At 41.7% G+C, this 72,089-nt stretch overlaps 2 protein-coding genes across 3 annotated transcripts; one reads left to right on the plus strand and one right to left on the minus strand.

Moving 5' to 3' along the window:
• The first annotated feature begins 2,942 nt into the window (after positions 1-2,942).
• LOC124263772 (sodium- and chloride-dependent taurine transporter-like) lies at positions 2,943-28,150 on the plus strand. Its single transcript, XM_046698477.1, has 11 exons — positions 2,943-3,057; positions 12,176-12,307; positions 14,741-15,026; positions 15,759-15,891; positions 16,283-16,415; positions 16,982-17,042; positions 18,167-18,291; positions 24,986-25,098; positions 25,327-25,419; positions 26,204-26,303; positions 28,143-28,150. Exons 1-11 carry the CDS (start codon positions 2,943-2,945, stop codon positions 28,148-28,150), a joined length of 1,299 nt encoding a protein of 432 aa, XP_046554433.1.
• Positions 28,151-30,323: 2,173 nt separating this feature from the next.
• Positions 30,324-55,557, minus strand: LOC124263775 (calpain-A-like). Of its 2 annotated transcripts, none has more exons than XM_046698478.1 (12): positions 55,450-55,557; positions 40,768-41,070; positions 38,488-38,619; positions 37,817-38,013; positions 36,826-37,009; positions 35,995-36,060; positions 35,220-35,308; positions 34,262-34,425; positions 33,696-33,803; positions 33,422-33,516; positions 32,882-33,093; positions 30,324-32,528 (listed from the first exon to the last, which is right to left on the minus strand). In XM_046698478.1, exons 2-12 carry the CDS (start codon positions 41,056-41,058, stop codon positions 32,483-32,485), a joined length of 1,584 nt encoding a protein of 527 aa, XP_046554434.1. In that variant the 5' UTR covers positions 41,059-41,070; positions 55,450-55,557; the 3' UTR covers positions 30,324-32,482. The 2 variants fall into 2 exon arrangements, with proteins under 2 accessions (XP_046554434.1, XP_046554436.1); XM_046698480.1 differs by lacking the exon at positions 55,450-55,557 and adding an exon at positions 43,755-43,817.
• Between the last annotated feature and the right edge of the window lie 16,532 nt (positions 55,558-72,089).

Raw genomic sequence — 72,089 nt, forward strand, 5'->3', positions numbered from 1 at the left:
CAGACAATCCAGTGATCAACAGCATGAGCGTCGATCTACGCAACTGGGGTACGATAACATGTGTCAACCAAGTCAGCGAGCTTGACCAATTGATCCCGTTAGTCGCTTCTAACGACAAACATGGGTTGCTGAAAACCAAGCTTAACCGGATCTTCACGGGTCGGACATGTTTGTACGTCAAGTCAGTTGGACAAGAGAAAAGTGCATTTATTTCTTCTACAGTTTAGAATAGCGTGGTTGTCAAAGACGAAAGCATGCAATAACACCAACACAATTCCAACCGTCGGTAAATGGATATTTTTGTTTCGTGTATAAAGCAACATTGGCAGTAGAGAGACAGCCAAAAGATAACCATCTGGCAACTCCTTCTAAGACCAGTCCATGATCGTTACGCCCAGAACATTTCAGCCGTCCCAAATTATTGTAAAACAAAGCCATGGAGTGAGTGAGTTAAAAGTAACCGATTCAAGCTCGGTTAGGCTCAATGGATCGCTGACTTGTTCGATCTCTGAAGTCCTTGTTTTTATATTTTGTTCATTAAATCGCAAAAGCATAAAACATGAATAACGAAGCACTAATCAATTAGTCATCAAATTATCAGAAGAATGTAAACGCCTGAAGATCTGCTTCACAGTTAGATGAGTAAGTATTTTCATTGTTTATCCCATGGGAAAGAGCATATCTGACTACTAAACAGGGGGACAAATAGCCATTATGGTATTCAGACAGTCTCGTCTCTCAACCGTATGTTTCTTTGTGATGCATATTTTGGATGCCCAGCTACAATTGTTTTACATTCCATCCCATTCTTCCTGCAGGGCAGCGCCAAGTTCGTTGAGAGTTATCGGAGGTCATTTATTATGACGGATATTTCACGGTGGTTGAGCTGAAAGAGCGCATATCAACATCTACTCAAGGTTCCCGTTTCTGCATTTCAGTGCAGTCACCCTCCCTCAGCCATTTAGACAGGAATTTTCAGAGATGAATCTGAGATTAGATCATCAGCTGATACTCCAAGGAACTGGAGAAACCCATTTTCACATCTGGTTTGTATGCTGAACTTGGTAAGGTGGTAATGTTCTCCTGATGAAGGTATTCAGCAACAATAGAAGCCATGCGCAGTTTCCGTCCAAACGACGCCCAAATGGCATCATGTGTGCCTCTAGTCCACGAGCCAGAGCAAATCTGAATCATAAACGGAGGGGCAAATCACCAAAATGCTTCTCAGTTTGTATCTATTATAACGGTTATTTTAGATACCCAACTAAATATGTTTTTGCGATGGCCTTCATTTTTCCAATCACAGAATTTCTTCATTTCAGACAACTTTAATTGACTGATATTTCTTCAGTACTAGACAACTTTAATTGACTAATATTTCTTCAGCACTATATTTACACATTCAATTCGATGTAAATGTTGAAATTGCGTGAATAAATTAGCCTTTATAATTTACTTATATTTTATCACTAAATGCAATGTTCAGCGTTGTTTAATAATTGACAAGTTATGATAGGAAACTACTGACAGAGGTTTTATGCTGGGGACATTAACATGAATCATTATCATCCATGTTAGAGCAATGTGACAATGTTGCAGGCAGGGGTACATTTCGGACATATGCATGTGCACTCAATACCTCGACAAGTATGAGAATATCTGCATGACATCAAACCGAGAGAGCTGCTGAGCCCAGCAGCCATTTAGCAATTTAACTGCAAGATTTCCCGTCTCCTTTATTTCCCAAGCATTGTCTGGAGAGGGATCGGGTAATTCTAGAGGATTCTGAAGGCTTCTCCTCTTGCTGGCTGATACGTTCCACGGAGGGTGAGCTGGAGGACCGCATACCAACATCATTTCAACGTTCCCGCATCTGAATCGAAATATCTGTATCGCTGCAATGTAGCTGATTGGATTATCTTCAACACATCAGATTGCCATCAAATACTCTAAAAGACTCCCCATCCGGAGTCATCTCTGAAAAAGCCAGTCCAAATGGCTAAGGGAGGATGACTGCACTTAAATGTGTTCACCTAGTTATCTCAATGCAGTCACTCTGTTTTCAGCAGTGAGCATTGTACTTTGTACTAAACCATGCAAATTAAGTATCAAAATATTCTTTAGTTTAAAACAAGTTAATTACAGACACATTTCATCCCAAAAATATTGTTGACAAATTGTGAACTCGGGTTTTTATGCTTATTTCGGTGATTTAGAAAAGCAATGAAAAATGGCGGCAAAATTACCTTAGCTACACATGTACATAAGATCTCCATCACATGATTTAATGTAGGACAGACGTCGGGCTTTTCGAAAACTCATTGTATCCCTCGACTTGGCTGTCAAACATGGAAATGAAGGGTGTAACTCATGGACTATGTGTTGAGTCATTTTTCAGCGGTCTGGGTATAATCGAGTCTGGATCTGTTGATAAGGAATTTGTGGTTTTTCATTAAATGGTTAATTAGTTCAGCAAAACAAATTCCTTTGACAGGGGTTTTAGGTGTGAATGACTATTCTGACAAATTTCTGTGACCTAATTATGGATATGGATGAGATTTCTACAACCTTTGCAATCTTATCAGAAACTCCCAGTGGCACAGTCGAAACTCATTTCAGTCTTTGAAGACACTTTCCGCACATATACCCGTCGCTATAACGGTCTCAGCAGGTTGATGAGATCTTACATTCAATCCAGTTGCTCTCTTTTTGAGCGTTGTTATTGTTTTTGTTCATTGTCAGAGGGAGAGTATTTGTTATCCACATGCAAATGAGAGAAATTGACAAAATCATATCGTTATATTATACGCTAATTTATATGTGCATACGCAGTCATCCATGGCAAGACGATTCAATGAGTAAAATAACAATTGGTGGTGAGCTCCAAACAGCACGTCAGTTGACAAGGCGACAGAATACAGAGAGCAGTGTTACATCTGGCTATGGAACGTGAGCGATGGCGGCACCACTTAGACTATCTGACCAGTCTCCTTGGCTACAGCATGGGCTCTGGATCACTGGTCAAATTCCCATACTTATGTATGCGTAACGGTGGAGGTAGGTATAGACTGAAATTCAATATTCTGTATGTTTCACACAATTCTTTAGCAGATCTATTTAACAAACAGTTTCAGTTCCCTCTCGGTACCGTACTTTTGCAGGATATGCAGGAAAACATGTTTTTTAAAACCCGAGTCACACATTCAACCCGAAACTACCAATGATGTTACAATATAGGCTTGAACAATTGATTTTCTATAGATCATATTATTCAGTGAGAATGTCTTCTGAACCCAGACACGATAGATCGAAACCGGAATTACTAAATGTGTGTTAGAAACTGAGCTGGAGTTCACGATGATGCTTAGTGCAAGAAATCCCTACGAGCTGTGTTTATATTACTACATATAAAGTGAAAGAATTCTTTCCTTATTCATGGCGGGTCTTTGTCATCTGGGCACCCGTGAAGAGCCACCTCCTCGTGGTGGGTGCTGGGTAACGCTAAGCGCTCTTCAAGCCCCCCGTTGTGGACCCGGGGATATATTTGGTCCACCAACCCGTTCGCCGTGGGTTGCGCCCCTGTGTCGGTGGAGGACGGGATTCTGGTGGTTGAGGGCAATAGGATCCTGGAACCGTGTTCCTGTTGCCCAACACACCACTTTGACCCTTACTTCACCTAGACGGGTGGTAGAACTGGCCCGGTTCTATCAATCGGCTGGTCACGCCAAGCCCTGTGCATGGTGACTAATTTTGGTGACTCTGGAGTATAACACCCCTGTATCCCTGGTGTCAGCATCTTGGAGATCCGGTGCATATTGACATCGTCCTTGTAGACACTCCGTGGTGGGTGGGGAGCAGGGATGCCGAAAAAAATTCCTTTCACCATGTCACAACAACTACCTGGTTCATCTAGAAATAAAAAGAAGAGGCGTTATGAACCTGTTGACGAATCTTCAAGAACTATTTCCCCCAATGATGACTCCTGGTCTCGTTTCCTTGTCATCGAGGCTGTTGACTTTCTTCCGATAAAATTAAACCCTTTTGCCATTTCTAAGGCTGTATCCGGCATTTCTGGTGAAGTTAAGAACGTCACTCGTCTCCGTAGTGGTTCACTTCTGGTCGAATGTGCACGGAGACAGCAATCTCTCAATTTGTTATCTAACAAAACATTTGCCAATGGGATTTGCTGTTGTGGGAGTGATCCCTTCCCCACCGTTCTCAAAACAATTATCCCTGGTGATGATCCACCTTCATCAAGAAGGAACTTCGCCAGGGCTGATTGGTCATTATATGAGGCTTTGTGTGTTGAACACTTAAAACATGACGTATTTGCGAACAGCGAAGATCCTATACAATTGTTTTCTGATATCCTCAATAAGATTGCTGATCAAACCATACCCAAGTCCTCTGCAATTCCACATATTCGTTTCGTTAACCATGGTTTACTACTGACTGTAAACAGGCCAGAAAGAGTAGAGAGAAAGCTGAAAAGTATTTTCGCCGACATCCTACTGTCCATAATTTAGATAAAGTTAAAATTTTAAATGCCAAGGCTCGACGCACATTTAAGCAAAATAAGCGTCAGTCTTGGAGGAAATATGTTTCCAAGATAAATTCCCGTACACCAATTTCAAAGGTGTGGAACATGATCCAAAGAATTAAGGGCAAAGGTTCCAAATCTACTGTTCACCATCTGAAGGATGGTGACAATATATTAACTGGTAAGTCTGACATTGCCAATAAGCTTGGTGAAACTCTCGCCAAACACTCTTCTTCGTCAAATTACGTCCCTGAATTTCAACAATATCAGAAACAACAGAAGAAGAAGAGAATAAATTTTAACTCAGACAATGGGGAAGACTATAATTTCATTACATGAGCTCCACACTGCCCTTGAGCAAGCTCATGATACAGCAACAGGAGCTGATAACATACACTATCAGCTCTTGAAGCATTTACCGGAATCAAGTTTGGAAACTCTTCATACTATTTTTGATACAATATGGACTTCAGGGCATTTCCCAACTTCGGGCGTAATGCCATTGTAGTCCCAAGCCCAAAGCCTGGCCGGGATCATATTGATCCGTCTAATTACAGACCAAATTCTTTAACGCGTTGTGTATGTAAAACCATGGAACGAATGGTAAACAATAGATTAACCTGGTATCTTAAAACCAACAACCTTATAACAAATATTCAATGTGGTTTCAGGAAAAAATCGTAGTACTATTGATCATTTGGTACGTTTAGAATCCTTTGTCAAAAATGCAATAGTAAAAAACAACATGCAGTATCGATATTCTTTGATCTTGAGAAAGCATACGATACTACCTGGAAGCATGGCATTTTAAAGGATTTACATGATTTTGGTTCAGGGGTCGTTTACCTCTTTTATATCACAGTTTTTAACAGACAGGCAATTTCAAGTCCGAGTGAGTTCAACCCTGTCTGACCATTATAATCAGGATCAGGGTGTCGCACAAGGCAGTATTTTGTCTGTAACATTGTTAAGTATTAAGATCATGAGTTTATCTAAGGTTTTAAATGATTCAATTGATGGATCACTTTTGTGGATGATTTTAACATTTCTTGTCGTGGTAAGAATATGCATACTATTGAACGGCAACTACAGTGGTGCCTTGAAAACGGGGCACCCATGAAGAGCCACCTCCTCGTGGTGGGTGCTGGGTAACTCTAAGCGCTCTTCGACCCCCCGTTGTGGACCCGGGGGTATATTTGGTCCACCAACCCGTTCGCCGTGGGTTGCGCCCCTGTGTCGGTGGAGGACGGGATTCTGGTGGTTGAGGGCATTGGTTCCTGGAACAGCGTTCCTTTGCCCAACACACCACTTGGGCCCTTACTTCACCTAGACGGGTGGTAGAACTGGACCGGTCCTATCAATCGGCTGGTCACGCCAAGCCCTGTGCATGGCTTTTACTTAACTGCACAAAATTTTATTTGGAATTGTTTACATTTTGGTCTTGGCTTGTTATTGAACAGCATTTGACTTTGTAATATGTATATTATGAACTTTGCCTTGAGTCTTATGCCCAGAAGGCGGTGGCTCATGGGTCAGTCTGGTGGAAAATTAATCTTTTAGTTTTTCTGCTTGAGTATATCATCCGAGAATCCTTGGTGCTGCAAGTCGGAGACCCACTTGTTTTTAGCATTGTCCTTGTGATACTCCGTGGTGGGTGGGTAGCTCGGATGATGAAATTTAAAAAACTCAACATGGCTTACGAAACCCCCACTAAAAAGAGCAAACGTCCTCTTGAAAATGATCCTCCGGAAAACGACTTCAGACTGCCCAAACAAATTGATTACTGGCCACGTTTTGTTGTTATTGAAACAAAAGATGACACACCACTGAAGTTAAACCCTTTTGCTGTGTTTAAGGGTATTCAGGGCATTGCCGGTGATGTAAAGAGCATTAAAAGATTGCGTTCTGGTGCGCTGTTGGTTGAGTGCAGCAAAAGACAACAGTCAACCAACTTGTTGAACACAGATACTTTTGTTGGCATTCCAGTTACCATCACAGCCCACAAAACTCTGAACACGAGCAAGGGAATCGTGCGAGACCGCGATCGCTTGCTTGCAGACATGTCTGAGCTTGATATAGTTTCTGAGATGAGAGATCGGGGTGTCCTATATGTCAAACGTTTTTCAACCCGAAAAAACAACACAACCATTAAAACTAATACCTATCTTTTTTCCTTCTCTTCACCTACTGCTCCCAAATCACTTAAGGCTGGGTACTGTAATATCAGTGTGGACACGTACATTCCAAATCCACTTCGGTGTTTCAAAGTTCGGCCATGGCGTAAATACTTGCACATTGTCTGTTGTGTGTGCTCACTGCGGTGAAAAGACACACAAAACAGAAGATTGTGACAGTAATGTCAAAAAATGCACTAACTGCAAAGGGGAACACCCATCATTCTCTAAAGACTGTCCTGTTTGGAAAGAGCAAATGGCTATCAATAGAATAAAATTCACCCAAAATATTAGTTTTGCAGACGCAAAGAAACTGGTCCAAAGCTCAGAACAAACACAAAGCTATGCTTCCATTGCCAGAACGTCAGCAACACCATCTGCAGTCACCAAATCATCTACGAGTTGTCAGACTAACTTAACATGGATGAAAACAGATTCTCCTAAACTTATCGCACCTGCCATGTCTACTCAAACAGCAGAACCACTTCCTAGTACTTCCCGAATCCAATCAGAGACATCCTCTGATCATGAACCATCCTCACAGTCAACAGTAAGGTCTCAACAAATTGCTAAAACCAAAGGTAAAAAAGCCAGATTCCTTGAAAAAGCTAAGTGGCAGAGCCCCTAAAGGGTCAGACAATACAATTCAACTGTTCAACAAATACGGATCTCTTGAGGACATGGACGTGTCCGAAAACGTCCGTTCTAGGGCACACAGCTTGTCGCCCACCCCCAAAAAAAGTGCGGGGTAGATCCCCAATAAATCCCCCTAAAAGATAGGTTATCAGAATAATATCATACAGTGGAATTGCAGAGGACTAAGAACTAATTTCAATGAATTGCAGTTTTTTAGTCCAGGACTTAACACCATCAGCGTTCTGTCTGCAGGAGACTTATTTAAAACAGACAGATGATTTTGTCCTGCGTTCTTTCAATGCATATCATTGTTTTTCACCTCCGGGGCTACGGGAGGATCTTCCATCTTAGTCAAACAGAACGTTATCCATAGCCCAGTTTCACTAACTACTAATCTGCAGGCTGTTGCAGTGCGAATTACTTTACATGTTGCGTTTACATTGTGTTCTGTATATATCTCTCCGTCTTCAACGTTTCACAAAACTGATCTTCAAGCTCTATATGACCAACAACTCCCGAAGCCCTGTGTTATTATGGGAGATTTAAATGGGCACAACCCACTCTGGGGTAGTGTAAATACAAACGCAAAATGTAAACTACTAGAGGAGTTTTGTTCAGATAATGATTTATGTATTTATAATGATGGTTCCAACACGTATTTACACCCTGGTACTGGAACCTATTCTGCCCTTGACTTATCAATTACGAATTCAGAATTACTAAATGAATTTGAATGGTCAATCCACGATGACCTCTGTGGAAGTGACCATTTTCCTACTATACAAAAACCTGTGAACCCATCTGATATTACCCCATATTCAAGATGGAACTTTAAAAAGGCTAACTGGCCTTTGTATCAAGCTCTGTGTTGTAGCAGACTTAAACCTGAACTTTTTATAGAATGTACTGATCCTATAAAGGATTTCTCTGATGAACTAATTAACATTTGCTGATGAGTGTATCCCCAAATCCTCTGCAATTCCACACATACGAAAACCATGGTTCAACAATGAGTGCAAACAGGCTAGGAAGGCACGGAAGAAAGCTGAGAATTATTTCCGTCGCCATCCTGTGGTCCATAATTTGAATACATTTAAAATATTAAATGCTAAGGCACGGCATACCTTCAAGCAAATTAAACGTCAATCCTGGCGAAATTATGTATCAAAAATATATTCACGAACGCCGATATCAAAAGTATGGAATATGATCCAGAAAATAAAAGGTAAGGGTTCTAAATCTAGCATTAAGCATCTTAAAGATGGAGACGAATTATTAACTAGTAAATCTGATATTGCTAATAAACTTGCAGAAACTTTGGCCAAACACTCTTCCTCATCGAATTATTTACCTCAATTCCAAAATTATAAAAAAAAAAACAGGAAAAGAAAACTATTAATTTCAATTCAGATAATGGGGAAGATTACAATGAACTATTTTCTATTCATTAGCTTCATACTGCTCTTGACCAGGCTACGATACTGCTACAGGGGCTGATAACATACAATATCAGCTTCTGAAGCACTTACCGGAATCATGTTTAGAGACCCTCTTACACCTTTTTGATGATATTTGGACATCAGGTAACTTTCCTCCCTCATGGCGTGACGCTGTAGTCGTACCAATACCTAAACCTAAACAGAAGTACTGTCGATCACTTAGTGCGTTTGGCATAATTTGCTAAAAGCGCTCTAATTAATAAACAACACGCTGTGTCTATCTTTTTTATCTTGAAAAGGCATATGACACTACGTGGAAATATGGCATTTTAAAAGATTTACATGGCTTCGGATTGCGAGGCCGTTTGCCTCAATTTATAGCCAACTTTTTTAAAGGACAGACAATTTCAGGTCCGCGTAGGTTCTACCCTGTCTGATCATTACAATCAGGATCAGGGTGTCCCACAAGGCAGTATTTTGTCTGTCACACTCTTTAGTATAAAGATAAATAGTTTATCAAAGGTTTTAAACGGTCAGTTGATGGATCGTTATTTGTGGATGATTTTAATGTTTCCTGTCGTGGTAAAAATATGCATACTATTGAACGGCAACTGCAATTATGTTTAAACAAAATAAATAAATGGTGTCTTGAAAACGGCTTTCAATTTTATAAGTCAAAAACAAATTGTATACAATTTTGTAGAAAATAAAAGCCGCATAAGGACCCTGAACTATTTTTAAATGGCATTCCCATCAAAGTTGTCAAGGAGGCCAAGTTTTTGGGTCTAATTTTCGACTCCCATTTAACGTTTCTTCCTCATATCAAATCCCTAAAAAATGAATGCCTGAAGGCACTTGATTTATTAAAAGTCGTTTCCAATTCTAAGTGGGGAGGGGATCAAGCTACCCTCCTGCATCTATATAGATCACTGGTCTGCTCGAAGCTTGATTATGGCTCCATTGTCTATGGTGGAGCCTGCAAAAGCAACTTTTAGATTCTGTCCACCACCAAGGCCTAAGACTTTGTCTTGGGTCTTTTCGAACTTCTCCTGTTGACAGTCTCTACGTTGAGGCAGATGAACCATCTCTTGTACAACGCACAATCTTTACAGTATATTACAAAACTATATTCCAACGAATCAAACCCTGCATATAACTGTGTCTTTCATCCTCTTTATGTGGATTTATACACCAAGAAACCTACTCTTGTTCCGCCTCTTGGGCTAAGAATTAAACCATTCATTTCTGCTGCCGGCATTGAGCTGGACAATATATCTCCTTCCCTTCTTCTTTCTTCTCCTCCTTTGCAATTGGTTAGGCCACAAGTTGACCTAACATTAACAGCATTCAAAAAAGCAGAAACTAATGAATTACAATATAAACAAGAAAATAATCAATTAAAAAGTAAATTATTATAATATATATAAATCCTTATTTACAGATTGGTCCAAGGATAGTGGCGCAGTTGCGTGTGCCACTGTCATTGGATCCAAAACAATATCTTCTCGACTCCCAAAACACAGCTCTTTTTTCACAGCAGAAGCTAACGCTATATTAACAGCTCTTAAATATATTAATAAACACCGTAAATATAAACAATACATCAGCTTTTCCGATTCTCTTTCGTGTCTTCAGGCTATTAAAAATATTTATTGCAAACATTCACTTTTATTAGAAATTCTTGAATTGTATAATAAGCTTGCTACTGGCCAATGCGACATCGTCTTTTGGTGGTTACCCAGCCACGTTGTTATTTCTGGGACCACAATGGCCGATCTTGCTGCCAAGGCAGCACTCAACAAATCTGTGACACCACTTCTGATCCCATACTCTGATTACAAAGCTGCTATTAGATCTTATTTCCGTGATCTGATGCAAAAGAAGTGGGACAGCCAAGTAGGTATCAAGAAATTACATGCAATAAACCCAACTATCGGTTACACTTACTTGGGTTGTCAGTCCAGATTTGAAGAGGTCATCATACGACGATGTCGTATTGGCCACACAAGATATACTCATGAGTACCTATTAAAAGGTGAGGATCCTCCGTTTTGTATCCCTTGTGATGAAAGAACCACGGTCAAGCATGTCCTTCTTGACTGTGTTGAATATTCCATCACAAGGGATATCCATTTCAAATCACAAACTATCAAGGATCTTTTTAGTAATATAAGTTCTCATTTAATTATTGCATTTTTAAAAGAATTAGACTTGTTAACCGATCTTGTAAATAGATATATATTTTGTTATTGGTAGTTTAGATTAGTAACTGATATTGTTAGTTGCTGTACCCTCAAAGGGGGTTGAAGTAGCGTAAAATTATTGTCCTCCTGAGAGGGTACGTAAGTCCCGAAACATTCAAAGGAAATTTAAATATTACCAGCTGTTTTAAATGTAGTATTCCTGTCATTTTAATTTTGGCTAAATTTGACTTCAATCGCCAGCGGCTGAAGGGGTGATATAAATCCAACTAAGGTCCATGCAGGTAGCAAAAGTACTGTAAATCCCCATGGTCCCTAGTTTGGTGATCTGCCTTCAGTTGTTTGCGATCTATAGCCAGTTTATATTGTATTGTCCAAATAGTGCTATTAGTTTTAATTTTCCACACTAGTTTTAGTTGTAATTGTGATATTCTAGTTGTTTTACTGTCCTTCGTAGACAGGTTTTTATAATATGCATCTATTCCATTTCAATGTAACATATGTTCTCGTCACGATATGGCTGAAATATTGCCGATGTGACGTTAAATAATATAACTCACTCACTCACTCACTTTGTCATCTGTTTATGAATCACAGTGAAATAGTGATCATATCAGGTCTTTGTATCCTGCCCAAACAGAGACAAAAAGAAACACATGCAAATCCAAGCCAGTAGTTCACCTGGACAAAGAAGGGAACATAAGATCAGTTGGGGAATAACATTGGACATCAGTGTTGTCACTGAATCCTCGGATTAGGATACTCTAAACATTCTGAAAGTATCCGGGTGTCTTGTGTGATCAACCTCCTTTTATTGAAAGTCGTTCGACAAACTGAGCAGAAGACCATTTCTGAAGTTCTGCAGTTGGATCAGTTTTCTGAAATGTCGAGTAGTTGAAAGCTGTTATTAATTTCCAGCTATTAACTTGCCTGGATAATGAAAGGGAGACGTTGTTAATGGACTTCTATATTGTAATCCAACATTTACAGAAGTTGAACTGTAGATCTCCTGTTGTGGAGCTTAACACAACAGACACCTATTTCTTTATTATGAATCTAGCCAGATTTGTGTCATGATAATATAATTATCTCCCTTTAAATTTTAGGATATTTATTTTTAAAGATGGCAGTTTACTGAAAAGAAACATTTTGGTATGGAATGAACGCGGAACTATTCCTTTTCAGGAGCCTTCCTGCTACCTTACATCTTTTTCACCTTTGTCGGCGCTATTCCCTGCGTCTTCCTGGAGATGGTTGTTGGTCAGTTCTCGCAAAGTGGTTCTATCAACGTCTGGAATATGTGTCCACCGTTTAAAGGTAAACCGGAGTTGTACATCGTCTAATGGAGGTTCTCAGTATTAGTCATACAGAATACTACACGAGTTGTCTTTAGATATTGTATGGACACGAGTAAGGCATGTGTATCACTTTGCGCTTTCCTGTGTATGCGCACTAGCTTGCACTTCGTAAATATGCGGACCGCCTCCGTGGTGTAGTGGTTAGAGCGTCCGCCCGGAGAGCGGAAGGTCGCTGGTTTGATTCCCGACTGCGTCATACCAACGTTAAACGTTAAAAACGTACTTGTTGGTCCCTGCCTGGCGCTCGGCATTAATGGGTACAAGAATGACTGGTCGGCTCGGAGTCAGTATAATATGTCTGAGTGGGATATTCATGCTTCACTGCGGCATGGTATCTCAGTGGGCTAGCACTATGAAACCAGCTTCAGTCTGGGCTAGTACAAGCAGCCGCACATACACATACACACGCATGCACGTCGTCATATGAGCGAAATAATCTCAAGCACGACGTTAAACCCAATTTCACCACCACCATCATTGGTATCGTCAAAATGGCGTCCAGTTCTTGGCTCATTTGTGAAGGAAATGTGGTCGTGTGAAAATTCCTTTTCCATCTCAGTATCGTAAGATGGGCTATCTTCCCCATAAAAAGATTACATCTCCTCGTGAATTTGTCGGGGCAGTGCAAAAACGTGATAACACTGCACGCCTCAATCTCCTCCATACTTTGGATTACTCGTGTTTAGGATCAACTAGTACAAGATTGAATAAAGTGATGTAAATAGTCTTTGGTACATTTACTATACTGAAAGCCATTAAAAATGCAATTTGACATTCATACTTTCTTTACTCACACTAATTTCAACATATATAAACCTAACTGGCAGATATGTTTTAAGTGAACATCTGTGAATAATTTCATCTGAAAATGTCAAGTCAACAACAACATCAGTGACGCAACAACATCACACAAAGGAGGGGTCACTTGCAGTCAATATCGTGTGTGTCCACCGTGCGCTGCAAGACATGCTCGCAGTCTTTGGGGCATTGAAAGACACACATTTTTCACACACAGCTGTTGGATGGTCTGCAGCCTCTGATGGTCTGTGGTCTGATCATGACACCACCCCCTCCAAAACGATCATGTTCAAGGACACAGTTTGGCGCAAGTCTTTCTCCTTTACGTCGATAAATCTGATGACGTCGATCTGCACAGGATAAGTTAAACCTGGATTCATCTGAAAAAATGAAATCTGGCCATGTCCTGTTGCCAAGTCTGGCTGTCTGGCAAGTCTGTGGCGATGCAATAAGGTTGGACCACGGTACGGGTGACGACACCGGATGTTGAAGGCAGCAAGGCGTCCTTGCACCTTTTGGGCGCTGAAATGAAGATTTGACTTGTCCCAATTGTCCTCCTTGCCTAATCATCAGCTGTTTGGAACCGATTTCGCAAGTGTGAAACTCGGATATTGCGGTTTTGTCGAGCTGTTATCACAGGTGGTACACCAGGTCGCGGACGATCAGCAACACTTCCGGTAGCCCGAAAACGTTGTCTGAGTCGACTTACAGTGGACGGATGCACATTAAAGTGCCTGGCAATCATCACATCTGAAGCACCTTGGCTGACCATACCGATAACCTGATTCCTTTCGTCTTGTGTCAAGTCTGGCATTTTCTCAAAGTGATTGAGTTCCACAATTCCTTGTGCTTTTACAGGGCCTAGGTGCAGGTAATGCATGTGCACAACGTGTTTCATGAATGTGGTTGTGTTTACGAGAAATGTCAAAGGTTCAGTTTTAAGTATCAAAGTGCATGTGAGAGGAATGCTCCGGGACTCGAACTCGAAATGGGCCAGAATAACAGCCTTTTATCCCTACATCCTCTGTATCACAGGAAAAAATCTTCAATAGAACTTTTGTCAGGAGTTGCATTTGGAGAAAATGTTTAATTCTGGATGGTGACTATGTACAAAAGCCTTAATTACAAGAAATCAAAATAAAGTTTCTGTCCTAAATACGTCATCTGATAACAAGAAAGTTTGTATACCCCCTGGTATATGTCGCACCGAGCTTATTCAGTTGTACAACCTTTCACCCCATCGAGAGCTGATGAGTCCCATGCGGCCAGCATGATACCTCTGCCACAGGCCAGAGAGATGTGACAATACGATGTGACATCTTGCACAGCTCATTCAATATATTGTACATATTTCTTTACTGTTTCATTTTTGACGAGTCTACAAATACACATCTTTGCAGCTTCCAACAAATGTACCACCATAGCCATGTCTCAGAGATACACCATAATCCTTAATTATTCACTTTCCTTTTTCACAGTGGTGGTTTGTCGTTTGTAATATCAGTGATTTCGACTTGGTATCTTTCCTTTTGCCCGTTAGTTTATATGAACGCAATAAATGGATGGATATAGGTTAAACCCATTACTTTTTCAGGAATTGGTGTTGGCGTTGCTCTGGTCACGTGGATGTATTTAATCTGCTACCTACCAGTCTTCGCCTGGTTCATGTACTACTTCTACCACTCGTTCCTCGACAAGCTGCCCTGGGACAACTGTGACCAGCCCTGGAACACCCCAGCCTGTGTGGCTGATCTCGGCATCAGGACTCACAACAATACAGTAGCCAATGTTACCCATCTCCCACCAAATGCAGTCATTAACGTAACTCCTGGAGATTCCTTCACAGCCCCAGGCATGACTGCTGCGGAAGAATTCTGGAGGTGGGTCCAAGCTGATGCATGTAATATAATAGTATAGTATAGAAATATTTTTCAGTTCGAATACACATTTCATTTGCAATTACAACCAAACCTGTTTGTGTGCTGCTTTTTTATGAGAAGGGCGTTCACAATTTCGTCTGATGAGAAGAGTGTTAAGATACTTTATTATCCATATGGCGAAACATAACCAGTGTCATATATATCATATGCAACCATTGATTCCGTATATCATCGTTTGTGACGTCTTTAAACAACTGAACGTGACGCCAATGAACAGGGCTGTCACACTTTTTAACGGTTTTTACTGCTCAAATGTACATGCATAAAATGGATAATAAAGAAATTATTACGCTCGCAAGTGTGCCACACGATTTATACGAACCTCGTGCAAAATTGTGTACACAATTTCACACTCGTTTCGTATAAACCATATGACACACTTGCTCGTGTAATAATCTCTATATATGTGCACATCTGTGGATGGCTTAACTCTCACCACGTTATTTCTTTGTGGAATAATGCCAGCTGAAATCTAAGAAACCATCCTGCGTGCCTTGTGATTTTAATGTACATTTTGTAGTTAGCAATAGTCTCGTGATCATATATTTTGAAAAAAATTCAACGAAGATGAATAATGTTCATACTAACCCGACAGACGTTTCATCAAAATGTGTTGGTCTTTGGACACGTACATTCATCAAGAGCTTGTTGTAAGGTGTTTCTTGTTCGTAGACTGCAGGTGTTACAGATGACTGATGGCCTGGAACACATCGGAGGTATACGCTGGCCCTTAGTTGGATGTATGGCAGTTACCTGTGTGGTGATGTTCTTGTTCGCGTTTAAGGGAATCAAGGTCTCCGGCAAGGTAAGAAACTTTTTGCCGTTTCCATGGCAAGAATATTTATTTTGACACCATGGTGTGTGTGTGTGTGTGTGTGTGCGTGCGTGCGTGCGTGCGTGCGCGTGCGTGCGTGCGTGCGTGCGTGCGCCTGCGTGCGTGTGTCCGGACTATCTTTCCAAAACCAGTGATTACTCCTTATATTATCAAGTTACTACTCTAGTTCATTAACAAAGAGGTTACCTTCATCCAGTTCCATCATTGGATCGCTCAGATGATTTGTCCTTTCAAATTATGCGTGGTGTGGTGACTCTCTTTTCCATTTTCTATGGATTAAGTTCCGTTTCTTGTTATTCAAACATAAAGTGGGCAAGTTGAGTTTTACTTCACAAAGCTGTATTTCACATTATCATTACAGGTGGTGTACATCACTGTAGGTGTTCCGCTCATGCTCATCCTAGTGTTCCTCGTCCAGGGATGTCTTCTTCCGGGGTCTGCCGACGGAATTTACTACTATGTGTACCCTAAATTCGAAAAGCTTAGAGCCCAGAGTACGTATATATTTTTTTATTAGAAGCATAACGACCATTAACATGAATCTTAATAACGATAAGAAAATAACAAGAAAAATATCAATAAACGTACATGTACTATCCAAAAAAAGAAACGCATAGGCGTTTTGTATTTTTTTTTAAATCTATTAATTACCTTTTGTGTTCAAACAATCCTCAAAATATGTAACAAAAGCGGTGATAACATGATGTTACACAATTGCACAAGTAAAAAAATAGACTTCACCAGAAAATGTTGATTTTGATGAGATTTCTTACAAGGATTAAAAAGGCATCGCCACAAGGCAACCGAAATCACCTTCCAGTTGAAATTGTCGGGCAAAGAGCATGCACTGTCTGGCTAAAATAATCCTGATTACTTTCGGAAATCGGCATTCGTTTTGAACGAGTTTCAAGACGAAATCACTACGCCACGTCTTGACTCTGCGACACGGAACATCGCCATTGAAAGAATGCACGCTGGAGATTACCAATCTTCTATTGCCAGGCGTCTGCATGTTAGTCTGAGCACGATATCTCGGCTTGCAGCTCGTTACAACCAACAGGTATAACAAATGACCGTCCTCGTACGGGCAGAGCTCAAGTCACCGCTGCAGCCCAAGATCGGTACATCCGGGTACCACATATGCGTGTTCGCACTGCTACGGGTGAGAGCACAGCAGCCAGGATGCCTGAACTTCGGAGGCTATCCGGTCAAACTGTACGGAACAGGTTGAGAGAGATTGAACTGAGAGCCAGGAGACCCGACGTCGGGACTGTGCTACGTCGTCACCATCGCGCTCAACGTCTCCGTTATCTAAAATTATCCACTTGGTTGTATAAACATTAACTTCTTCTAAACTGATGTAAAAATCCATTTCTCAAAGTCTATTTGTGGACGAGTGATACATGTTTGAACATACAACATTTTCGCAACAGATTTCTGGCCTATGCGTTTCTTTTTTGGGATAGTATATCTATATAACGGATAGCGCTGGAAGATTTACTTTCATTACATGCAATTTTAGGTATTTTATATAATTTCAGTGTTTGATATTCTAGTTATTTCATCTGTCCTCCGTTGACAGGTTTTTATAATGTAACTTTCTGTATTATAATGTAGAACTTCTTTCATACCGATATGGCTGAAACACTGCCATGTGTGACTTAAAATCTAACTCACTCACTCACTTAGTGTTGGAGTAAATGTACTTTTTGTAAATATAATGCGATATTTAATACTTTTGATGAGCTTATGACAGACAGGCTCATCCTGCCCAGTGTGTGGACTAGCTTTTTGTAATGTCAGGATATATATATACAAACTTTTCTTGTAGTGTTTTTCATTTACGTAGATCTGGATCGAAGCGTGCAGCTTGGCGTTGTATTCTCTGGCTATAGCAATGGGCAACATCGTAACAATGTCTGGACACAACAAAGTAACAAACAACTGTTTTAGGTAAACAATAAGCCTTTGTTGAGTACGATGTACCGGGTATGATGTGTTTCATGTATATAAGGAGATGGCGGTTTCCTTCCATAATAAAGATATAATGAATAGGTATGTTGGTCAGAGAGAGTTACTTCGTTGATTCAATGTCAGTTTGTCCCTAAGGCATGGATCAATGGTCATAATGGCAATCACTGGATTTTTTCTGATCCAGAGTCGATTTACTAAACTCTCCACCTTCATACCGCTGAATTTGCTAAACTGTATGGCATATTAAGTATTTTTATATCTTGTGTTCCAGAGATGCTATACTTTCTGGCATAGTCGATATGTTCGGGCTTATCCTAACTGGCTTTGCGTTCTTTGCCATCATGGGCCATGTTGCCTATCAACTGGGAGTTCCTGTAGAGGCGTTTGAGTCATCAGGTAATTTCAGTAACAATTACACTTACGGCAGACTGGTTCGTTTGAAGGCTATGTGTGATGCAATGAATAAAAGTGAAATGTAAAACAGGATGCCCGCTTAACTAGAAGCTTGTGAATAGACTGTGTGAATAAAGATATACTTAAATCCATTAGAATCGCGACCCGTCATGATCCGGGTTAGAATTGGTCTTCAGTAACCCATGATTGTCGTAAGAGTCGACTAACGTCATCGGGTGGTCAGGCTCGTTGCCTTGATTGCTACATGTCATGATATCCCCTTTGCGTAGATCAATGCTCATGCTGTTGATCACTGGATTGTCTGGTCAAGACTTGATTATTTACAGACCGCTGCCATATAGCTGGAACAATGCTGCGTGGGGCGTAAAACTAAACTCTCTCAGTGACTCACACATGTACACGTGATGTGCAGGTGAAAGGGGATTTTCAGCAAATAGTGGGGCACGTGCATGTGATCACACAGGGATGCAGGCACCCGTGAAGAGCCACCTCCTCGTGGTGGGTGCTGGTTAACGCTAAGAGCTCTTCTACCCCCCGTTGTGGACCCGGGGGTATATTTGGTCCACCAACCCGTTTGCCGTGGGTTGCGCCCCTGTGTCGGTGGAGGACGGGAGTCTGGTGATTGAGGGCTCTGGGTCCAGGAACAGTGTTCCTTTGCCCAACACACCACTTCGGCCCTGACTTCACCTAGACGGGTGGTTGAATGGGCCCGGTTCAACCAATCGGCTGGTCATGCCAAGCCCTGTGCATTCTATTTTATATTGCACAATTTTTTGATTGATATAAATTTGAATGAGCTAAAATTATAACAATTGTTTCTTTTGCCTAGAGTCTTATGCCCAGAAGGCGGTGGCTCATGGGCCAATCCACTGGGATAATTAAACTTTTAGTTTTTCTGCTGGAGTATATCATCTGAGTATCCTTGGTGCTGCAAGTCGGATATCCACTTGTTTTTAGCATTGTCTGTGTGGTACTTCGTGGCGGGTGGGGAGCTCGGGTGATGAACCTTTTACACTATACTATGGAATACAAAACCCCCCTAAAACGAAACAAACGTCAATTGGACAATGATGATGACGACCAACGACCATCCAACTCAATTGAATACTGGCTTCGATTTCTAGTTCTCGAGACTCTTGACAAGTCACCTTTAAAATTAAATCCTTTTGCAGTGTCAAAGGGCGTACATGGTATTGCAGGTGAGGTCCGAAATATCAAACGATTGCGCTCAACCTCTTTGCTCATTGAATGCAGCAGGAAACAGCAATCCACATATTTGATGTCAACTGAGCTGCTTGTTGGAATACCTGTTTCGGTATCTCCACATAGAACTTAAAACACAAGCAAAGGAATCGTCAGAGACCGGGACCAATTATTTGCAGATATGAATGAAATAGACATAGTCACATAAATGAAAGACCAAGGAGTAACTTTTGTGAAACGATTGACAACCCGGAAAACCACTGAAACTAAACCAACAAACACCTACCTATTCCATTTTTCTTATCCAACTGTTCCAAAATCGATTAAAGCAGGGTATCTCTACGTTGACATTTATATTCCCAACCCAATGAGATACTTTAAATGCCAAAAGTATGATCATGGTGTAAACAGCTGTACAAATTCGATTACATGCGCTCCCTGCAGCGAAAAAAACAATGTTACTGAAGATTGTGATAGCAACTTTAAAAAAATGCACCAACTTCTCTGGTACTCATTCATCTTTTTCAAAAGAATGTCCAATCTGGAAACAACAAATGGAAATTAATAAAATTAAATTCACAATTAATATTAGTTTTGTTGATGCCAAAAAACGTGTTGTTCACACACCAGAACCAAATGAGTCCTATGCTCCAGTTACGAGGACCGGAACGAATCAAAATGTAACTTCAACTGTATCCACTTCATCAACACAATGTCAAACTGATTTGACATGGGTTGACACAGATGCACCCGAAGTCTACTCTCCTGACCAGTCAACGCAAACAGTTGTATCAACAACACCTGCTAGAACAGAAGTTCAAACTCGGCCATCTTCCCAGGAACGATCATCATTGCAGTCCACTTCCAAACTTCCATCTGGAAATAATGGGAAGCAATTATTGAAAAATAAAATCAAACCAATCAATGAATCTTCAAGAAAATACCTTAGTGGCAGAGCCTCAAAAGGGGCAGAAGACAAAATCCAAATTTACAATAAGTTTGTTCTCTCGAAGACATGGATGTCTCTGAAAACATCCAGTACAGGGCTCACAGCTTGTCGCCCTCAAAAAAGACAAGGGGTAGATCCCCCATTAACCCGCCAAAGAAATAGTTTCTTCACGTATTGTCCAATGGAATTGTAGAGGACTAAAGACCAACTTCAATGAATTACAGTTGTTGATTCAGGATTTACAACCATCAGCATTCTGCTTACAGGAAACCTACCTAAAGAAGGCAGACAATTTTAACTAACGTCGGTTCATTGGATATCATTATTTTTCCCCTCTGGGTGATAGGGCCACTGGAGGTTCTACTATCCTTATACGACAGGATGTTATTCACAGTGCTGTTACACTTAACACTAATCTCCAAGCTGTTACAGTGCAACTTACTCTGGGTATAGCATTTACATTATACTCTCTATATATTCCGCCTTCTTCGGCACTTCAGCAGACCGATCTTCATTCACTCTATGATCAACTCCCGAAGCCCTGTGTTATTATGAGTGACCTAAACGGCCACAACCCGCTCTGGGGCAGTACTAACACTAATACTAAAGGTAAAATACTGGAAGATTTCATTTCCAATAATGACCTGTGTATATATAATGATGATTCAAGCACCTATCTGCATCCTGCAACTGGCACTGATTCTTCTCTGGATTTGTCTCTTGCAGATGCTTACCTCCTCAATCAATATGATTGGTCTGTTCACAATGACCTTTGTGGAAGTGACCACTTCCCAACTATCCTGTCAGAAATAACTCCATCTGATTCTCCATCGCATACAAGATGGAATTTTTCAAAGGCCAACTGGTCCGAATTTCAAAATATATGTAAATCGAAATTACGACCTGAACGCTTCAGTGACATAACTGATCCCATTCAGAATTTTGCTGACGTTTTAAAGCAAATAGCTGATGAGTGTATACCAAAGTCCTCTACAACTCCTCATGTTCGGAAACCATGGTTTAATACACATTGTAGACATGCCAGAAAAGCGAGGAAAAAGGCAGAACATTATTTCCGTCATCATTCAACTGCCCATTACTTAAATAAATTTAAAATACTTAAATCGAAGGCACGTCGTACCTTCAAACAAAACAAACGACAATCTTGGAGGAAGTATGTCTCCAATATAAATTAACGCACGCCTATGTCTAAGGTGTGGAACATGGTTCAGAGAATAAAAGGCAAAGGTTCAAAATCTGCTGTTCACTATCTTAAAGATAATTTAATAACTGACAAATCTAAAATTGTAAATAAAATTGGCGAAACTCTTGCCAAAAATTCATCATCGGCAAATTATGTCCCTGAGTTTCAGAGATATCAGGAACAACAGGAAAAGATCAAACTTAATTTTGATTCCAATAACGGTGAAGATTATAACGAAGTGTTTTCATTACATGAGCTACATACTGCTCTTGAGCAGGCTCATGACACTGCAGCGGGTGATGATAATATACATTACCAGCTACTGAAACACTTACCGGAACCATGTCTGATGACACTTTTAGATATATTTGACCAAATATGGACGTCTCGAGAATTTCCTCCTTCGTGGCATAATGCCATTGTAGTCCCAATACCAAAACCTGGCAGGGATCATACAGATCCGTCGAATTACAGACCGATATATCTAACTAGCTGTGTCTGTAAAACCATGGAACGTATGGTGAATAATAGATTAACTTGGTATCTTGAAACCAATAAACTTATAACAAATATTCAATGTGGTTTCAGGAAAAATCGTAGTACCATTGATCATTTGGTACGTTTAGAATCCTTTGTTAAAAATGCTATAGTAAAAAAACAACATGCTGTATCAATTTTCTTTGATCTTGAGAAAGCTTATGATACGACCTGGAAGCATGGCATTTTGAAGGATTTACATGATTTTGGTTTGAGAGGCCGTTTGCCTCTTTTTATATCACAGTTTTTAAAAGACAGGCAATTTCAAGTCCGAGTGGGTTCAACCCTGTCTGATCATTATCATCAGGATCAGAGTGTCCCTGAAGGCGGTATTTTGTCTATCGCTTTATGTAACATCAATACAACAGTTTATCCAAGGTTATACACGATTCAATTGATGGATCACTTTTTGTGGCTAATTTTAATATTTCTTGTCGTGGTAAAAATATGCATACTATTGAACGGCAATTGCAGTTGTGTTTAAATAAAATAAATAAATGGTGTCTGGAAAACGGCTTTAAATTTTCCAAGTCCAAAACTGATTGTCTACACTTTTGTAGAAAATGTAAGGCACATAAATACCCAGAACCATCTTTAAATGGCACTCTGATCAAAGTTGTCAAAGTGGCCAAGTTCTTGGATCTAATTTTCGACTCCCATTTAACTTTTTTGCCGCATATTAAATCCCTGAAAGCAAAATGCCTGAAGGCCCTTGATTTGTTGAAAGTTGTATCCAACTCAAAGTGAGGAGGGGATCAAGCTACCCTCCTCCACCTATATCGATAATTGGTACGCTCGAAACTTGATTATGCAAAAGCAACCTAAAACTACTTGATTCTGTCCACCACCAAGGCCTAAGACTTTATCTTGGGTCCTTTAGAATTTCTCCTATTGATAGTCTCTATGTTGAGGCCATCCCTTAACCAACGTCGTATCAAATTACCATTACAGTATATAACAAAACTCTATTCTAACGAGTCTAATCCTGCATTAAAGTGTGTTTCAATCTTCTAAATGAGGATTTGTACAACAAAAAGTCATTTCTTGTTCCGCCTCTTGGGCTAAGAATTAAACCATTCATTTCTGCTGCCAGCATTGAGCTGGATAATATATCTCCTTCCCGTCTTTTTTCTTCTCCTCCTTGGCAACTGGTGAGGCCTGAAGTTGACCTAGCTCTGACAAAGTTTAAGAAGTCTGAAACTAATGAATTACAATATAAACAAGAATATAATCAATTAAAAAATAAATACAGTACATACAAATCCTTATGTACAGATGGGTCCAAGGATGGTGGTGCGGTGGCATGTGCCACTGTCATTGGATCCAGAACAATATTTTCTCGACTACCAAATAACAGCTCTATTTTCACAGCAGAAGCTAACGCCATCAGGCTACTAAAAATCTGTCTTGTAAACATCCACTTTTATTAGAAATTATTGAAATGTATAATGAGCTTGCTACTGGCCAATACGACATCGTCTTTTGTTGGTTACCCACCCACGTTGGCATGTCTGGGAACACAATGGCCGATCTTGCTGCCAAGGCAGCACTCAACAAATCTGTGACACCACTTCTGATCCCATACTCTGATTACAAAGCTGCTATTAGGTCTTATATCCGTGATCTGATGCAAAAGAAGTGGGACACCCAAGTGGGTATTAATAAATTACATGAAATAAAACACCAATATTGGTATTGGTTCTAAGTCCAGATTTATTGGCCACACCAGATATACTTATGAATATCTATTGAAAGGTTAGGATCCTCCGTTCTGCATCCCTTGTGATGAGAGAATCACGGTCAAGCATGTCTTGCTTGACTGTGTTGAATATTCCATCACAAGGGATAACTATTTCAAATCACGAACAATGAAGGATCCTTTTAATAATGTAAGTTCTCATTTAATTATTGCACTTTTAAAATAATTAGATTTGTTCAATGATTTGTAAATAGATAAATATTTTATGATTGGAAGTTTAACTTAATAACTCAGATTGTTAGTGGCTTTACCCTCAAGGGGGTTTAAGTACTGTATAATTATTGTCCTCTGAGAGGGTACGTAAGTCCCAAAACTTTCAAATTACAATTAAACTTACCAACTTTTTAAAACGTAGTATTTTTGTGATTATAATTTTGGCTAAGTTTTCCCACAATTACCAGCGGCTGAAGGGATGATGTAAATACAACTAGGGTCCATGCAGGTAGCGAAGGTGCTGTAAGTCCCAGGTATGGTGGTCAGCCGTCAGTTGTTGGTGATCTATAGCCCGGTTTTATGTTGTATTGTTGTCTATAGTGATATATTTCTATGATAGTGTACTAGTTTTAAATTGAGAGCTGTGATATTCTAGTAGTTTTACTGTCCTTCGATGACAGGTTTTTATTATCTCAATTTATTCTTTATTGATATGCATTACATTGTTCTCGTCACGATATGGCTGAGATAATGCCGATGTGACGTTAAATCTTAACTCACTCACTCACACAAGGATACACGTGCTTCTCGGTGTGCATCAGGTGTATCTGTCAAAGTCAGATTACTTTAAGTACAGTTTGCGTTCAATGTCGTTTTGTATATTCCATCAATGATAAAATATGGTGATGCTTTTCTATTGGATTACAGTATAAACAGTTGCTTCATTTTCGAGAAACTCGTTGTCACCATTGTGAAGATGATAGGGGAAGTGAAGTAAACTTCTAGTGCTGTAATGTCTTTTATACAATATTTATTAATGCATCGTCATTTATCAAAATCGATACACATTTCTACGGTATGTCCGTTTCAGGTTTCAGCCTGGCCTTCATTGTCTACCCACAAGTCGTGACTCATCTTCCCCTGCCACATGTCTGGTCTGTGCTGACATTCCTGGCCCTGATGACCCTTGAAATTGACTCTCTGGTACAGTTGATTTATCTCGGAACAAATCACGTGTAACGTGTAAGAAACAAAAATTAAAAGACATTTATGAAAGCAATAGAACCAATGTAGATCTAACTCGACCATGCCAATATATTCTGGTTCAGGGTATCATGTCATCCAGGAAACCAGTAACCATAGTGAAGGGGATGGTAACAAGCACCACCTTAGACTGTTCTTCAAGTTTTATTAAGTGATGTTCTTGAACAGTTACCAGGACTGGAGATCATGCTTGGGGCCATTGAGGACGCTTATAGTGGAATCGGCAAACGACGAAGTATTGTCCTTTTCGTGATTCTTCTGGTCAGTTTTATGCTTGCTCTGCCAGGCACCACACAGGTATAAGTAATTCAAATGCTTAATGTCATATGTAAAGTATTTCCAATAACCTTATGACCCATATGACCCGTAATGTCATTGTGCTATGTCCGAATCATTTGGTCTCTCTCACTCTCAGGAACTTCAGTGGTAGATGCGGAAAATGGAAATATGTACATCTCTCAACAACTATTCACCTTCTTTCATTTAGTTCTGAATGTGATAGGTCTTATCTCTTCTTTGCATTGTGTTGTTTAACGTCGAAGCTCACACATGTCAGGAATCGTAAAATGGACGTTAACACGATGTTGTATTATCTAGTTGTCATTCTCGCAAAATGATAATAAATGACTATGTGAACCAACAATGGTGGTGTAGCGTTGACGCCGCACACATCCCATCTTAAAATTGCTCACGAGGCGATAGAAAGAACTTCTTTAAGTGACATTTAGAAGCTGGTGTGATAAGAGGAACCATTTTTATGGATAGTCAACATCATTCAAATTGATGCGATGTTTCGGTGTAGATGACTTGCTTGATAACGTTGTTTGCATTTACACCGAATCGTGGCCATCAATTGCAAAAAGGAAGTTGTCTGTCCTTAAAAATTGTTTCTTTTCAGTGCGATAAACTGTGTCGTAACACGTCAGTGTGACATATTCATGATGAAATTGATTTGACCAATTTGGAAGCCATGACACATTCAGTTACACTTATTGATCAAGGTTTGTGATAATATATATGTAAGACGTATATGTTGTATTCCAAGGGCGGAATCTACATCGTGACTCTGGTGGACTGGTACAACTACTTTCCTGCCATAGGAGTGTTCGCCATGCTGGAGTGCTTTGTTGTTAGTTGGTGCTATGGTAAGACTTTCTACCATCTGTCCTGTGTGTTACTTGTTCAATGTCACACCCAGCAATTTTGGAGCTATCGTTTCGCGATCTGTAAACAACGGAGTCTACATTAACGTATCCAGTGAAAGGCATCGTTCTACGCCATATTTATGCAATGACAGTCAGTAAACTAAGCCACCGAGCCAATCCATTGATTCAACTCTTGAGGACAAGACTTGTTTGCTGGGTGTAACACCACTGTGTATTTTCGTAGCTGCATAGGACGTCAATTATACTATTGTAAACTTATATTTTAAGCCATATTTTCCAGTAGTCTTCTTGCTAAGCAATAATGGAAGTTCTGTTCACTGTACTCTCGAGTAAATATAGCTCATATATAGTTTGGAATAATGTTAATGTGCACTACTGCAAGTCATAGTAAAGATAACCAGCAACCTCATTTGGACCTTCCACCAATAAATGTAAACTGCGACGATGTAATATCTGATGGGATGGAATAAAACGTGTATATATTTAATAGTTGTCCAGTATGGATCTAAAACATTCATTGAAATACACATGCATCTTTTACTTTTTGCATTAAGGCACAGAGAGATTGAACCGAGACATCACAGCCATGTGGGGGGAAGTCGGTTCCACGAGCCATGATGTGGTCCATCAAATATGTATGTCCACTCCAACTGCTGGTGAGGATGTCAAACATATTTAACTTCTTAGATACGTTGTTATGTCGTCATGTCCACAGTTCAGTTCCCACTACACACTCTCGTGACGACTTAGAAAATTCAGCAAAGTCAAATATATTATCAACCACACCAGTGGCCATGTATACCGCCACTGAACAGCAGCCACTCAGGCTGTTACGAATAGCATGTGCCACTTTAAGGACACTAGTCATGCTGTGATATAAAATTAAATGCCGTAATATTAACATTTATATCCTTCCTTTATCAGATTATCCTTGGATACTCCTTGTATTCATACCGACCGCCTAAATACGAAGACTACATCTACCCTCCCTGGGCAACAGGAGTTGGCTGGATGATTTCCAGCATTTCCATATTACCGCTGCCCATCATTTTCATCTGGACCGTGTACACCACGAAAGGGACAACGATCACAGAGGTATAATTAACAGTGACATGTTTACAAATTTACCATTTCAATGGATGGATGTTGTGGAAGAACGCGAATATGTAGCTTATAAGACCACAAAGTGACCCCTTTAATCTTAGTCTGAGCATTCTTGTTACTGCGTTTGTGTTTTAGACCCCTTTGGGCATTATTATCCCCCGCCACGAAGTGGGACGTGCATGTAGGTTTGAGCTCCGTCCGAGATGACGGGGACAGATTTTCTCTGAAACCGCTATCGATAGGGAAGACAAATTTGGTAAGTGTTTTTACGAGATAAAAGCCTTGATGGAGTTCGAAACCAGAAACCATGCTACGATGTTTTACAGAGTTATGGCCCTTGTCATGCGTTTCTCAACGTAGTGCACGTTATCCCCAATGGGAACAGATTTTCTAAGTAACTGTTACAGTTAGGGAAACCAAATCTGGTATGTTTTCAGGATATGAATGTCGTGGTGGAGTTAAAATACAGGAACCAAATAGGAACAGAACACTGTGGCGGGGCATATTGATGTCTTCTTGTTTCATCTATATCTCACGTGGCAGTTTGTGAGAGTAAGGACCAGAGCGACTACCGTCATTGACGGATAACACTTTGGTGTAACCACGAACCCGGTAATAGTGCTTCCAGAATAAAGACCAAGAAAACGTTGAATCAGCCACACGCTTAAGGGATGCAACTGTGCACAGGATCAGCTTTTCTTGTTTTCCTTTCAGTTTTGTAAACTATTACGCAGAACTGTAACATCAGATCTACGTGTTTCTTATTATAAATTATAAATACAATATTGTCTTTGCCACAAACATTGCCAATGGCATATATGTTGCAATTAGGACATATGATCAGGAGACATTCTGGAACTGCACAGTTATTTGGGATCCTTCTTATTGCAGAAACTGAGGACATCATTTCAACCTAATGATCAGTGGCGTCTTCTAACAAACAGTGTCACAGAACAAGATGAAGCCGTACGACCAATGCACGTTCTTTCATGTTAATTTTCCTTTCTATCTTTTTTTGCCCTGAGCAGTCTGCATATATTCATGCTAATATATGAGATACATATAAAACGTAAGCGCTTAAGAATACATCCATTGTAACTTGAAATTCAATTCACTGGGACCAAAAAACAAAATAGTGGTTAAAGGTATTATGGATCAAAATACCTCAAGTTGAAAAAGTATGTACTGCACTACCGGTAAAATGTTGTTCAAAACAAATACCTAGGAGCATTGCTAGTAGTAGTAAATCATCGAGTAAACGTAACGTTTCACATCACCTGCAAATGCATACATTGTAAATTCTTTAAATCATGACCCTGGGATCATTGAATTCCACAAGAAACTAATTGAGGATCCTGCCTTTCGAGTCAATTCGATTGACAAGAATAATTTAATGTATCATCATCCTAACGACGTGTTTCGAGTTTCCATGGCAACAACGTTTTCCCTGACTTAAAAAAACCCAAGGTATTTGTTTCCAGAGAAGACTCTAAACAGACGACTTTTCCAAATGTGGTCCATTGATAGTCCAAAGCTATACTTTGACTATTGATTTTGGCAAATATGTTAACAACTTTGATTTAAAGCTGAAATGTGGACAGTTTCGTAACATGTAGTGCATGTAGTACATTCAGATTTTGTAGTAAATCAGTTCTTTTGGATGGTTGGGCATGGGATCGTTTTAAAAGGAATATGTTTCGAGTTTCCATAGCACAAACTTGTTCCTGGATCATAAGATCGGACACCATTTCTTCACATGAATAAGTTTAGTGGTGAATTGGTGCTTTTTGATAGTTTTGACTTTTAAATCACATTTTCGAGTTTCTAAAGTAACATGTTCAATTATTCATACCATAGAGGATACAGAGGGTTTTGATTATTATCTCAAATATTTGATTCAGTCTATTGATTTTGATCGTATGCTGATTGAGATAATTCTTAATGTAGCCCTAATGATTTGTTGTTGTTTTTCTTTCTTTGATTTATAATTTTAACGCCTTTTTTTAATATTTGCATTGTAATCTTGTAAAAGGCGCTTTATTCAGTATGTTTATATACATTTTGATTTTGTTCATATAAGTTCCTTTATACGTTCTTATTGATGAGTTTGAATTGTTTTTAATATTCTCATTTTTTCGATATGTACTTTTCTGAGATCACCCGAGGACAGGAAATGTTAATCAGCTACTTCCAACCTTGTATACCATACTTATCATGCATCATCGATCATTACCCCAAAAAGAAATTCTGAAGAGACACAGAATATTTCACTAAAAATAGTCACTATTTCAAAAGGCATCTCCCAAACAACTTGTGCGAACAAGTCTTACTTTTGACCTTCATTACTTTCGAAATATATTAATTTATCCCCAAAAATGTTTTGAAATATTACATATTGGTGCAATAAAGGTTTCAGCACAATGTCTAGGTCTGTGATGTTAACGGTGTTTTAATTGTGACTAATCAAGATGGTAGCTGAAGCAACAACCACTTATGGGTTATGTTTTATAACTGTCTAAGTGAAGTGATTACCAACACTTGGACTCCTTAAGATCCGGGCTAGAATTGGTCTTCCACAAGCCATGCTTGTCGTAAGAGACCAACATGTCAAGCACGCTGACTTGGTCAACACATGTCATCGTATCCCAGTTGACCCCTTCAGCGTGTCAGAAACTTATGATCCTAAGTTTGAATCCCGGTTCGCCGTGATTGATCTGGGATCGTCAGCACCATACCCAGGACCTGAGAATCCATTTTATGAATAAATAACCAAACACGCTTGGATGTTACTAAGGCACTGTTCAACAACTCTCGTATTCATTCTGAAATCTTGTAACAAGCTCAAGATCAAAGACTGAAGACATATTTTTATGTCGTTAAAAAAAAACTTGGCTGTTGAGACGGAAGCTGTTGGTTCAACTTCATCATTCAATTTTTTTATTGCTTTATTGATCAAGGGTAAAATGGGTACACATGAATATGATACATGTAACAGATTGTACAGGTATAAAATGAAATGCATAAATTTATTACTCCAGTGGCTCCTTTCACGAAGCAACCTTTACTAAGGTTAACCTTAACTCCCATTCTTTAACATTGCACTAAGGTTACCTTTGTGACTTACGATTACCTTAGTGCTTTGTGGAATGAGGCCCAGAATATGACAATCATTACAGAGGCTTCTGGTTATTGATTATAGGTTATTAATGATATGAAAGCAACAACTATCTAGGCTAATGTTATCTGGGTCCGACAAAATTTCAATGATTTGCAAACAATAAAGCTAGATTTTGATAAGAGACGCTGCTTGAACACGGTGCTCTGCAATATTTCCAGCTATTTTTCGGTGGCCTGAAAATAATCGACACCTGAGTCGGACAAATCATTGGTTGATATTTTAATGAAAGTTACAATGACACGTAACCTGTAGGTTACCAGGGAATTGTTCTACCCTGGACTTCGAATACGTTGTTAGAGATTAGGATGTATGTTATTGAATGTGTTGATTGCCCCACCGCGGTTCCTGATAATGAACATGGAACTCGTCAAGGTCTGTATCCCTCTAGTGTTATCGTCTGAAACCACATTGACTGAACGAAAATGCATAGATGAATACGTTCTCACACACAACGGGCGGTGGGGTAGCCTAGTGGTTAAAGCGTCCGGGTTCGACTTCCCGAGATATTGCTAAAAGCGGCATAACATCATAGTCAGCTCATTCGCTCGAAATGACAACTCTTGTTATCAAGGTGACAATACTGATTCGTGGTCATAATACTGACTGATGAGGCTGAGCGGTAGATGGAACTCTTGAACAACTGATAGCAGTACAACAGATTCTGTACATCGAAGGTACTCCTTGGTTATGAACCTTTAATCGACCTTGTTGCTAGTCATTACATGATAAAACTGCTCAATAGTGGATAACCCATGTAATCAGAAACGATCGTAGTTCAAAGTAATTAATCATCCATACATATATGTCAACTCAGTCCTTATGCATTCATTGTCACTAACTTATTGTATTTGATTATACAGTAAACTACGTATACAGCAACCTGAATGGGACAATAATTTTAGTTCGTTATAACCGTAGTTCGTTATACGCATATCGACTAATGTAATTTTATGTATACCATTGAGCTTATATGAATGGATCACTGAAAAGTGGTGATGATAATGACAGTTCAAGTCATGATTATTTGCTGTGTGTACGAATTTCAGCATGGAATATTCGCTCTTAGAAAATGGACTTTAAACTCGATTATCCGAGACAGATCACTGAAAATGAGTGATGACACCAGGTGTTCAAGGAAAAACACACCATTAAATCAACTCCTTCGTTCAAGTAACATCACATATTACCCTCCGTGTCATAACTGTTCATTAGGTAACCACTATACCTGGACGTTGTAAGATACAGTAGTAGATTGTGAGTGCATACAATCCACTGCCCAAAATGAAGACAGTCACGTTCAAGTATTAACAGACTGAATCGATGCTGGGCCCAACTGATAGTATTGACGAAATGGATAATTGCTATTTGTATGAATATTGCCTTTCGTCTTGAAGAGACATGTGTCCTTCAAAGAAATACATTCTATTGTATCAGATATTAGTGAGTAGGGTCTCCATGACCTTGCTCCTGGCAGTTTGATGAATATAATACTTGTACGGTCATGGTATGTCAAAAAATGCAAGGTAATCTACAATGGAGAAATGATGTCATTAAACTACCGTAGTACTGTGGCTAAATGGGTAATTATATTGAAACAGTCTTGCATTGTTCTTCAACTAACGCAGTGTCATCTACATGCCCCAGCAGTCGTCCTCGGTGGTGCCATTTCATTTCTTTCTCATTCTCTGTATCCCTTGTAAACATGGTCCTGGTATCTGCTGGATAGCCAATTACCAAACACCCAGCTGTTCATCCTCACACATGTCTTAATTGTCTTAATCAGCTCTTCATGGAGCATTTACAAGTGGTCCTGAGATTGTTCTTCCTCGTGCTCTTTATCCGTAGTATTATATCCAATGCTCTCCTGATGCTAGATTCAGTACCTAGATACAACCATGATTTGTTTCCGTCTGGGCACATTCCTGTTGACAGAAGCGAGAAATATAAAGTTTACTGGTAATAATTAATACACAAAATATCAACAATACACGTGACAACCTTTACACATAATAGAAAAGGTCTCACTATCCCGATCAATTTACTCGCCTCTAACCACAAACAACATTCATTCGTGACTATCATTTCGAACCCTGATCTTCAGAGTAAGCCCAATTCAAAGCCTCTGAAGGCCATGTATGATGTGCTGGGAAATCATTCTACCTGGATCCCATTTGGGCCATCCATTAAGTCGCCCCTTACCACAAGCAGGGGACCTGTTCTGACTCTGACCGGGTGGCCGCGGCTTTAAACAACATTCAGTCACTGAAGCCTTTACCTGCAATAGTACACCGGACAGGGGCAGAAGACCCTGAGAAGGAATTCCCTGGTGATGCCGCGCTGGTAGGTGGAGGGGATAACCAAGTACCGGCCTGGCTTCAACCTGTATCGGAACGTGCACTGCAGGCGGGGGTAATAACAATCCTTGGCTTCAGTGTCTCTCATCCTGGCCACGTAGAGCATCCTGGACTTTTCACTGCCCCTCACCACCTGGTGTAAATATAAGCGACAAACTATTTCCATAATTATGAGAAATCTGTACTAAAAGTTGAGTCCTTTGTATGATTCTGACTGTAGCATCAGCATGTGTTTATGAATATGTGACAGTGAGGTGGCACCCCTCACAAACACATGCAAAGGCAAGTCAATTGTTTACCTGAAAATAGATGGAACAAATTGAAATTGAGAAATGCATAACTGTATCTATGTCTATTCTGTGATTCTTCTCATGGTTTTCTCAAAGAGCCTTTTCAAGGAAACAGTCTTTGAAAAATGTATGAACGAGAACGTTTCGAGACAATGACGCTTCCTGACTCACCTTGTATAAGTCACAGCGTATAGATTCATAATCCAGGTGGTGAGCCTTCTGTATTATCTGCACAACGATAGGAACATATCCATCCTCTGTTAAACCTGACAACGAAAGTCCAGCTTTCAGAAAATATCATCAACGAGCTGAGTGAATGAATGATACCATGAATACCATTCTTATTTGGTCTGAAACTAATATATATTCAGGATTAATTTACGAGGTGCCAATCAGACTTATGAACAATGACATCATTCTTTCACAATTTGACAATAGAACCAACCTTCTTCTGGAACTGTAAATGCAAACCGGGGGTTCCTGACTCGAGCCCTTAAGGTGCCCCCTTGGCCCACTCCTCCTCGCCACTCCCCGAATATCCTCAGTACATGATCTGTTGCAGAATAATGGCAGACATGTCCCAGAAGAACAACTATAACCTATATACAGTACCGGACAAAAGAAAGTATACAGACACATTTGAGGTTGACTAAAACGTAAACTAACACGAAATGGTGATTCGATGTCTTGTATTTCATTCGGGTAGTTTACATACCGGCAAATATTTCAGCCTCACGTTTAAACGATTTAAATTGTTTGAAAGATCCAGTTTCCAAGTGTACATAACAGTTGTACAACTTTAAGCGCTGATAAGGTACACATGGGAATCGAAAACGGTGTTAATTTGGAGGTACAACTATATTTTCTGCCATGGTTTACCAAAGTTTGCAATTTCATAGTAGACCATCATTCAATATTAATCATTTTTACCAAATTGAATGCATTTATGAATGGTGGTCTTTATCAAATAAAACGACACTTTTGTTATCACATACTATATAGATTACTCACTGAGACCATCTGATCTTCCATCAATGTCAAAATCTGGAGTCAGCGAGCAAATTGTAGTTTGGTCAAAATAATGGAGAAAGTCTTCCAAGTTTATCCAGAACTCTCCGTCGTTTTTGTTTCTTTGTATTTGGATTCCCTCGGACAATTCCCCCCACTCTCTGCTCCTGAAAAAAACATTTTGTAAAGAAAAACTTAAACTTCTTCCGACAGAAACACCACTTCCAACAGAACACTAAACACAGTCAACGTCAGAAGCTTCCGGTCTCAACCATCCGCATGAACATTGTCCAATGGGCGTCCACAGTGATGGAAATGATATGACTGGATCATTGAAGCTCAGCCATCTTGAAATATATCCATGTAGGTGTGGTGTGGTGGGGAAGCCTCGTGGTTTAAGCGTTCGCTTGTCAGGCGAAAGACCCGAGTTAGATCCCCCCATGGGTATACTTGTCGTAAGAGGCGACTTACGTGATCGGTTGGTCAGGCTCGCTGATTTGGCTGACACATGCCATCGTATCCCAGTTGTGTAGATTGATACTCATGCTGTTAATCACTGGATTGCCTGGTCCAGACTCGATTATTTACAGACCGCCGCCATATAGCTGGAATATCGCTAAGTGTGGCGTAAAACTGAACTCACGCACTCACTCCCACTCCCACATGGGTACAATGTGTAAAGGCACTTCTACTGTCTCCCGCCGTAATATTGTCCGATTTTATATTGTTTTTGTTGTATTACGCATTTTAAAATGATCTCAAACTAGATTCAATTTTAATCTGTGATAATCTAGTTGTCCTTTGACGACAGCATTTAAAAAGTATAATTATATGTATTCTCAGTATACTTGTATACCTATTTATCGTCACGAATTTGCCGTACGATATAAAATGTTAACTCACTCACTACATATACGTATTTAAAGGTGACCTATCTCCAGGAAGTAACAGAGTCACTAACCTATCGCTCCACTTCCCCTGCCATTCGTGTGTACCATGAGGATTGCGTATCCTCACTAAGGGAACCTTCTCTCCGTCACTTCTGGTCACCTTGAACATAACTTGAATGACAGACCTCGGACAAGATACATATACATAACACGACGGTAGTGAGCGGCTATATCACTGTTGCGCCCAAAAATGACTCAATAGAATTTCGGCTAGGAATCCATCTTGGATTTAGTTTCGTGCACGTGAGTATATCAAATCGCACTCGTCTACATAAACTGGTTCACTCATGAAAATTGTATAACTTTAACTGTGTTCGTTCGCCTATCTTCTTTTCAGTGTGTTTAACCTGGAGCCTAAGTAGACTTAGCCTCAGTGTTATTCGTTACACTGATATACTGAGACTCAGTATACACATAGCAGTATAGCGAATAGTACTGAGCCTCAGCTAACTTAGACTGGTTTAACATGATAATGTTAAGAACAGAAATATCTTTGTCCAAAATGGACGCCATGTCATACAAGCTCTGACGTTGCTATTTACAGTGATTTCATGCAATGTCCGCAGCGGAGTAGCCGGAGTTGACCCAACTCACCGACACTGGTCAGTGTTGAAGTCTCACAAATAATGGACAACCAAATGGCCCCCGATAAGGGAGTTAAAGCCACAGACTTGGCTTGATGGAACAATGCTATCCTAAGGTCTTTCAGCATGACATTGATGGAAAATGAGTCTCAACATTGAAATGAAATAGGTACGCATATCCTCAAACGATGTTTAAACTTACCACATAGGCTCCTGTCAAGGAATAGGCATGTCCTCCCACCAGCCCCACCTTGCCATCGAACTTGGACTGCAATATACAAGATTGAAATATTGCATCCAGTGAATTGGATATATATATTATTTTCCAGTTTTCGTCGCCACAGCGCTATTCAAAGCTGGTGATGAAAACTGGGAAATATTTAAGGAACGCTTGAATTTTCCTATGATCCTTTATTTGTTTCTCTCAGTATATGTCGTAAAACTCTATGACGGAGTGAGAGTGAGTGTCGAAGCGTCTCTTCCAACAGTAATAATTATTATATTACGTCTGTTTAATGCTGCAGGGTGCCAGAGGGGGTGGTCTTAGAATTAGAACTTTGATGAAATTACTGTGACTGAATACGTGACACGTGTTTATGGATAGCAACTTTTTTTTATTCATCAAAAACGTGTCATGTATTGATGTTCGTCCCACTTTTAAATGCCCGTCAAGAACTTCATACTGGGACTGATCTGATAAACCTAGACACATGATCAGGGTGAATTTGGATTCGAACCCACATGGATTCCTGATTAAGATACCTCCCTGGGAACCTATGCTTGTGTATCTGTATCCTGATGGGAGACATACATCGCATGGACCACTCAACTGGCTCACTGACACGAAACACCTGATAGTGTTAAACCATTTACAGATAACTATAACGAAACATGTCGGAGATCGAATTCTAGCTCCGTGATTGGCTACTCCATGGTGATGACCTAAAGTGCATGTGTCAACATGTACAATTGGGCAACTGCGTCCCATGCAGGACTTTGAAGCTGAGATATAAAATGGGCGCGAGAGACCTACCGGAACTGCACAAGTGACCAAAGCGCCCGTACGAAGGGCGTTCCTGAGACGACGGAACAGCTCGGTAGGGTCAGGATCATCGTAGTTAAAGCTGACTCTCTCTGCCACGCCACCTGTCAGGGTGATGTAGGCGTCGCTAGGGTAACCACCCTCATCGCTCACCACGTTGTACGAACCATGCAGCCTATAAAACAGATGCAGTTCAGAGCACAGATGCAGATGGTTTGTTGGACAACAATACCATCTTAAATCCCACCCGCATATTGTAATGCGCGTTTCGTTTTTGTTTAAACGGTTCAATATGAATCCATCAAAGATCTAAATGTTAGGCTGGCGGGGTAGCCTAGTGGTAAATGTGTTCGCTCGTCACGCCGAAGACCTGGGTTCGATTCCCCACATGGGTACAATGTGTGAAGCCCATTTCTGGTGTCCCCCGCCGTGATATCGCTGGAATATTGCTAAAAGCAGCGTAAAACCAAACTCACTCACTCACTCACTAAATGTTCAAGTTTCTATTTGTCGTTCGGCGCAGAAACAGAAATTCCAACTTTATCAGTGCCTCACTCAGCAATATTCCAACTATATGGGATACGATGGCAGGTGTCAACCAAGTGAGTGATCCTGACCACCCGATCCCGTTAGTCACCTCTTACGACAAGCATGGGTTAGTGGATATCAAATCTTCACGGGTAAATGCAGCTTGTAAATAACTGAGTCTGGGATGAAAAAAAAGACAGTGATTGACATAATTAGCAAAGATCTACATCATGGGGTAAGATCACTGATCACGGAATTCATTTCAGTGACATCTTACGACATACAGCTATGAGTTCGAACCCCGATCCGAAACAGGAAAACAATAAATATTTACTGCAAATTAGACCCATATTATACTAAAACGTCTTCGTGAAGGACAGGTAACCTATTCTAATCCTGGTAAAACGCTAATAAAAAAATTACGGCACTACGTGTGGGGCAATGGCTGGGTTACCTGGCCAGTGCCTTCTCCAGTAGTGAGACCCACATCTCGTTGGTGTCCGTCCCAGATAGTGCTCCGTACAAGCACCTGCTGCCGGCAAACACGGGGAGGTAGTCGTCCATGTACACGTCCTCCCACTCCCCGAACCTCCACAGTCGACAGTGACAGATCCCGTCAGTTCTTGGAGTGTACGAATCCTCGTTGATCACCTGAATTATTGCATGAAGCAGTTCCATATTTATAAGTGTCGTGATAATTAAATATATGACTTATCCATTGCCACATAATGTTTTGTCATGTGGCTTGGCCATTTCATTCACTCTAACTCTATATCCAGTAACCTAGTGGATGAAGCGTTCGCTCGTTACGACAAAGATCCGGGTTCGATTCCCCACATGGGTACAACCTGTGAAGCCCATTCCTAGTGTCCATGGCCGTGATATTGTGGTAATATTAATAAAAGTGGCGTAAAACTAAACTCACTCACTCACTCACAGTCTCCAATCTTCACGAAGGCCGTAGAAGAACTAACAGTAAAATGCCGGGATCAGATTGACCACCCAGTCCTGTCAGACACTCGAATTCCACTGACGTCAAATATTTGGACCACATTTCAGCGTAGCAATAGATGTGTATTGTAACGTGTTGACGACAACATTAAATGACTCATGGTGATAGGTTACCTTCCTACAGAGGTCAGGCTTGTCACCAAGGTTTGCCATCATGGACAGGAACCAACACGTTCCAAAGCTCCGTTGTTTGATGTCGAATCTTGAAGTCCCATCAGCAAAGAGAACGGGATTACGAACGATTTCCTATAAAATATCACAATAGAATTAATAAGAAAATCGGGATAGAGAGCATAATGCTCTCGCCGTATCTAGCATTAGTAACAATTATGACGTTGTTGAATTGGTGGGATTATTCATTTGTTGCAATTATCCAGCTATATCATCGCGGTCTACAAATAATCGAGTCTGGACCAGACAATCCAGTGATTGACATCATGAGCATCGATCTATGCAGTGGGGATACGATGACATGCATCCACCACGTCATCGAGCCTGACTGCCATATCCCGTTAGTCGTGTCTTACGACAAGTATGGGTTGCTGACGGTGTTTACGGGTCGATAATGATTGGAACACAAAATTACATCGAAACAGTCCTTTAATGTGTGACACATGAGCTTCATATATAAAGACAATTCAGTAGTGTGATGTATACCATTCAGTCGCTGTAACTCGATACTCGGGCAAGTAATATAGAAAGATACAAAATTCGATATCAAATAAGATTTGGTATCAAATAGAAATGTATGGCTGAACAACAGTTTAGATAAGATAACTACCCATCATGCCCTTAAAGTCTCTGAAGCGTACGTATAATCACTATAGTGATTCATGTACACATCCTCAGTCACATCCTCGATAATCTCCAGGGTATACGTTACGATCAATCTCCACTATACCCTGGATGCATCCACGGCTTGGCCCGATGATTTGTATTACCTCCCTTTGCTGGCTTTTTTGTCCAATCAGGTGTCTACGCTGGGAAGTTGAGCGAACCAGTCACAAATCACTTTCGCTTCTTAAATTATCTAACCGTTTAAACTTGGCAACATAATTGATGCAGAGGTACTCTGAAAGAGGTGGAAGGAGTTCTTTTATATATATTTTGAAAGTTTCAGATCTGTCAATTTGTCTTTATTATTTCCTAAACAATCTGAGTGGCACTGTGAACAAACCTTCGCGGCTGCGGCCGCTATCTCTTTTTGACATTGGCAAGCTCGGATGTAACGGCGGCTTAGCTGATTGGATACTGTGAGAATGCGGAGCCAGCAAAGGGAGGTAATATAATTATCGGGCCAAGCCGTGGATGCATCCAGGGTATAGTGGAGAGTGATCGTAACCTATACCCTGGGGATTATCGAGGATGGCTCAGTCATCGTATCTCATGATGTCCGTCACTTGATTAGCTGGTCTAGACCGCCGCCATACAGCTGTAATATTGCTTAGTGAGGTGTTAAACAAACAAGCAAACAAACACATGCTCGGCTTCGCTTTTAGCAGAGACTTCTTATGGATGTGACTTGTCGCTTCTATTTTCAAGATGCGTCTGGAACAGATGTCTTATTATTACGGCAGAATGTTTCATGTGTGTGCTTGAATTCAAGGCATCTCAATAACTTTACTTAATATTTGTTCATACACAGACATGTATACGACACATCCCACGTTAACGCACACAACAGAAATACACTCGGAACAAGGTGATACAGCATGCATATCCCATTCAACTATCCGTAAGTGCCCCATAACGTATCATCCCAAGGAAATTGAGTATCTTCAGAGTAAAATAGAGAAATGTCTGAACAATGGTGTATGCCATTGCCCACCTTTATCGTACAGTCTGCAGAATACCAGATTTTAAAGATGGGAATTGTTGTTACCCTGGCTGGGCAGAAATAGAAGGCATTATGATCTGCTGTTTAATCCCAATCACGTCACATCATTTGGTTTTTATTCTGGGCTTACAAAAAGGAAAATTTACGATAACAAAATAAGTCCCAAATATCTCAGATGTTGCAGCTGCGGTTGCATTGTAATAGGAAATTTGGAAAGTCACCATCATAGTTCACTGTCACTCTCAACCTTTGAGCAAACACGAAAGAGATGAGGCGGTAACTGTGGTGGTAAAACTGAATATCTTCAACAATTAAACCAATGCCTGAATAAAACAAGACATTTTTCATGCTTAAAAGAAAAGTCGATTGCACGATTCCGATTGCCGCATGCACGTGTTTCTGAAACACTATCAAGAAGAAGTGACACCAGGTGTTCACAAAAAGGCTAGCGTGCCCTTCCCCGCCAGTGAAACCCGTCACAAACACATGCAAAGCCAAGTCAATCCAAAACTAAACGCTTAAAAGATAACCTAATTACTATACCATGTTATTAGTACCTGCGGTCTCTTCCAATCCAGTTTTAGCTTCTCGTATTCTTTTATTGCTATTGGGAGAGTAAAGTCCATGTCTGTCCACATCTGACCAGGGGGGACTTCGGGACGGCGTGGCTTGACGTCATTTGACCCCGATGACGTTCTGAAGTCCACCGTGTAGTGCTTTAGGTTCAAGTTCTGAGGGTCGTCTGTGTACTGCTCTTTTGCGTCCTGATCAAAGTCGTCCTCCCAGGCTTCTTCATCGTTGATGTCGTGGAAATAGTCGTCGTCGTACTTTGAGGAGGTACACCCCATCGTATGTTGTAACTTCAAAAATAAGGAATGTAAATGTTCAGTATTGGAACTTAACTCATAGAATGACATCACAGTTTCTCATAAACATAATCCAACTGATATTGTTGTTGTAGTTGTTGTTTTTGTTGTTTTCAGCTGGTCTGGCGCTTAACGCCTCACCTGTATGAACGCAGCTGCTAAAGGTTGTTAAATGTTCAGTATTGGAGCTTTTCTTAACTTATAGAATGACATCACACTGTCTCATAAACATAATCCAACTGATATTGTTGTTGTTGTTGTTGTTGTTGTTGTTGTTTATAGGGTTAAAGGTGCTTAACGCCTCACATGTACGATCGCGGTTTGTAAATATAGTGAGCTACGGTCCACATGTTTGAGGTAAGAAGATTCTCCAAGTCACCGAGCCTATACACACAGGTCTTTATAGTCGCCTATAATCATTGGACCTTACAGTTAGAACATACGGAGTCTCTAAACCGGATCACTATTACATCCGCCTCCACAAACAATAGCGTCATGGCGTACTAGGAGTCTATTCTTGTCGCCTGTTAAAAACGGCCCATTGTTGTGTGTATGGGGCCCTGATCAACCACACGATATCCCGGTCTTTTTAACGTCCTTATTCCCGGGATGGGCTCGACTCGGCTGTTGAGCTGGCAACAGCTAGGCTTTAGGTGCTGGTGCACTAGGCTGGTCTTGTCACCTTGCCTGTAGATCGGTTTGTTCAGTTACACTATTGATCTATTTGGGGTGTTCCTCTTTTGCAAGTTGTTTATTTAGGGGTTAAGCGGATCACCAGACCATGTTAATTAGAAAGACAATGTATGCTGAACATAAAAATCCATTCTGGCATGGTTATGGACATCTCTGTAGCTTGTGATCAAGTCGTCCCTGGTGTTAATCGTCTCTCCACTAGGAGGATGTCTCCAATGTGTTGTGTCACGCTTGCTAGTCTTAATTCGAAACTTATATCTCTGAAACACTAAAGTTCTACCACCTCTGCCATTTGGAACAAACTGAACGTTTACCAAAGCATTTAGTATTTATACGGCTTTAGACGCTATAGTTGGGCACATCAGAACAGAATTCACCCTTTCAATTTCTCATTCTCTTCCACTGTGACTCTAGCGATTGACAAGACCGTATGATGTTTGAGACTACCATAAAACGTTCGACAGGGTTCATAACGATACCGCAAAGATGCCGAGCGAGGGAAATAATGTCTTCAATAATACTGTCGTATTAAAGGTGGAGGAACATACGCCACAGGGGCAGTGGGTAGCCTAGTGGTCAAAGCGTTCGCCGAAGACCCGGTGTAACAGGCCAGAGTATACCCCTGTCCCAGACTATACCCGGGGTTAAACTGGGCTAGCCCAGACTATACCCCAGGTATAATCTGGGCTAGCCTAGTTTATACCCCGGGGTATATTCTGAACTAGGCCATAGTATATCACACACACACACACACACACACACACACACACACACACACACACACACACACACACACACACACACACACACACACACACCAGGCCCAGATTATACCCCTACAGAAAACAAGTGATTAAGGATACTACTATAATTTTATTGTACTTCTCACACAATTAAACACTGGTTACAACATTGAAATGGTCCGATACATTTTCCAGATACAAAGCATAATCAGTGTGAGTTTTCAAGCTGAAGCTGGCAGGGTACATCAGCCATTGCATTGACTGACCAACTGCACTGTAAATATAAATGTCACATTTTAACAGACTGGCTGTTGACATAACTTCTGCATCTGTTGCCCACACTCCATCTCGTGAAATTCCCGAATCTGTGATGTACTCATTGACATTTTGGTTCAGGAAATGTTTTAGTTTGTAGCATGTGGTTTAATCTTTCTCATTTCACATTTGATTGGTTTAACACTTGTCAAAATGTTTTGTTTAATTTTTTTAACTTATATGTTTTCTCTCTAAAAGTCAAACTAATTTATGTCACAACAAGAAGGTAGGTATAAAATAATTCCACAAACACCTTGATGATCTCCATAGACCATCAAATTTCCCAAAACAATAATAGAATAATTCCACTTTTTACCATCTTAAAATTGTTATAAATATGTATATATGTTTTTTAAACTTTTCAAATCAGTTTTCTCTCAAATTTTCTATTTTTGGTTCCACCTCATTTCTTAATAAGTGTAATTCCCCGTCGCCGAAATACCTTAGTTAAAGCAGATAAAGCAGATAACTAACTACTAACCTTGATGATATATCAGCATGGCTGGGTTACGCAAAGTCGAAAATATCACATCGCAGAGAGGCACTAAACAAATGCTTCATGAATTTTGTATTATGCAGTAATGTAAATAAAATGCACGTACAAATTCCTTTAAATGACACCAAGACCATTGCCCTGAGTCACACACTCATATTGAGTGAATTGTCAACATAATTTTTTTAAGGGTATTGTCTGGGTTGGAGGGGTATACTTTGGCCTGGTCCAGAATATACCCCCTGGATACAAACTGGGCTAGCCCATAGTTTACCCCGGGGTATAATCTGGTGGGGGGTATTCTGGGCTGCTACACCGGGGTCGATTCCTCACATGGGTACAATGTGTGAAGCCCATTTCTATCTCCCGCCGTGACATTGTTTGAATATTGCTAAAAAAGGCGTAAAACTAAACTCACTCACTCACTCACTTACCTACTCCACAATGCTGACGTAATGACGTGTTTCTGTTTCACCGACACTGCTAACACTGTGGCATTATGGAAATATCAACATGTAAAATGTCATTTATAAACTTCTAATTAGCATATCGACATGCAACCTGTTAGTTATTAATGATAGACGTAGCAATATCAACATACTACATGCTTGCTACTCATAATACGCCACTACATTATCGATATGCAACGTGTTATTTTAAATACTTACATGTACGTTGCTCCGTGTATTACAAAGTTCCCATAATGTGAAATGATCTATCCATAAAATGATCGTATCTTCACTGTTCACATCCCGTGATTCAAATACGTTTTATGTATCCATGATATAATGTTCAAACCTCACAGGTCTGGATAGTTCAAAACCCACAAACATGACCTTACAATTTTCCAAGTGCTCTGGATATATTGTTATTTTTGCACAAATAGCCCGAGGGTAAGTAATTTCTTATTCATTTCTGCGTGATGTCAAGCGTCAGTGCTTGACGAGAAAGACAGAAAGAAGAAACACTTTACAGCATATATATTGTCAATATATGATCAAGTGTGTGTTCAAATGTAAGACGCTGTGTTGGAAAGAATTCATGCATGTCGTTACATTCATGTCAACAACTGCTACTTCTTTCAAATGATCACAACGACAGTTTTCTTAACGTCAATGGTGCACATTGTGAAAATGTGAGTAAGGGTCTACTGCCGATGTGACAACACGGTCATTTCTATGAAGTCTTTAGATAGTGAGGCAGATAAATGATGTTTTTTCCACGAGAAACCCGACTGCCTTGGAGTAATAGCCAGAATGTTTGCGGCAAACTCAGTCGATCAGTCTTTACGTGGTCGGAAGAATACAGGTGTGTATTATGGTCAGTGAATCTGTACTGTACACGGTAAGTAGGTTATAGAGTAAAACGGTGTTCGCGTTACCGCAGAAACCTGCGTTTTTCACGCCCAACATCATAAAAACACGCAAAACATATTTTTCGTGCGTGTTCTGCACGCACAGATTCTGATTTACAGTTTATATTGTTATTGACAATACTGTGTAATTAGACATTTCTGTCTAAACTGAATATAATTGGCATTCAAATAGATAATAAGAATTGTCACAAACATTACACAAGAATATATTTAATACATACACGGATTACATAACAATAACATCCATATTATTAAAATTATCCATAGAAGTCGTTTATGTCTTAGCAGTCGACATCATTAGTAGTCATAGGTTATAATTAAAATTATTTGTTATGATAATGATGTCATTGTAATGACAATTTCACACGCATATATATAATTTTATTTCTGCATGCACTGGTACAAAATCTACCGCGAACACTGAGTAAAATATTTGGGCAATAGATATAATCAAAGACAAAGCTTTTTACATGGAATATTTTCTTTGGTACTCTTCTGAATGAAGTGAGTGGTGGGGTAGCAGAGTGGTTAAAGCGTTCGCTCGTCACGCCAAGGACCCGGTTTGATTCCCCACACGGGTACCATGTGTGAAGCCCATTTCTGGTGACCCCCGCCATGACAGCGCTGGAATATTGCTAAACTCCGAATGAAGTTTTAGGTTTAAATCAGAGAAAGAGAGTGTTAAAATGAATATTAGATATTAGAATTAGCAAGAAACACCTTCGTTTCATCGTTCTGGAACAAGTTCGACATGCCACGACTCGGGAAAATGACAGGTGGAGGGCTGTATGTATGCTTCAGTCAGGTGCGTCTCTGCGTGACGTTACCTGGCCCTTCAACGCCCGTAGAAGCACCATTTGGCCAATATGGCGACGTTTTCAGCAAAACAATCAATTTATAGACCGCCCCTGTAGTGGTCACCCGCAAGCAGTGGTCACCCCAAACCCCCATCCCCACCCACGTCAAGACCGATAAGAACAGTCCGACGGCGTACCCACGTTCTCAGCATCTGAGCAGGATGCTCAATTCTGAAGCCAGAATATCGAATTCGACGTTTTAAAAATGAAGTAGATAAGTCTTGAGATGGGAAGCACACTTCAATTATGGGTCATGCTTCATTCTTTACCGAGCTGACGACAGGAATCTTATCCCCCTTCAAGGTGTACCCTGATCCCCCATCACAGGTGTACCCTGATCCCTCATCACAGGTGTACCCTTGATTCCTCATCACAGGTGTACCCTGATCCCTCATCACAGGTGTACCCTGATCCCCCATCACAGGTGAACCCTGATCCCTCATCACAGGTGTACCTTGATCCCGTCATCACAAGTGTACCCTGATCCCCATCACAGGTGTACCCTGATCCCCCATCACAGGTGTACCCTGATCCCTCATCACAGGTGTACCCTGATCCCTCATCACAGGTGTACCCTGATCCCTCATCACAGGTGTACCTGATCCTCATCACAGGTGTACCTTGATCTTTCATCACAGGTGTACCCTGATCCCTCATCACAGGTGAACCCTGATCCCTCATCACAGGTGTACCCTGATCCCTCATCACAGGTGAACCCTGATTCCTCATCACAGGTGTACCCTGATCCACTGAACCCATCATCACAGGTGTACCCTGATCCCTCATCACAGGTGTACCCTGATCCCTCATCACAGGTGTACCCTGATCCCTCATCACAGGTGTACCCTGATTCCTCATCACAGGTGAACCCTGATCCCTCATCACAGGTGTACCCTGATCCCTCATCACAGGTGTACCCTGATCCCTCATCACAGGTGAACCCTGATTCCTCATCACAGGTGTACCCTGATCCCCCATCTCAAATAAACCCTGATCCCCCATCACAGGTGTACCCTGATCCCTCATCACAGGTGTACCCTGATTCCTCATCACAGGTGAACCATGATCCCTCATCACAGGTGTTCCCTGATTCCTCATCACAGGTGTACCTTGATCTTTCATCACAGGTGAATCCTGATCCCTCATCACAGGTGAACCCTGATCCCTCATCACAGGTGAACCCTGATCCCTCATCACAGGTGTACCCTGATCCCTCATCACAGGTGAATCCTAATCCCTCATCACAGGTGAACCCTGATCCCTCATCACAGGTGTACCCTGATCCCTCATCACAGGTGAATCCTAATCCCTCATCACAGGTGTACCCTGATTCCTCATCACAGGTGTACCCTGATCCCTCATCTCAGATGAACCCCGATCCCCCATCACAGGTGTACCCTGATCCCTCATCACAGTCGTACCCTGATCCCTCATCACAGGTGTACCCTACTGCCTCATCACAGGTAAACCCTGATCCCTCATCACAGGTGTACCCTGATTCCTCATCACAGGTGTACGCTGATCCCCATCTCAAATAAACCCTGATCCCCCATCACAGGTGTACCCTGATCCCTCATCACAGGTGTACCCTACTGCCTCATCACAGGTGAACCCTGATCCCCATCACAGGTGTACCCTGATTCCTCATCACAGGTGAACCATGATCCCTCATCACAGGTGTTCCCTGATTCCTCAACACAGGTGTACCTTGATCTTTCATCACAAGTGAATCCTGATCCCTCATCACAGGTGAACCCTGATCCCTCATCACAGGTGAACCCTGATTCCTCATCACAGGTGTCCCTGATCCCTCATCACAGGTGAACCCTGATCCCTCATCACAGGTGTACCCTGATCCCTCATCACAGGTGTACCCTGATCCCTCATCACAGGTGTACCCTGATTCCTCATCACAGGTGTACCCTGATCCCTCATCACAGGTGTACCCTGATCCCTCATCACGGGTGTACCCTGATCCCTCATCACAGGTGTACCCTGATCCCTCATCACAGGTGTACCCTGATCCCTCATCACAGGTGAACCCTGATCCCTCATCACAGGTGTACCCTGATCCCTTATCACAGGTGTACCCTGATTCCTCATCACAGGTGTACCCTGATCTTTCATCACAGGTGTACCCTGATCCCTCATCACAGGTGAATCCTGATCCCTCATCACAGGTGAACTCTGATTCCTCATCACAGGTGAACCCTGATCCCTCATCACAGGTGTACCCTGATCCCTCATCACACGTGTACCCTGATTCCTCATCACAGGTGAACCCTGATCCCTCATCACAGGTGTTCCCTGATTCCTCATCACAGGTGAACCCTGATCCCTCATCACAGGTGTACCTGATCCCTCATCACAGGTGAACCCTGATCCCTCATCACAGGTGAACCCTGATCCCTCATCACAGGTGTACCCTGATCCCTCATCACAGGTGTACCCTGATTCCTCATCACAGGTGTACCCTGATCCCTCATCACAGGTGTATCCTGATCCCTCATCACAGGTGTACCCTGATCCCTCATCACAGGTGTACCCTGATCCCTCATCACAGGTGTACCCTGATCCTCATCACAGAAGTGAACCTGATCCCTCATCACAGGTGTACCCTGATCCCTCATCACAGGTGTACCCTGATTCCTCATCACAGGTGTACCCTGATCCCTCATCACAGGTGTACCCTGATCCCTCATCACAGGTGAACCCTGATCCCTCATCACAGGTGAACCCTGATTCCTCATCCTCATCACAGTGTGAACCCTGATCCCTCATCACAGGTGTACCTGATCCCTCATCACACGTGTACCCTGATTCCTCATCACAGGTGTACCCTGATCCCTCATCACAGGTGTACCCTGATCCCTCAACATACGTGTTCCCTGATCCCTCATCACAGGTGTACCCTGATCCCTCATCAGAGGTGTACCCTGATCCCTCATCACAGGTGAACCCTGATCCCTCATCACAGGTGTACCCTGATCCCTCATCACAGGTGTACCCGGATCCCTCAACATACGTGTTCCCGGATCCCTCATCACAGGTGTACCCTGATCCCTCATCACAGGTGTACCCTGATCCCTCATCACAGGTGAACCCTGATCCCTCATCACAGGTGTACCCTGATCCCTCATCACAGGTGAATCCTAATGCCTCATCACAGGTGTACCCTGATTCCTCATCACAGGTGAACCCTGATCCCTCATCACAGGTGTACCCTGATCCCTCATCACAGGTGTACCCCGATCCCCATCACAGGTGTACCCCGATCCCCCATCACAGGTGTACCCTGATCCCTCATCACAGGTGACCCCTGATCCCTCATCACAGGTGTACCTGATCCCTCATCACAGGTGTACCCTGATCCCTCATCATAGGTGTACCCTGATCCCTCATCACAGGTGAACCCTGATCCCTCATCACAGGTGAACCCTGATTCCTCATCACAGGTGTACCCTACTGCCTCATCACAGGTAAACCCTGATCCCTCATCACAGGTGTACCCTGATCCCTCATCACAGGTGTATCTGATCCCTCATCACAGGTGAACCCTGATTCCTCATCACAGGTGTACGCTGATCCCCCATCTCAAATAAACCCTGATCCCCCATCACAGGTGTACCCTGATCCCTCATCACAGGTGTACCCTACTGCCTCATCACAGGTGAACCCTGATCCCCCATCACAGGTGTACCCTGATTCCTCATCACAGGTGAACCATGATCCCTCATCACAGGTGTTCCCTGATTCCTCAACACAGGTGTACCTTGATCTTTCATCACAAGTGAATCCTGATCCCTCATCACAGGTGAACCCTGATCCCTCATCACAGGTGAACCCTGATTCCTCATCACAGGTGTCCCTGATCCCTCATCACAGGTGAACCCTGATCCCTCATCACAGGTGAACCCTGATCCCTCATCACAGGTGTACCCTGATCCCTCAACACACGTGTACCCTGATTCCTCATCACAGGTGTACCCTGATCCCTCATCACAGGTGTACCCTGATCCCTCATCACAGGTGTACCCTGATCCCTCAACACAGGTGTACCCTGATCCCTCATCAGAGGTGTACCCTGATCCCTCATCACAGGTGAACCCTGATCCCTCATCACAGGTGTACCTGATCCCTTATCACAGGTATACCCTGATTCCTCATCACAGGTGTACCCTGATCTTTCATCACAGGTGTACCCTGATCCCTCATCACAGGTGAATCCTGATCCCTCATCACAGGTGAACTCTGATTCCTCATCACAGGTGAACCCTGATCCCTCATCACAGGTGTACCTGATCCCTCATCACACGTGTACCCTGATTCCTCATCACAGGTGAACCCTGATCCCTCATCACAGGTGTTCCCTGATTCCTCATCACAGGTGAACCCTGATCCCTCATCACAGGTGTACCTGATCCCTCATCACAGGTGAACCCTAATCCCTCATCACAGGTGAACCCTGATCCCTCATCACAGGTGTACCCTGATCCCTCAACACACGTGTACCCTGATTCCTCATCACAGGTGTACCCTGATCCCTCATCACAGGTGTATCCCTGATCCCTCATCACAGGTGTACCCTGATCCCTCAACACAGGTGTACCCTGATCCCTCATCAGAGGTGTACCCTGATCCCTCATCACAGGTGAACCTGATCCCTCATCACAGGTGTACCTGATCCCTCATCACAGGTGTACCCTGATTCCTCATCACAGGTGTACCCTGATCCCTCATCACAGGTGTACCCTGATCCCTCATCACAGGTGAATCCTAATCCCTCATCACAGGTGAACCCTGATTCCTCATCACAGGTGAACCCTGATCCCTCATCACAGGTGTACCTGATCCCTCTTCACACGTGTACCCTGATTCCTCATCACAGGTGTACCCTGATCCCTCATCACAGGTGTACCCGGATCCCTCAACATACGTGTTCCCGGATCCCTCATAACAGGTGTACCCTGATCCCTCATCAGAGGTGTACCCTGATCCCTCATCACAGGTGAACCCTGATCCCTCATCACAGGTGTACCCTGATCCCTCATCACAGGTGTACCCGGATCCCTCAACATACGTGTTCCCGGATCCCTCATCACAGGTGTACCCTGATCCCTCATCAGAGGTGTACCCTGATCCCTCATCACAGGTGAACCCTGATCCCTCATCACAGGTGTACCCTGATCCCTCATCACAGGTGAATCCTAATGCCTCATCACAGGTGTACCCTGATTCCTCATCACAGGTGAACCCTGATCCCTCATCACAGGTGTACCCTGATCCCTCATCACAGGTGTACCCCGATCCCCCATCACAGGTGTACCCCGATCCCCCATCACAGGTGTACCCTGATCCCTCATCACAGGTGACCCCTGATCCCTCATCACAGGTGTACCTGATCCCTCATCACAGGTGTACCTGATCCCTCATCATAGGTGTACCCTGATCCCTCATCACAGGTGAACCCTGATCCCTCATCACAGGTGAACTCCTGATTCCTCATCACAGGTGTACACCCTGATCCCTCATCTGCAGGTGTATCCTGATCCCTCATCACAGGTGTACCCTGATCCCTCAACTGGGTGTGCCCTGATCCCCTCATCAGAGGTGTACCCTGATCCCTCATCACAGGTGTACCCTGATTCCTCATCATAGGTGTACCCTGATCCCTCATCACAGGTGAACCCTGATCCCTCATCACAGGTGAACCCTGATTCCTCATCACAGGTGTACCCTACTGCCTCATCACAGGTAAACCCTGATCCCTCATCACAGGTGTACCCTGATCCCTCATCACAGGTGTATCTGATCCCTCATCACAGGTGAACCCTGATTCCTCATCACAGGTGTACGCTGATCCCCCATCTCAAATAAACCCTGATCCCCCATCACAGGTGTACCCTGATCCCTCATCACAGGTGTACCCTACTGCCTCATCACAGGTGAACCCTGATCCCCCATCACAGGTGTACCCTGATTCCTCATCACAGGTGAACCATGATCCCTCATCACAGGTGTTCCCTGATTCCTCAACACAGGTGTACCTTGATCTTTCATCACAAGTGAATCCTGATCCCTCATCACAGGTGAACCCTGATCCCTCATCACAGGTGAACCCTGATTCCTCATCACAGGTGTCCCTGATCCCTCATCACAGGTGAACCCTGATCCCTCATCACAGGTGAACCCTGATCCCTCATCACAGGTGTGCCCTGGATCCTCAACACACGTGTACCCTGATTCCTCATCACAGGTGTACCCTGATCCCTCATCACAGGTGTACCCTGATCCCTCATCACAGGTGTACCCTGATCCCTCAACACAGGTGTACCCTGATCCCTCATCAGAGGTGTACCCTGATCCCTCATCACAGGTGAACCCTGATCCCTCATCACAGGTGTACCTGATCCCTTATCACAGGTATACCCTGATTCCTCATCACAGGTGTACCCTGATCTTTCATCACAGGTGTACCCTGATCCCTCATCACAGGTGAATCCTGATCCCTCATCACAGGTGAACTCTGATTCCCTCATCACAGGTGAACCCTGATCCCTCATCACAGGGTGTACCTGATCCCTCATCACACGTGTACCCTGATTCCTCATCACAGGTGAACCCTGATCCCTCATCACAGGTGTTCCCTGATTCCTCATCACAGGTGAACCCTGATCCCTCATCACAGGTGTACCTGATCCCTCATCACAGGTGAACCCTGATCCCTCATCACAGGTGAACCCTGATCCCTCATCACAGGTGTACCCTGATCCCTCAACACACGTGTAGCCTGATTCCTCATCACAGGTGTACCCTGATCCCTCATCACAGGTGTATCCTGATCCCTCATCACAGGTGTACCCTGATCCCTCAACACAGGTGTACCCTGATCCCTCATCAGAGGTGTACCCTGATCCCTCATCACAGGTGACCCTGATCCCTCATCACAGGTGTACCTGATCCCTCATCACAGGTGTACCCTGATTCCTCATCACAGGTGTACCCTGATCCCTCATCACAGGTGTACCCTGATCCCTCATCACAGGTGAATCCTAATCCCTCATCACAGGTGAACCCTGATTCCTCATCACAGGTGAACCCTGATCCCTCATCACAGGTGTACCTGATCCCTCTCATCACACGTGTACCCTGATTCCTCATCACAGGTGTACCCTGATCCCTCATCACAGGTGTGTACCTGGATCCCTCAACATACGTGTTCCCGGATCCCTCATAACTGGGTGTACCCTGATCCCTCATCAGAGGTGTACCCTGATCCCTCATCACAGGTGAACCCTGATCCCTCATCACAGGTGTACCCTGATCCCTCATCACAGGTGTACCCGGATCCCTCATCACATACGTGTTCCTGGATCCCTCATCACAGGTGTACCCTGATCCCTCATCAGAGGTGTACCCTGATCCCCTCATCACAGGTGAACCCTGATCCCTCATCACAGGTGTACCCTGATCCCTCATCACAGGTGAACCCTGATGCCCTCATCACAGGTGTACCCTGATTCCCTCATCACAGGTGAACCCTGATCCCTCATCACAGGTGTACCCTGATCCCTCATCACAGGTGTACCCCTGATCCCCATCACAGGTGAACCCCTGATCCCTCATCACAGGTGTACCCTGATCCCTCATCACAGGTGACCCCTGATCCCTCATCACAGGTGTACCTGATCCTCATCACAGGTGTACCTGATCCCTCATCATAGGTGTACCCTGATCCCTCATCACAGGTGAACCCTGATCCCTCATCACAGGTGAACCCTGATTCCTCATCACAGGTGTACCCTGATCCCTCATCACAGGTGTATCCTGATCCCTCATCACAGGTGTACCCTGATCCCTCAACACAGGTGTACCCTGATCCCTCATCAGAGGTGTACCCTGATCCCTCATCACAGGTGTACCCTGATTCCTCATCACAGGTGTACCCTGATCCCTCATCACAGGTGTACCCTGATCTCTCATCACAGGTGTACCCTGATCCCTCATCACAGGTGAATCCTCATCCCTCATCACAGGTGAACCCTAATTCCTCATCAGAGGTGAACCCTGATCCCTCATCACAGGTGTACCTGATCCCTCTTCACACGTGTACCCTGATTCCTCATCACAGGTGTACCCTGATCCCTCATCACAGGTGTACCCCGATCCCCCATCACAGGTGTACCCCGATCCCCCATCACAGGTGTACCCTGATCCCTCATCACAGGTGACCCCTGATCCCTCATCACAGGTGTACCTGATCCCTCATCACAGGTGTACCTGATCCCTCATCATAGGTGTACCCTGATCCCTCATCACAGGTGAACCCTGATCCCTCATCACAGGTGAACCCTGATTCCTCATCACAGGTGTACCCTGATCCCTCATCACAGGTGTATCCTGATCCCTCATCACAGGTGTACCCTGATCCCTCAACACAGGTGTACCCTGATCCCTCATCAGAGGTGTACCCTGATCCCTCATCACAGGTGTACCCTGATTCCTCATCACAGGTGTACCCTGATCCCTCATCACAGGTGTACCCTGATCCCTCATCACAGGTGTACCCTGATCCCTCATCACAGGTGAATCCTAATTCCTCATCACAGGTGAACCCTGATCCCTCATCGCAGGTGTACCTGATCCCTCTTCACACGTGTACCCTGATTCCTCATCACAGGTGTACCCTGATCCCTCATCACAGGTGTACCCGGATCCCTCAACATACGTGTTCCCGGATCCCTCATCACAGGTGTACCCTGATCCCTCATCAGAGGTGTACCCTGATCCCTCATCACAGGTGTACCCGGATCCCTCAACATACGTGTTCCCGGATCCCTCATCACAGGTGCACCCTGATCCCTCATGAGAGGTGTACCCTGATCCCGCATCACAGGTGAACCCTGATCCCTCATCACAGGTGTACCCTGATCCCTCATCATAGGTGTACCCTTATCCCTCATCAGAGGTGAATCCTAATCCCTCATCACAGGTGTACCCTGATTCCTCATCACAGGTGAACCCTGATCCCTCATCACAGGTGTACCCTGATCCCCCATCACAGGTGTACCCCGATCCCCCATCACAGGTGTACCTGATCCCCCATCACAGGTGTACCCTGATCCCTCATCACAGGTGACCCCTGATCCCTCATCACAGGTGTACCTGATCCCTCATCACAGGTGTACCTGATCCCTCATCACAGGTGTACCCTGATCCCTCATCACAGGTGAACCCTGATCCCTCATCACAGGTGAACCCTGATCCCTCATCACAGGTGTACCCTGATCCCCATCACAGGTGTACCCTAATGCCAAATCTAAATACTAACTAAGAGAGCTGTAAAGATGCCGGTTGGAACTGATCTTCAGTAACCCACGGGATCGGGTGGTCAGGCTCGCTGACTTGGTTGACGCGTGTTTTTGTATCCCAATTGCTTAGATCGATGCTCATGATGTTGATCACTGGATTGCTTTGTCCAGAATCAATTATTTACAGACAGCCGCCATATAGCTGGAATATTGCTGAGTGCGGAGTTAAACCAACGAACTACCTAAGATGAAAAAATACATTCTCTGTACACACCACTTTCTCTAATCAACATGCAGATTCTAATCTGTCATTTACAGGTCAAACATGCTTGTGTGATGACATATCATGATATCAGTATTTACCGTACTGATATCCCCGTGTGTGATCCGGATATGTCGGCTACACGGGGTTCTCCTTCCAAACAGTCAACACTTATACGAGAATAGTCAGCGTACACAATGCATAGGTTAGCAAAAGGTACACTCAATCCATGAACTATAGTTGTTTTAGTTGTTTTAGTTATACAGTATTCCATGACAAACACTACTGGTGTAGTTACAAGCTATAGTTAACAACGTTACTTACCTTCCAGCGATTGAACAGTCGGGGCAGGAACTACCGGAAAATACGCTCTGAATACCCGTGTAATGTGCATTATGATTACAGCGAATTTATGTCATCGTCTTATCGCTCCGTGCAAATAATACCGGGACCAACGCATGTCAAGGCCACTTGGCCTCTTGATTGTCGAACCCATATCGACTTACAGGTGTTTTAAAGGTCTGTGGTGGTGGTGGAATTGGGTTTAACGTCGTGCTTGAGAATATTTCGCTCATATGACTGACTGACTGACTGAGTTTAGTTTAACGCCGCTTTTAGCAATATTCCAGCAATATCACGGCGGGGGACACCAGAAATGGGCTTAACACATTGTGCCCATGTGGGGAATCGAACCCGGGTCTTCGGCGTGACGAGCCAACGCTTTAACCACTGGGCTACCCCACCGCCCCCGCTCATATGACGACGTGCATGCGTGTGTAAGGTCTGTGTTATCGTCAAAATTCTAGAGTGAGTGAGTATGGTTTTACGCCATTTTTAGCAATATTCCAGCAATATCGCGGCGGGGACACCGGAAATGGGCTTCACACATTGTACCCATGTGGGAAATCGAACCCGGCTCTTCAGCGTGACGAGCAGACGCTTTAACCATTAGGTTACCCCACCGCCCCACATATGACTACAAGTCCTAAACTTGTAGCAGGTACATTTATAAGACATTAATCGTTAACTCGTTAAAGGAAATTATGTAAGACAATACGTCTTTAACTCAGAGGGACGTATGTCAGACAATAGATGGTCCGAACTAACGAGGTTTCAATGCATACTATAAACCACATGCCTCTTTGCCTTCATTACCTTGAAAGCCATTGCTTTACCATACCATAGATCATACACAACCTCGTGCAACCATGTCAAATATCATGACTGGGGAGAACCCACCCCATCACGTTCATCTCTATGCCGGTCCACTTGTCTCTTACACACTGCTAGTCCGAAACATGTATTAGCATTTACGATTATAAATAATATTTTCTGATTACCTTACACGACGATCCAATGTAACACTTTTGCTTGACACATGTTATCGTATCTTAGTTGCGTAGATTGATGCTCATGCTGTTGATCACTGGATTGTCTGGTCCAGACTCGATTATTTACAGACCGCCGCCATGTAGCTGCAATATTGCGTTAAACAACAAACCAAACCAACCAACTTTTCCAAAAAATACGTTTTTTATCTAAAAATGGTATGTACCTTTAAAAAATGTATACGAATACGCATGGAACACATCTATGACAACACAAGTTATATGTCCAGAGTTCGCGATGGTGATTGTAAAATTTGGGCCCTTATCGTGCGTTGTCAATAACATTTGTTTCGGGGAATCAAAATCAATATCGCATGTTAAGCAAACATTAAACTGTTTATGACTTAAAGGCCTATGCTATTTTTGTTTGTAGTCTTCCCACGCACATGGCGTTATGGCCAGGCTTACTTTTCAAGTGTTTAAAATATTGTTTCTTATTTATTTTCAATGGTAGGAAGTGGGCGGGGCACTGACTGGAGGGGACATTACTTCAGGTATCCATAGGCCGGAGTTGATTGGTTGGATGGTTTGTTGTTTAACGCCGCACTCACCCATATTCCAGCTAAATGGCGGCGGTCTGTAATTAATCGAGTCTGGACCAGACAATCCAGTGATCAACAGCATGACCATGGACCTACGCAATTGGGATACGATGACATGTGTCAACCAAGTCAGCGAGCATGACCACCCGATCCTGTAAGTCGCCTCTTACGACAAGTATGGGTTACTGAACACAAATTCTAACCCGGATCTTCACGGCACAACAAGCCAGAGCTTTGTCTTGGTAACAATGCCTGTGTACCGCTACGTTACGTGTGCGCCAAACGTGTCATTAGAGATGCGTTGCCACATTTAAGTTATATACCTGAGTTTTTCTCCCGGGACTCTAAAAGCAGTCATTACGGATGCGTTCCCACATGTAACTTATACACCAGAGATCTTTCCCCGGTACTGTCACAAAACCGCATCGACAATAGACACAACAGATAAATGTATTCAGTTTCCAAAATAAAATTTTATTCCCGTTGTTCTATTCACTAAATACACGATATGTTATAAAGAAAATATACTACATCTGATGAAAATACATAAAACATCATGAATAGCACATGTTATAGATGGGATAATCATAATATACCATTGACATGAAGCAACGTCCGCGAAGTCTAAAATGACAAACATACTTTAAATATGTAACAGAGTTAGGTGGGAAAAAGACCAGTGAAGATCCGGGTTACAACTGATCTTTAGCTGGTTTAGACCTCAAATAACATGATTACACAATGCAATTTGTGGAAGTCGTGGTGGCTGAGCGGGTTAAGCGGCTGACTTTGTGTGCATGCGATTAGGTGCCTGACTCTGTGTGTGTGGGTTCGAATCCCGGATGGGACTTAACCCCTCAAAAGTACTAGAATCTGTACTTTACCAAGGAAATGTAATCCCAAATGTAACTCAAATAACATACAAAAAAGTTAGGAAAAAGTTACTGGAAAACACGTGAGTGAGTGAGTTTAGTTTTATGCCGCACTCAGCAATATTCCAGCTATATTTCGGCGATCTATAAATAATCGAGTTTGGACCAGACAATCCGGTGATCAACAGCATGAGCATCAATCTACGCAATTGGGATACGATGACATGTGTCAACCAAGTCAGCGAGCCTGACCACCCGATCCACTAAGTCGCCTCTTACGACAAGTATTGATTACATAAGATACCGAGAACCAGTAACTATGAATTCCAACATGTGAGTGAGTTAAATGGGTTTTACGCAATATTCCACCAATATCACGGCGGGGAACACCAGAAACACACATTGTGCCCATGTGGGGAATCTAACCTGGGCCTTTGACGTGACAAGCGATCGCTTTAATCACTATGCTACCATACCGTCCCTCCAGCATGTGCACATAACGAAAAGTACTGAAAGGATGATATATATCAGATTTGCTAATAGCTATATCTTTTCATAAAGACCGATTTCTTATAAACATGATAAAACCGTATGGCTAAACACATACACGTAAATACATGCTCTGTAATCGTATCCCATGGTAAAAATCACTGGATTGTCTGGTCCAGACGCCATTTGTTTACAAACAACATCGTGCTACTGTAATACTGCTGAAACAAATATATACTCAAGATAAAGACACAATTGTACAAACGGCTCTGCTTTAAGCAGAGCTTTCTTATGGATGTGGAAAGGGTTTCGTCGTTTCTATGTGAGAAATTGTGTGAAAAAGTTGCTTTTGAAAGTAGAAACGTTGAAATATGTTTCACGTATCAAAGCCGTGTCAACACAGTCTAAAAGTGTGTGTCTCGTGGACAATCATCAACACACAAAGGCACCATGCGTCACACTTGCACTCTATCACACCACACTTCTCCAAAAATATATAATGTATTTCTCTAGATAATACTAACCATACTACTAAATCTCAGAGAAGCTACCACATAATGTACTCCCCCCCCCAAATTACGAATTTAGATTACAATATTAAATTAAAAGTTCGAATGAATTAATGTAACGTTGCATTAAATCGACTCTCGCGCCCTCTACCGGCCGAAGATTATTTCATGTGAATCCTATAGAGTTATGTCCCTTGGAGCGCTCTTTACGAATATTCTAAAACTCCTTTGGAGACAGAACACAGTATTACCCAAAATGACGCTAATGTCTAGCAAAAAGCCTTACGCAGCGACAACACTGCGTGCGACAGTTTTCGATGTATGGAGCAATTGTTTACATTCCATACAGGGCAAGCGTTCTCTGTTTGGAAGCTGTTCGCCTCGAAAATTCAATTATCGATTTCAGGCAAGTCGTAGGGAATAATAAGTCTTGTATTTCATCCATGGGAAGTTAAAGTGAGTCCATATGCCCCAATATATATAATATAGACCAAAATATTGTAGATAATATGTGACATTGTGCCTTTAAGGTATCGGGGGAAAAGTCTTCTAAATGACTTGATGTTGGTACCATCCATACAATATCTTTTCCAGATTACTGGGAGGTTTAAATGACTTATTCAGTCTCACGTTTGCTGGAAGGTACAGTTGAATTACTATCCACATTGTCTGGTTCAGATTCGGCCCCGGTGCGCTTCCTAGTAAAGTCTCAGTTTTAGTGTCAACATCCAGAAGAACATCCCCGGAAGATGATCTGTCCAACAATATGGTAAGGTCAAATTTAGTAATATTCATTTTCAGTTTTGACCGATTTAAACTATTATACTGTGCCTCATACTTCCCGGAAGTGAAATCATAGAAGTAGGTGATGTTCCAGCCCATACGGTTGAAGTTTACAGTTGGCGTATCCGTCACTGCTACAGTGAAAAATTTATATTTCAACTTTATAGTTTCTGCCACATCAAAGGACGGATATTCAAACCAAGGAAACAAATTTATTAAATGCCTTGTCCCGGGAAGAATGCCTCTATCTACCATGCCCACATATGTCTCATTGACGTGGAGCCGGGTAGCAAGCTCAGGAATTATTGAAAGAGAACCCACGGAACTCCTACAGTTGTGTAGAGATGCTTTCTTGAAGCATACGCCATCACCTGGAAATACATAAAATGCATTGTTTGACCAGGAACAAAATAAAGGGTTAGTTACTGCTTTGGGTTTTAAGCCGATTTTAACAATAATCCTTGACTCTAACAGCGGGAGACATAAATGATGGACGTCATACAGGGTTAGGGTTAGGGTGAGGGTGAGGGTGAGGGTGAGGGTTAGGGTTAGGGTTAGGGTTAGGGTTAGGGTTAGGGTTAGGGTTAGGGTTAGGTTAGGGTTAGGGTTAGTAGTAATAGTAGTAGTAGTAGTAGTAGCAGTGGTAGTAAGTAGTAGTAGTAGTAGTAGTAGTAGTAGTAGTAGCAGTAGTAGTAGTAGTAGTAGTAGTAGTAGTGGTAGTAGTAGTAGTAGTAGTAGTAGTAGAATATACGTTTTGATTCATGATATGGCCGACAAAGTATGGTAATATGAGTGAGTGATTTTAGTCTTACGGAACTTTTAGCAATAGTCCAGCAAGGGTGAAACATTGTACCCATGTGGGGAATTGAACCCGGGTCTTCGGCGTGACGAGTGAACGGCCCCCGGTAATGAGTAAGAATGGGGGTCCTTCATTTGTTTCAGTGGTATAAGGGTAATGCTATTTTTGAGGGCATTATCATTCAGATATTTTTTTTCATGAAACCAATTTCAGTACCTACATTTAGCCTTGGTCAATATCATATCATACGTGGATATAGGGTATACGTTTTTATTCTTTGAAAGTTTTTGATTGTTTGAATAAAAGTTACAAAAGAAATTGACACATTTAGAGTATCATACCATATTTTAAACCTTTACACAAGTGTTAGTAGCATAGCCATAACTGCAACATGTACTTTAGGTCCTATAGTATAAGGGTAATGCATTTTTGAGGGCATTATCATTTGCAAAAGCCCGAGGTCTTCCATTAAAAAGACCGAGGGTTTCTGCAAATGATAATTCCCTTCAAAAATAGCATTACCGTTATTATTGCTAAAATACATGGAATTTGTGTTGAAAAGAAAAAGGAAACAATGAAAGAATTTGACTGTAAGTTTACTCAAAACCAACTTCTGACGGGGTTGACTGACCGAATGCAATTAAGTCATCGAACAATTCAAGTGACGTCACAACAGAAAGTGACGATATTCGACCTTTGCCTTTGACAAGATCATAGCCTGCAACATGTCAAACTATGTCAGTGTTCGGTTTTGGTCCATCAACAAACTTAATAGTGCAATTGTTAAGGTTAGCACCAACAAGAAAGCCAATAGTACCGCTATTTAAAGCGGGAATTCAGGTTGCTTTTAACTTGTTTCACCAAGAATATCTACCAGTCGAAAGCCAATTAATGTCGAATGAACCGTAAGCCCACGCACCCACAATGACGTCAGTTGACAACAGAACTGATAGTGGCCCGTCGTTAAGGTTGAGCGGTCCAATATCATTTGCAGCGGCCCGCAAATTTCTGATAATGGAAGGGCCGTTTCATGATAAATCCATGTATTTTAGCTATAATCAGGGAGACTATAGTTGTAGAGTATCCCTGCTATAATACATGTTAGCAAGCGTAGTATCACGATGCCAGGTCCGGTTTATGACCGCGTGTCACGTCAACCATCAACCTGATGGCATGGGCTGTTCTGACCAAATCATACAGTGGATTGTTTGGTCCAGATTCCATTACTTACAGTAAACATCCACAATACAGGGAGATTGTGTTGAATCGAACAAATAGTGTTGTTATTGAAACTCATACAACAGACGCTCTACATTATTGAAACTGATACAACAGACGCTCTACATTATTGAAACTGATACAACAGACGCTCTACATAATTGAAACTGATACAACAGACGCTCTACATAACTGAAACCGATACAATAGAAGCTCTATATAATTGAAACTAATACAACAGACGCTCTACATAATTGAAACCGATACAACAGACGCTCTACATATTTGAAACTAATACAACAGACGCTCTGCATTATTGAAACTGATACAACAGACGCTCTACATAAATGAAACTAATACAACAGACGATCTACATTATTGAAACTTATACAACAGACGATCTTCATAATTGAAACTTATACAACAGACGATCTACATAATTGAAACCGATACAACAGACGCTCTACATAATTGAAACTGATACAACAGACGCTCTACATTATTGAAACTGATACAACAGACGCTCTACATTATTGAAACTGATACAACAGACGCTCTACATAATTGAAACTCATACAACAGACGCTCTACATAACTGAAACCGATACAATAGAAGCTCTATATAATTGAAACTAATACAACAGACGCTCTACATAATTGAAACCGATACAACAGACGCTCTACATATTTGAAACTAATACAACAGACGCTCTACATTGTGAAACTGATACAACAGACGCTCTACATAATTGAAACTAATACAACAGACGATCTACCTTATTGAAACTTTATACAACAGATGATCTTCATATTTGAAACTAATACAACAGACGCTCTACATATTGAAACTGATACAACAGACGCTCTACATAATTGAAACTAATACAACAGACGATCTACATTATTGAAACTTATACAACAGGCGCTCTACATAATTGAAACTAATACAACAGACGATCTACATTATTGAAACTCAAACAACAGACGCTCTACATAATTGACGCTGATACAACAGACGTTCTACATTATTGAAACTTATACAACAGACGCTCTGCATTATTGAAACTCATACAACAGACGCTCTACACAATTAAAACTGATATAACAGACGCTCTACACAATTGAAACTAATACAACAGGCGCTCTACATTATTGAAACTAATACAACAGGCGCTCTACATAATTGAAACTGATATAACAGACGCTCTACATATTTGAAACTAATACAACAGACGCTCTACATAATTGACACTGATACAACAGACGCTCTACATAATTGAAACGTATACAACAGACGCTCTGCATTATTGAAACTCATACAACAGACGATCTACATAATTGAAACTAATACAACAGACGATCTACCTTATTGAAACTTATACAACAGATGATCTTCATATTTGAAACTAATACAACAGACGCTCTACATTATTGAAACTGATACAACAGACGCTCTACATAATTGAAACTAATACAACAGACGATCTACATTATTGAAACTTATACAACAGGCGCTCTACATAATTGAAACTAATACAACAGACGATCTACATTATTGAAACTCAAACAACAGACGCTCTACATAATTGACGCTGATACAACAGACGTTCTACATTATTGAAACTTATACAACAGACGCTCTGCATTATTGGAAACTCTCCATACAACAGACGCTCTACACAATTAAAACTGATATAACAGACGCTCTACACAATTGAAACTAATACAACAGGCGCTCTACATTATTGAAACTAATACAACAGGCGCTCTACATAATTGAAACTGATATAACAGACGCTCTACATATTTGAAACTAATACAACAGACGCTCTACATAATTGACACTGATACAACAGACGCTCTACATGAATTTGAAACGTATACAACAGACGCTCTGCATTATTGAAACTCATACAACAGACGATCTACATAATTGGAAACTTATGCAACAGACGCTCTACATAATTGAAACTGATACAACAGACGCTCTACATAATTGAAACTAATACAACAGGCGCTCTACATAATTGAAACTAATACAACAGACGCTCTACATAATTGAAACTAATACAACAGACGATCTACATTGTTGAAACTCAAACAACAGACGCTCTACATATTGACGCTGATACAACAGACGTTCTACATTATTGAAACTTTATACAACAGACGCTCTGCATTATTGAAACTCATACAACAGACGCTCTACACAATTAAAACTGATATAACAGACGCTCCTACACAATTGAAACTAATACAACAGGCGCTCTACATTATTGAAACTAATGCAACAGGGCGCTCTACATAGTTGAAACTGATATAACAGACGCTCTACATATTTGAAACTAATACAACAGACGCTCTACATAATTGACACTGATACAACAGACGCTCTACATAATTGAAACGTATACAACAGACGCTCTGCATTATTGAAACTCATACAACAGACGCTCTACATAATTAAAACTGATATAACAGACGCTCTACATATTTGAAACTAATACAACAGACGCTGTACATTATTGAAACTAATACAACAGACGTTGTACATTATTGAAACTAATACAACAGACGCTCTACATATTTGAGACTAATACAACAGACGCTCTACACTATTGAAACTTATACAACAGACGCTCTACATAATTGAAACTGAAACAGTTACATTAATGAAAAGAATGTATGGCAAACGGCATTGTCATTGTGGGTTCAGCTACATTACTCACGGATGATCGTGTCCTCAGGTGAAGCCGTATGATCTGAAATGTCGGTTGGTCATAATTTAGCACTGAACACAGTCTACATACAAACAATGAAGTGAGGTAATATTGGGTTGAGGGGGTCACCACTGAAGCGACGAGCATGCACTTGTGCCTGTGTGTGAATGGTGTCTTTGTTTTGTTTAATGCTTAACAACATTAAACTGCAAACAGCAGAAGACCCTCCTATGTGACAATTGTTCACTGGAGTGAGTGAGCGGCCTTAGTTTTACGCCGCATTCAGCAATATTCCAGCTATGTGGCTGCGCTCTGCAAATAATCGGGTCTGGACCAGACAATCCGGTGATCAATAGCATGATCATCGATCTACGCATCTTTATTTGTAGATGGGTGTGTAGACAATTGTTTGAAGGATGACGGACAAATAAAGGAGTTTACATGCATCAACCAACTGTTAATTAAACAAACTTAACAAAGAAATAAAATAGCAATAGGCACCATACACATTCTTAATGTATGTCACTAAGGCTGGTAGTTTTGACAAAGCATTTTGTATATTTTCATAGTGAACTGGTACCTTCCAAACTTTGAATCGTTTTTCATTTATCCCTTTTCCCCCAGGATTTCTGAGAATGGGTCACCATCAACCAATGCTTGTTTGATTAAATGGTTTGGTGGGGATGACTAAGTAAAGACCAATTTTAACCCGAATCTTCTCGGGGTCGACAATAAGGAGCTGTACCAGACATTAACGTAGTAACACGTGCCCTGCATCACCCCGGGCTTTCCTCACACATCGCTGCACAGCTTGAATAATGGTCCAAGCGGAGTTAAACCCAACTCACTCACTCACTCACTCACTCACTCACTCACCGCATTCTGTATCCCAGAGTGGGAAAGAATATCATATTTTAGTCGTACTCTAAACAGTATCTACATGATAATACTGGCTATATGTTTTATATGGACGGCAACTGGGTGATATGCATGTCTGTCTCCCCACCGACCTTCTGTCCTCACCTGGGAGGTGTACTGCTTTCTGTCCTTTGAGTTGACTAGGCAGAAGAGACGCTTGTAATGTTTAGATGCAATACATGTATGTCCCGTACGCATTGTCTGAAAAATAACATCAGTAGTAGTTGTAGTAGTAGTAGTAGTAGTAGTAGTAGTAGTAGTTGTAGAAGCAGTAGTAGCAGTAGCAGTAGTAGTAGTAGTTGTAGAAGTAGTAGTAGTTGTAGAAGTAGTAGTAGTAGTTGTTGTAGAAGTAGTAGTAGTAGTTGTAGAAGTAGTAGTAGTAGTTATTGTAGAAGTAGTAGTAGTAATAGTAGTAGTAGTAATAGTAGTAGTAGTAGTTGTTGTAGAAGTAGTAGTAGTAGTAGTAGTAGTAGTTGTTGTAGAAGTAGTAGTAGTAGTAGTAGTAGTAGCAGCAGCAGCAGCAGCAGTAGTAGCAGAAGTAGTGGTGGTTGCGAAGGCAGTAACAGCAGCAACACTTATAGTGGCATCAGCATTAATTGCTTTGACCATGGCGTCCATTTATGGTACAACCCAGGCTATGTAGAAGGCGTCAAAGAAAGTAATAATAATATAATGTTTTGGAAAAAGGGCCATACAGATGTACAAAGCCAGCCAACAAACCTGACCTTGACCTTTCTTCCAAGACAAGGCAAATATGCGCTCCTCGTTATAAAAAGTCACCAAGCACCAAGTTGTCCGACTCCCCACTGTTCTTGATGCCTGAGGTTTGGTCCATTCTAATCTGTGGCTAACGCTGGGCAAAGGACCAGGGTGCCGTTCCACTAACCGATCTTAGCCCTACGCCAGTCGTATACCCCTAAAATCCAAATCTTAGCGTGGCGTTACCATCGGCATACCGTTCCATTAACCGATCTTACCCAAGCCAATCGTAAAGTAAAGATCATAAGTCTAAGCTGCTCATGACCAACTTTGGATCACTAAACTTAATCGTAGGGAACCAAACTGGCTGCTTTCATTATTCTATGTGAAGATGAAGAGCGAGCATTACACTGTGCAGCGTGTTTCTTTTAGACACATTATCTAGATACATTATCAGATGATGTGATTGTGCCAATCTTCTTCCGGAGAGAATCTTTAGATTTCTTTGTTACGCCTGGCCCGAAAGAGGCAGACATAACGGAATGATGGTGGATCCTTTCCGTCAACCTGAATTGCTATCTCCCTCAGGAGAAAAATTGTTTTTCTCGCTCGAGGTATCTTCTCCATGTTTACACTTTGTTCCAAAACTACTTCCATCGTCTGCTAGACTATACAAAGGGAGATGACTCGTGCCTCGCATTTTTCTATCTCTCGCACGATAGTCTCGATCTTCTCGTAGTATCGTAAGATCGGGACAGGCTACGATCGGCCTCAGATCGGTTAGTGGAACGGGCATAACTTTCAGATAAGACGATAGTAAAATTGGCGTAACTTGCTAAGATTGATCTTAGATACGATCGGTTATTGGAACGGCGCCCACAGCTGATGATGAGCCTTACAATGCACGATCATTACAATCCTCTTTGCTGAATGTAAATTATAAGAGGTTATATGGGTTCAGTTTTTTATGTGTGCTGCGGCGTGTTGTGTTCGTTTTCCATAGCCAAATAAACTAATGAGATCAAAGTTTCTTTCTATTCCTTGTTAGAGTACCTCAGGATTACTACTTTGGGATTGAGTACTTGTGTCTGTTTGGGGTGAGTGAGTGAGTTAGGTTCACGATGATTTTAGCAATATTCCAGCAATATCAATGTGCCCATGTGGAGAATCGAACCCGGGCCTTCCATGCTTCAACCACTAGCCTACCCCGCCGCGCCTGCCTCTATTGGGCATAATGCAAGACACCAACTTAAAGTGATGCATTCTGGAATTATGTTATATTTGGTGTTTTGATGCAGTGGTGTTGAAGCTACCTGCACCTCGTACTGGCAAATGTCTGATCCTTTCACGTTCATTTAGAAACGTAAAAATCAAACCTCACATATACATCTAATATAGTATATTATAGTATTATATTCGACAATATCGGAAAATTTAAGATAATCACCATGAATATGCTATTGCAAATACACCCAACATGTACGCACCTGTATGATGCTGCTTTGTGAGACGTCCATGATGTTGCCATCGGTATGTCTGTTGTCGAGCAGCGTACACGTCATCGTAGCTACGCTCATCTTGACACCAGAAACAGCGGTTGTATCTCAGACATTGCACCATGCAGAAGGGCGAATCACCAGACGCCCCGGAATCACCATAATGCACTTGCAACACATACAAGTGAAAGGTACCACGCAAGACCGTTCTTCCAGAAGTTACTTCATGTCTTGTCTTGCCAACAAATTACAATGATATAAACTTTGTGTACAGTAAGGTGGCTTTAGCTTCGTAATAGATTAATCCTTGATGTGTCATGCATTCCTTTCATAATAAAATAGATATTAATCCTATCAAAGCGAATATATTGATTGCCATTTGATGCAAACGCCACCAACGATATAAACAAAAACGACGCCTGAGGAAACATGATACTCATTCACGTATCATTGATACAATGCCAGAACATCCTGGAGGGTTTCAGCCATGGACGCTGGAAGTATTACTATCAAGTGACCTATTAAAACTACTTACGTAGTACAACATAGGACACCTGATAACGAACGTGGGGTATCAAACTTCACACGGTCATTTATAACCTGAAAAATGACGAGTTCAGGGGCTCAGCGTTAAGTCGCTGTCGCACTATCAACGGGCACCTGAAATGACAGTTGCAACCTAGCATTGACTATAAGATACTTCTGTTAATCTGTCTCATGTAACATTGATAGTCTGCAAGTCAATAGGCACGTCCGCCGGCCTTCCGAGGATTAAAGGGTGAATTCAAAACTATTAGAAAGACGTCAGGCAGTGAGAGAGAAAGCCCTTATAATATATCTACAAACATACTATTCGACAAGATAGGTGATATTCAACAAAAGGGTGTCACAACAATGGCCTTTTTAGCTATGTAAAAGGTACATCTGCCTATAAGTTCCATTAGTCGTTGAACGTCATAGATTTTGTAGTGACTAAGATTTCTAGTCACATCGGCTGTATTTCAGCCACATAGTGACTAAAACAAGTTATACATTCATGCCACACAACTCTCGAGAATATAAGGACCTCTTGAAGAACTACATCAACTAACCAGAAAATCACAGATGTAAAACCAGCATGTAAATATAAAATCATAGACATAGACAACATATAAAACGAGCTACAGAAAGTGAAAGTAGATCACCAGACTAGGACCATACGGTCTTACGGTAGGTTTGCCTTCCTGCATGGACCCTACTTTTTTGTAGTGACACGTTAGCTCGCACCACAAGGCCCGTCTTCTTTCAGCTTCCAACATGCCAACTGCATGTAGCCATTTCTGATGTGACAAGACATCACAAAAAAATGTTAAAGTTTAAAACAATATCAAAACAGCTTTCAGTCTCGTATTTTGTATTCATTTTTCCTCTTAAATGTACGGAAACACAATGACACGTTTCATTAAAATTTCGAATTTTACCCGAACATGTTCACGGAGGCACCATTTAAAGTTACATCGAAAAAGAGAAAAGGATATTCACAATAAAGAAGTTGACATCCATAAATCTTGCTTTTCTTATGCATTCCACTTCTAAATGCCCTTCAGAGGTCTAACATCGAACACAGACTGCATCGTAAGTTCGTCATATAAACAACTGTCGAATAATCGGGGTTTTGGTCAGTTATTAATTTTGTTAGTGTGCCGAATTGTGATATACAAATTGTAGTTGACAGATTCATGAAGTACTAGTGGCTGTCTAAAACAACTTCTGATGCTGCTTGGCAGTTTGTTACATCTTACAAATGAAATATTATCCACAGCTATTTACCTCTTTCGTTTGTCGTTTAATAAATGCTTCGTGCAAACAAGGCAAACCATCGGCGAAACGTTTTGTCCTGAGTCTCAGGTGACCTGAACTCACTTACTTGTTAGGCGAACATGCATAATGACCAAATCTGAGATACTAGAAACTGTTTACGCGATTAAAAAATATCAATAATAATACTATACTGCATTATAACACGGGGTACATGTCTCTGATGACTTTATGTTTAACCCACTCAGTTATTACAATTTTCTCCTCGAGGTAGGCATGAGACAAATCTACTTCCATTCCTGACTACCCTTTAAGCAAGAACCCGCCAAGATCCGGGTTAGAATCTGTCTTTAGTATGGTTGTCGTTAGTGGCGACTAGGGGGGTCGGGACAAATGTCATGGTATCGCAAATGTGTCGTGATGTCGGTCACTGGATTGTCCGGTCACCGAAGTCTTGATCCTTGCAGATATAATGAAGGAAGTTTGATGGGGGCTGATGCATGGTGGGAATCACTGATCACAACCATGTTGAAAATTTGGAACGAGTCCAAAAAGTATTGGCATGCGAAGAGTTTTACGGACAACAAAGGTAGAGTGAGTGAGGGAGTTAAGTTTTACGCCGCACTCAGCAATATTCCAGCTGTAAATAATCGAGACTGCACTAGACAATCATGTGATCAACAGCATGAGCATCAATCTACGCAATAGGGATACGATGATATATGTCAACCAAGTCAGCAATACTGACAACCCGATCCCGTTAGTCGCCTCTTACGACAAGCATGGGTTACCGAAGAGCAATTCTAACCCGGATCTGCACAGGTGGGAATGAATAGGAGCGGCGAGTTTCAATTTGATGACCTGATGGAGTTGTATTTAATTCAGCGGAAATTTGAACTGAAATGTTGCGCGAAGTTTATTTTCCTATTTTGATTATTTTTGTTCTGTCTTGGTGTATTTGAGTTCAGTTTTGAGGATTTGTTCGCTGTTTGTATGGTAGGCCTGATGTACGACTCGCTGAGGATAGTGTAAGTGTTTGAGGCGGACAAAGGACCTTGATGTGATGCTCAGCCAGATTGATGTCCCAGTGCTTAATGTCGTCATGGTCTTTTCTCGTTTTTTAGCATTGTGACATAAGGACTGGCTTGTGGTCCCAGTAGTGGTATATCATCTTTTACCTCGTTGAGGGCCTGGTGCAAAGGAATTCTTTGATTATGCATTCTAAAAGTTGAGGAAATGAAGAAGTTCATAAAAAAGTGTCCTCATTCTGGTCCAAAGCAAGTTGAAGCAACTTTTCTTCCAGCTCTCAGCTGGTAGAAGACAGGGCTGCTCATATTACACAATAGGAACTCGTGCTTTTCAGTACGTTTCACCCAGAATATCAAACCTTGGCACACAGAATTTATATGAGGCAGATCTCTTCCACATTTAATATATGCTACAGCACCGAGGGTCTCAAATATTTCTTTCTTGAATGTCACTGGTAGAGCAAATAGGGAATGTCAAACAACAGAGAGTACCCCCACATCATATGGGTTTACAATGGAACCTTTAAAAGTATACGTTTACATCTTTTCTGTATGCTCTCTGAAGAGTGGGGGTAGTGCTACCTTGTAACAGCTTTATCATACAGTAAAACATGGTATCTGGTGACAGATCTAGATCTACTCAATATGAATTAAGTTTCACAACTGTTGTTCAATAAGTCATTAAGTCATTAGAACTGATACATAGATCCCACAGTTTGGATAGTTATTGATAGCAGTAATCGCGTAGGAGGAATTCTCGCAAAACTTACTGCTTGTCATAGTGACATATGACCTCCCGACAGAGAACGCCCGCACCTGAAGTAACGGTGATCCGAATACCACGGCTCACTCATCTCTTCGGTATAGGTTGGATGGCACTTCGATCTGCAAGCATGGGATTTGGGAATTCTCTCAAGGGAAATCCATTCTCAAAATGTTAAAAACATAATGAACAAACAAAAATACAGTAAACAGTAGTATTTCCACTTGGTGTTTGAAATAAATTTAAAATGTATACCTGACATTTTCGTAGCTAAAGTAAACGCTGCCGTGCTACATATTAGTACAATGTATGATGTCCAAAAACACAGTGTCCAAAGATATATCGTTCTGTATCGAGAGATAGAACATCATGTGCTACAATGTATAATGTCCGAAAACACATTGTCCAAAGATATATCGTTATGTATCGAGAGATAGAACATCATGTGCTACAATGTATGATGGCCGAAAACACATTGTCCAAAGATATATCGTTATGTATCGAGAGATAGAACATCATGTGCTACAATGTATGATGTCCGAAAACACATTGTCAAAGATATATCGTTATGTATCGAGAGAGATAGAATATCATGTGCTACAATGTATGATGTCCCAAAACACATTGTCCAAAGATATATCGTTATGTATCGAGAGATAGAACATCATGTGCTAACAATGTATGATGTCCGAAAACACATTGTCCAAAGATATATCGTTATGTATCGAGATAGAACAATGTGCTACAATGTATGATGTCCGAAAACACATTGTCCAAAGATATATCGTTATGTATCGAGAGATAGAACATCATGTGCTACAATGTATGATGTCCGAAACCATATTGTCCAAAGATATATCGTTATGTATCGAGAGATAGAACATCATGTGCTACAATGTATGATGTCCGAAAACATATTGTCCAAAGATATATCGTTCTGTAT

The sequence above is a fragment of the Haliotis rubra genome, unplaced genomic scaffold (genome assembly GCF_003918875.1).
Source record: "Haliotis rubra isolate DU_JTF1 unplaced genomic scaffold, ASM391887v1 Scf899, whole genome shotgun sequence".
Taxonomy (NCBI): domain Eukaryota; kingdom Metazoa; phylum Mollusca; class Gastropoda; order Lepetellida; family Haliotidae; genus Haliotis; species Haliotis rubra.

Excerpts from the sequence above, each read along its gene's own strand:
- LOC124263772 (XM_046698477.1), top strand. The coding sequence starts at position 2,943 with ATGGAACGTGAGCGATGGCGGCACCACTTAGACTATCTGACCAGTCTC. Across the intron at positions 12,308-14,740 it reads TATGTGTCCACCGTTTAAAG|GAATTGGTGTTGGCGTTGCT; the intron begins GTAAACCGGAGT and ends TTACTTTTTCAG. Across the intron at positions 18,292-24,985 it reads AGAGGCGTTTGAGTCATCAG|GTTTCAGCCTGGCCTTCATT; the intron begins GTAATTTCAGTA and ends TGTCCGTTTCAG.
- LOC124263775 (XM_046698478.1), bottom strand. The coding sequence starts at position 41,058 with ATGGGGTGTACCTCCTCAAAGTACGACGACGACTATTTCCACGACATC. Across the intron at positions 38,620-40,767 it reads TGGATTGGAAGAGACCGCAG|GAAATCGTTCGTAATCCCGT; the intron begins GTACTAATAACA and ends GATATTTTATAG. Across the intron at positions 33,517-33,695 it reads ATTTACAGTTCCAGAAGAAG|GTTTAACAGAGGATGGATAT; the intron begins GTTGGTTCTATT and ends TTTCGTTGTCAG.